Genomic DNA, 60,948 nt, shown 5'->3' on the forward strand with positions numbered 1-60,948 from the left:
TTTGAACTCATCAGTCATGGTTAAGTAGCTACCAGGAAAGAATTTCCTCAAGTGTGGACGAACGACATCTCTTCTCCACCTTCTAATTATATACCTATCAGGGATTATGTCAATCCTCTTTCTTGACATAACTTCTAGTATATGGCAACACAAAATATAAGTAGATTCAAAGTGTTTGCAATTGCATTCCAAATATTCACCGTTTGTTCTGTATTCCACCAAGAACACAAATACATTGCCATGAAAATCATTCTTAATTGAATAATCTGCAACGTCGAACTTCTCCACACCTTCCACCACTTCAGCATCTTCATGATTGCTTATTTCACAGTGATACTTTTTCGCTAACTGGTCCATGAAAAGATCATATATTGTACGAGTGTAATGAGTTTGTATTTGTTCCTCCCACATGAATCCAGAGGAAACTTTTGCTTCTGTATACCTAGAATTATATTCAGAAGTTAACTCTTTATCAAACTTTACTCTCAAGGCTATCTCGTATTCCTCAACAAACTGCTTTAGTGTGCTAGAACCACTGATATAGCCATCAAAGAAAGCATGCATACCCTCACACCTTTGTGTGGACAGCATACCAGCCCAAAAATAGTGCTTTAGGTATACAGGAACCCACTTCTCCCTTTCCAAAAACAAATTAGAGAACCATCTTCTGTTTTGTAACTCATATTTTTGAATAAATGCCTCCCATTTTCCAAAAAATTCATCAATAGTAATGCTATCAAAGATTACTGCTTTAAATTCCCTCTTGGCGATTTTAGCATTATGAACTCGCTTTAGCCTGAAAGGCAACTTTGTGAAAATGTGCCAAATACAATACCTGTGGATTGCGTTTGGCATCACTACTCTAATAGCTGCCTTAATACTCTCGCATTGGTCTGTCATAATAGCGGTTGGAGCTACACCATTCATGGCTCTAAGCCAAGTAGAGAAGACATATTTGTTAGTGTTAGCATCCTCGCTTGTAATCAAAGCACATCCAAGAAGTATGGACTGCCGGTGCTGATTCACACGAATGAATGAAGCAAACGGCATGTGCCATTGATTCACAAGGTAGGTAGTGTCAAAACATATCATATCACAAAATTCAAGATATGCATACTTAGAATGTGTATGAAACCATACACAGTTACGTCGCCTGCCAGAATTATTGTGGTCTACTGCATAGAAAAACTCCCTATCCTTAATCTGCATGTCAAAAAACCGTTTATTGCTTGCTTCGACGGTGGACAAGGTTCTCAACCTCCTCTCCCGCAAAATGTAATTCTGCAAGTCCTTGGGGGTACATCCCAAATTTTCAGGACCACCAGCTTCAACTTCCAAGACTCTTATGCTCTTTGAAGGTCTCAAACCTGCAATGTCGTGAGCAACAAGCTGCCTCTTCAACCTCCTGCTCATTTCCCTGTGTGAAGGCATAAATCGTGATAGTCTGGCATCCAAAACATGATTATGCTCACTTTCAACCCTAGTGACACGCCATGATGATCCATCAACCATCATAATAGCATTAACACGAGCTTTACATTCAATCCTTTTGCTCGATTTCTTTTGTTTTTCTTTCCTTGACCTATCACAAGCATAGACAACATAATTAACAAAATCACTATATTTTTTTAACGCTGTTTTTTTTCACCACACCAAACCCTTTCAATCTGGCGTGCTCTCTAAAATGAAAACATTGAATCTTTACTTCCAAATGTCATCCCTTCAATAGGACCTTGTAAAAATTGTTCATGTGTAAATCTCTCCTTATTCATTCCTCCTCTAGCTTCATCTTCATCTGTCACATCATGCTCATGTTCATATTCATCCGTCAAAGGATCCTCTTCGTATTCCTCAAAGTGACCAGGAGTATTTACCTCTTCCTCTACATGCACCAAGTTGAGCCCTTCATCCTCGCTGTCCAAGTATGTGTCTGGACCACCACCATTGAAATCCTCTGAATCTTCATCTTCATCTTCTCCAACATTAGAGAGCAAACTTTCATTACCTTCGATCCCTAAAACATTATTCAAGGTTGCCCTTACATCACCGTCTTCAATGTTGTTAACGACATTTTCACCGTTGTAATCATCAGTTTCACTATTGTAATCAACGTTTTCACTGTTGTTATTATCAACATTGAAAATGTTTGGGTCCATTTTATGTTTGTGATTTCGGCAAAGGAAGAAGAGAAAAGAGTAAGAGGCAACTGTTGTGGAAGATAAAATAAAATAAAAAAGAGGCACTTGTTGTATGTAATTAGGGATTTTTCCATTGTTTAAATGGTATAAAATTATATATAAAAAAAAGGCAAAGTATAACGTATAAATGTAGAATGCAAATGTATAACGTATAAATGTATAAAAACGAGATTGCTCATCTTCTCGAGGTGTTTGAAAAATGGAAAAGTTGAGCATGCCTAAGTGTAATTATGACTTAGTCTTGGAGGGAAAAAATAAAAAATTGTTTAGAGCCAAATATTCATTAAGGGCAATTGGGACTTTTTAAGTGGGTTGTGCCAAGTTGTGCCATTTTGAGTTGTGCCAAATAGCAGCACCCTAAAAATTTATGTGAATCTGGTGTTTACATGCATTAAACACACTCGCTTCTTTAAATTCGTTTAAATTTGTTTGTCTTATTTTTTTTTTTAGTCCGTTTCAAAAAAGAATGTATTATTTTATTTTGACAACTTTTTAATTTTAATTTTTCACATGAAATGTTTTAGAACACAAGATTAAAATATTTTGCAATTTTATATATTTGTAATTTATGACCAAAAAATTCATAAATACTTATTTTCTTAAACTATATTAAGTCAAAACAAGATAAACAAATTAAAACGGAAGGAGTATTAACTTACGCGTGATTAAGGAATTTAATAAGATGAAGATACATGCATCTATTAGTTTAGCATGAACACGTGAAATTAAACTTTTAGCAAGGCGCTCTTGTAACACCCTTTGTCGGGAATTCGCGACAAAGTCTCAATCACAGGTTTTTATCGTCCATCTTCTTACTCGTAGGAAATAGGAAGGAATAATCCCATTTTTTACCTTCTTTTTTTTTTTTTGTCAGAAACAATGTGTTTTTGGTAATGACGAGTAAAGGATAAGATCTTTGGGAAATAAGCGGGGAAAAAAAGGTTTGGGGTCACTTTTGCATCATTGAATTATGAAGTACTCCCTCCGATTAAAAAAGAGTGGTCATTTGGGGCTATTTGGAAAGCCACCTAGTTAATTGGAACTAACTGTAATTTGGGGTAAATATATAGTTTGGTCTGTTTGTTTGATCAAGTAATTACTTGGTTGAGTGGGAATTTGGTGTAATTGACAGGGTGTAATTGTACTCTTCAATTCTCAAGAGAGGGTTGAGAATTGAGCGTAACAACTTTACTTTTTAGTTTTTTTTCTTTTTTTGTTTTTATTTTAATTTCTTTTCTTTTTGATTTATTATTATTTTAATTATTTTTATTTTTAAAATATATTTTTATTTTTATATTATTTATCTTTTATCTCCTTTCTTCTCATTCCCAACTTTTACTTCTTGTGACTCCATGTAGTTGCTCGTATATTTTTTTATTTTATTTTATTTATTTAGCATAACTGTGTTATTATTCTAATTTTGAAATTAAAACTCTTAATATTAAAAAGAATGAGTCATTAACAAACTTGACATATATGAGTGATATTATTAAAGTAGAATTTCATTGTGAATAAGGTTATAGACTTCTATTTTTTCTTTCTTTTAAATTATATTTACTTAAGTTACGTTGGGACTTACTTATGTAATGTTGGAATTTGATATAAGAGTATTATGTTAATTTTTATTCTTATTTTAAATTTTGAATTTAGGTTATATTTTCGATTTCAATTTATTTGTTTTAATACTATTGACTTATTCTTTAACATTGCATGCTGTTTATTTTTTACTTACAGTTGATAGATTATTATTTTTTTTGTAAAACATTTGAATAATGTTAGGGAATTATATTTATAAATATTCATTTTTTTTTGTCAACATCCAATCCATGATTCTCTCACAAAAAATTCTGCTTTTAATTTTTATAATTAATTAAAATAAAAATATTATTAATTCTTAAAAAAATATCAATTATTTATTTACAATATTGGTTACAAATATATGATTATTAATTAATATATTGTCAAGAAATAATGTGTTGTTAAATACATAATTTAATATCATTTATAAAGGCACATATTTTTCAAGTATTAATTTTTAATTTTTGATAATTAAATTTATTTTTAAATTAAACTAACTGTGTAATTACACTTGTGCAACCAAACAGTACGCTTGTAATTACACTGTAATTACATTATGACAAACAAACAAGTCATTATAATTACAGTACTGTATAAACTGTAATTACTAGTTTACTACCCTAGTAGAAATTTCACCAATTCCATTTACCAGGTGGCTTTCCGAACAGACCCTTAGGATATACTTTTGAGTTCAAAACGTCATCAGCAGTGAGATACCATTATTCACCCAAAAATAAATAGGACCACGATTAACAATTGCCCGCGTTTAAAAAAAAAAAAAAGATAATGAAGCAAATGTGTATATCCAGACCAATGGACATGCATGCATTTTTATAAGCAGTCATCATCATTTTAAAAGTTCTTATGATTTCATAGCTCAAGTCAAAAGCAATGAAATGAACGTGGATTTGAGTATGAACTTTCAAATCTATGTATCATCAACCAAGATGATCACCTCTATAATAATCAATACATCAGAAACCCATGATGAACATTAATGCATCATGTATAATATGCAAGTATATTTAAAGTAGAAATATGGCGACATGTATTAAAAGCTTTCCCAAACTTTTTCACATATTCCTCATTACCACCTAAATCGACGCGTGACATTTTAGATTGAACACCTAACCTATTCAAAAATATGCCTGTTACACACTTTTTGCTGATGTGGCATAATGTGTGTGTACACTTAAAACAAAAGCGCGTGAGAGACGTTTAATTAGCCAATTTTTTTTAAAAAAAAAACCTTTTCTTTGCCACCACTTCCACCACCATACACCACCAATTCGCCGCCGCCGCAACCACTATTCTCCATCCTTTTTTAATCCAGCCACTTCACCACCATTATGTTCTTTTCAGATTTGCCACCATCATTCTCCTTCCTTTTTTAAATCCAGCCACTTCACCACCATTATGTTATTTGTCATCCTCGTCAACACCATGTTATTTCTTCCACCGGAAAACAGCCACCATTTCTGTCATTACCGCCACTGATGGCGCCACCATGGCAATAACCACTATTTTCTTCTCCTTCAAATCTGAAAATCACCACCACTACAATCTCCTCCTTTTCTTCAAATCTGGAAACTTCACCACCATCACAATTTCTCACTGTTTACTTTTCGAATCTGAATTTTTTCATTGTTGCTGATTTATGAGTTTTTTTTTTTGCTTTTTTATTTATGTGTTAGTTTAGATTTATGTGATAGTTTAGTTTAGATTCACGTTTTCAGTTCGTCGGCGGGTGACAGGGTTCCGATGGATAACATCCATTAGATATCAAGGTTTAGAGAATATTCTTTTTTATTTCTTTTCTTGCTTAAAATTAACTTTTTCTTTTTCTTTTACACACAATACATTTTTTTAATTATTATTTAGGTCCCATATACCACGTGTTCACATTTAATTCGTCACCTTGCCACATTGGCAAGTGTATTACACACACTTTTCATTTCGTGCCACATCAACAAAAAGTGTGTATTGGGTATATTTTTGAATAGGTTAAGTGTTCAATCGGAACAAGCGTCAGTTTAGGTGGCTATGAGGAATATGTGGAAAAGTTTAGGGGGCTGTCTATGACTTTGGCCATTTCTAGACTTTATTTAATGGCTTAATGCATATGCAGCCATCTAAACTTGCCCCTTTTTTCCATTTTGATGCTCAATCCAAGTGTTGTTCCCATTGAACCCCTGAACTCGACCTCATGTCTATCAAACCCCCTAAATCTGATTTTTGTTAGAAGCGAAAATTGAATTGGGAAAATGAAGGCGGAGTAATATTTTGGACGTAGTAAAGTATTAACTTTAGGTCCATATATATATATATATATATATATATATATATATATATATATATATATATATATATATATATATATATATATATATATATATATATATATATGTTGGATGTGTCTTATTCCACTACCAACTTAATTAAAATATGCTCTTTTTTCCCTTCTCAATTGCTAGTAATCTTAGTTAAAAGATGGCACAATTAAATTAGAATATATATTAGCATGTTGCTACATTGAAGATAGAATATTATGTAAGTCGGATTGTGTTTGATAGACGCATTTGAAGACGAGTTCAGAGATTCAATAGGAAAACACTTAGTTGAAGTGCCAAAAATGAAAAAAAAAAGGGACAAATTTAGGGGGGCCTCATATGCACTGAGCCTTATTTAAAACACCATATTTTCTTGACATTGAAAAATCAGATAAAACCAACGCGTTTGGTAATGGGCAACCAACCAGCGTGAAAGAGACTAACCGCAAGTTGGACTCAAACCAAAAAGTCCTTGATATAAAGTATAATAATAGTAATATGGTATCCTGGGGTTCCAAAAAAAAATAGTAATATGGTATCAAGATTTCCAATCCAATAAGGGGAATTAAAAAATAAAAAGTACTTAGCAGTACTTGATTAACACGATACTAACAATGGCAATACGAAAGATTTAGATGCTTTGTTTTCTCGTTATAGTGATTAGATATGTGACACAACCCCAAAAGATTCGGATTTAATTTTCTAATGAAAGGCAAGTTTATCAGCATCATTGTCGACCTGGCTACACCTATACCCAAAGGTCATTGAAAGGAACTTTGTCACTGTTTGATTGAAACTGGTAAAACCCAATGGAAAGAGACACGCATGCCCTAGTATTTTTGGATTGTGTATTTGGTGAGAAAACTTTTTCACCAACAAGAGTTATTTTCTTGGAAATTCAAGGTTTTGGATATTCTTGGAAGTTGCCCTTCTCTCTTGTCTTACTAATTGTCTGTATGGAAATGCTAAGATTGTTTGCTCATATTTGTCTCATGGATGTCTCCCCACTCTTATAATTACTAAGAAAATACTTGTAAATACTGATTTTTCATTATTTGATACATGCTACAATGCATTCTATAGCAAGCGCAAATTGAAATGAGGAAAGCTAACGAAACAATTGGCAAGAAAGGAGAAAAATAAAAATTAGAAAAAAAAAAAAAAAAAAAAAAAGTAAAAATTAGCGACGAGTAACTTCTGTAGCTAAACAACAAAAGTATGGCAGTGAAGAATTATCAAAAAATTATATTATCCAAAGACTATTAAGTGACTGTTCAGCGACAAACTTCATATATAGTTTATTTATGTATTCTTAGTAAAAAAGAGATAATCAGTTTTATGTTAATGAAATAAATATTTTATAACTTTTGAGGAGTTTCTTATAAATCTACGTTGTTGTGAGAAAAGTCTTTGTACTTTCTTTCTCTTCTTCTTATACTTTTTGACTATTAATTGGTACATGTCAGATTGTCAGCAGGCCTTTCTGCAGAAAGTGTGAGTGTTTTGAGGAAAAATCATTAATTTACATATATAAACAAGATGGACTTACACCAAGCTAAGCGTGTTGGTTAGGAACAATATTTTGGTAATGAGCACAACATATCATCTTGTTGGATATAACTCAAAAAATGAAACAAATTTATCTCGGTAAAAGATGTAATCGACTAAGTGGTCTTTTCTATATAACTCAAAAAATGAAACAAATTTATCTCGGTAAAAGATGTAATCGACAAAGAGGTCTTTTCTATTTCACCAATTAAAATAGATAATTATAAGTACTATTATTTAGTAAAACAAGTTAAGTCAATCATACCACTCATTTGCGATGTTTGGATGGACAAGATTTCTAATATGCACTACATATATGTAATGTGATGCTAATAAATTAGTAACTTCCTAAAAAGTGGTACCGTTTTTGTTAATTAAAAATGATGAGAAGAACATTTTGTGTATTTTCTGCACCAAATTTTGATCCAATCAACTAGTGGAAATATATTCAGGATAATTGCCACTTTACGTAGACTTTTAAGATGCATAAAACGTTTTACAAATAATATTATTATCAAACAGTTGATGAAAAAAAAAGTCAACCACTTGCTTTCTTTTTAAACTAAAAGTTTAGATAAATTTATTCTAATAGTAAAATATTGGTAACCTCCCACAAGATTCTTTTAAGTCTTTCATTTAGAAAACTTTTCATGTGAACTTTTTTGACTCTCCAGTCCTCACGCATGGACTCGATGGAATCCTGAGCTAACTCATGGTCGTGTTTCTTTAATTGTATAAGCGGGATGCTATGCTACTAATGAAATTTGAATTATGCACTTTGGAAGGTAATGACATATGTGAGCTACTTTTGAAGGTAACGACATATGTGAGCTAGCGTTCAATCCTTTATAAGAGTGTTTGGCATAACATGTTACAATAATTGTTTTATGTGAATACGTAATATTTTATGTAGAAAAACAGTTTACCATGTAAAACTTATTTGTAATACGAGTCTTTAATAGTTAATTAGGTATAAAATTAAAATAGATGACATGTCATACTCTCGTACATGTGAATGATCCATAATGTATGATCATAGTGTACTAGCCAATGTGGACCAAAAAGTGTATTAGCCAATACTAGGGAAGGTCCATACTTGCTAATTTTGCCCCTTTTTTCCCTTGGCTTCTAGATTTTATTATGGCTATAATTTGGTAAATTAGTTATTAAGAGAAATTTTTAGAAAATCCAGAAAAAGATAAAAGAGTTGCGAGTGTATATTATACTACAGCACAAAGATGATATTTTTGACGAACATTTGTACTATTATTTTTTGTCAAAACATATCTTCGGCTTGTTTCCTATTCATTCAACACACTTTTTGTTTCCTATTCATTCAACACACTTTTATCCAAATTTTTTTAAAAAGAAAAAAAAAAGGAACTAAACCTTAAATTTGAGCATTCATGAACTCAATAACAGTAACAAACATATCTTTCTTTTTTCAACACTATAAACTCATTGACAAATTTAATTTAAACTACGGACGTGATAATAAGCTTACTGAAGTATAATCGTACCAAGACGCAATTTACGATCAATTTGAGGACTAAGTCAGTGTTTTATTCTCATTTCTCATTTCTTTTCGGAAGAAACAAATAAAGGAGAAAAAATTACGGGAAAGACTCGTAAATATCCCTAACATATGTATAGAAAAAGACTCATAAATACCCTCTATTTATCTTTGGATCTAAAAATACCCTAAAGGTTTATTTTTGGGCTCAAAAATACCCCTTAGACTAATAGAACAAATTTGATTGTTTAATAAGACACGTGTCATTTTTTAATTGGTGCCACATTTTAAATCAGAATAATTAAGTAGGCGCTCGCGACGAAAATCAAATATGTTTCACTTTATTTGGAATTTTGAAGTTGGAGTTGTGTTTGGTTATATTTTTTACAAAAAATATTTGGTTGTTTGAATGTATTGAAAGTGAAAAAAGTGAAAATAAGATTTTAGGAGTTTTCAAATTCAAGATGCAACTTCAACTTATATTTGAAATTTTCATGGTCAAATATTAATTTACAAATAAAGTGCAATAATTTTTCGGAAAAAAGCAAAAAATTGTCATGGCCAACCGGGTCCTAAAATTCACCCAAATTTTCATACCCAAACCCATACTGGCGACCCGTTTTCACCTCCAACATTAAACGAAACATTCTTTTTCTTCTCGTCGATCTAGGGTTCTGCGAATTCAGGTAATTTCGTTCTTCTCTTTTTTTTTTCCTTCTTCCAAATTCTTTTATCAAAATCTAGTGTTATCTTTGTATAAATTTTTGTTTCTTTTATGCTAAAATGTCCGAAAATTCCCGAATGCTAGAACTAGATTCTATTATAAGTAATGTTTTTGGCCGAGACACTTAATAGTTTAACTTCAATTCGGTTACTGAAGTTGTATATGAAAGATTAATATTAGTATTATGTTTGTTTTGATAAGGTGGTCATTGGGAAAAGATTTCGGAAACAGCCAATCTCCGACGGGAGTGGCAGAGAGTGAAGAACTCTACTCACAAACGGCGTTGTTCCATCTTATAAGGTAGGATTAAGGGAAAAAGATAGTGGAATTGAATCCCAAAAGCTCAATTTCTCGATATTCTTTCAATTATTGATAATTGAACATGGAAATATGTTTGAATTGATTACTCTGTGGCTGGAAATGTGAATGAACTGCACTGGCTCGTGAATTTCTTTACTAATTGTTTTGTAGTACCAGGTTTTAGTGATTTAGAATTCGTGTTATTGTAGGAAATATAGAATTGTGCGAAATGCGAATTGATGTTGTGATAATGCTAAATGTCGGTGAAACTGCCCCAAAAGTAGTGGTAATTCCTGCCAATATTTTTACTGGGATTTCCTAATGTATTGTAGATTTTGGGCGGCTTTTTTAGGAATGACTGGTGGAACATATATTTGAAGTTAGACATTTTCTGGTTTGACTGTTTGAGCATGTAGGGGACTCTGATTCATGGTGTTGTGTATTTTTCATGAACTGGGATTTTACATTGCCAAGGAATTTGTGTGAAACATGTTTCACTTGCGTTCTTTCTGTTATATTGTTGAAAGGCTAAATACATAGATGGCCCCTGAAACGTGTTTCATTTTTCCATTTAGACACCTAAACTAAAGGTTGTTCTATTGAACACTTAAGTTAAAGTGTACCTGTTAAACACCTTACATACAATCTTCCATAAAAAGACAGAGCGTGACTTTCAGATGCTTGTGACATGACAAATAGGACAAATCAAAATGTGACACGTGGAAAACAATCTCTACTGCCTCTCCCCTACACTTGTCTACCATTAACAGAATAGAATGGTGGAAATACCAGTGAGGATATAAACATTTCTTCATTTATGGGTATGGTTCAAAATTAACCCAGCAAAAACATCCAGTTCCTTGACAAAATGTAAACACCATTTCTGCCATTGATTTCCTTTTGGAATTTTGAATACTGTCTGAACCTCATTTCCAGTCTTTCTTTCAATTTCTTTACCATTTTCAGTTTTTTAGTCTTTCTTTGGAATGGACACGAACTGAAAAGCTAAGTTACTCGGACTCTCCTAAAATGTCGTCGGGTGCGTGTCGGATCCTTCAAAAGTAGTGTATTTTTGGAGGATCCGACGCGGGTGCGGCAACACTTTCGAAGATCCGAGTAACTTAGCTGAAAAGAACCTCTTATTCTGATTTGTGTTTCATAATGTATTATTTGTTTCTTATTGCAGAGAAATGGTAAATGAATCTGTAAAAATCTTAAAATGGAGCTGTTGAAGAGGACACGTTATTTCCACTGATACTGTTGCGTTTGTCCCATGAGTTCCACAACGAATTTTAACATGTGTATTAAATTTGATTCCTTCAATTTGAAACTAAAAACTTTCGCAAATGATCATTATCGGGTAAAAATGGTTGGTGGTTCAACAAAAGGTGTTCGGGGAGTTGGCGGTAGTTTTCATGGCTGGTTGGTGGCGGCTTTTTTGGTTGTTCGTAAATAGATGATGGTTCAAGATGGTGATGATAGAGTATGGTTGGCGGGCGGTGGTCTTTTATGTGGTGGAGTTGTGGCAGGGAGAGGGTGAAGGAGACTACAAAAATTTTTTTTTAAAAAAAAAAATGAAAAACTAGCACTTTCACGCTCTTATGAGTGGTGTGATTCACGCACCATGCCAGTAATTAATATGTGTCTAATAGGTACACTTTAACTTAGTTTAAGTGTTCAATAGGTAGAGTCTCTAGTTTAGGTGTCTAAATGGAAAAATGAGACAAGTTTAAGGGGCTATCTATGTATTCAGCCTTGCTGAAATGATAACTTGTTTGACTTTTGTACACGGGTAGTCTACGTAATATACTTCTTAATGGTATGAAGTAGGGGAACATTTTGGAGGGGAAGGGGGTAAGAACTGTACGATTTGGTAATGCACTCATCATGTGGGGGGAAGGATTTGGATTTTGCTTGGGGCCATTTTCTTCTTAGTTTTGTTGTTGTTTCACCCTCAAAATTTTCTCTCATTTTGTTTTTGTCGTTCACAATTGACTATCTAGCATTTAGTTATCCGAATAAAAAGAAAAAAAAATCTTTTCTAGAAACCAACGATTGAGGAAATGGAAAAAGTTTCGGGTGGGATGTGGTGAGGAGCACAAGGAACACTTTCTAGGATGTGAAAAGTGTGCTTCACTATAAATATTGGAACTGGGAGGGATGAAGAACTTCGTTAGTAATATAGGTACTCTTTCTCTTTCTATTAGATTGACTGGCATGCCCTCAAAGGGCACGCGAAAATTATCTATTAAGTTATCCTGTCATTTTATTTTGATCATTGGCAAAGTGCCAAAAGTATACCCAAACCTAGTGTACTTAGTCAGTGAGGGCTTTCCTCCATGGATATAATGTTTCTGATGACATATGATGATGCAGACTGTAGAAGATAGTTGCACCACTCTGTAGTTCTGATGTCTCAGATTTCTACATCAAATGCCATAGATGTGACAGATGCCATCTGCTTGCTTTACAGATCTTTTTACTTAAAATTATGTCCGCCCTTGAGGTTGTGATTCTAAATTTGTAATGATTTTACTTATCATTTTACTTAATGCAGGTCATCTTCTTGTGCTGCGAGGGACTTAAAAGACCCAAGATTTCACTTAAAAGGCCCTAGTCTGAGACCAACATGCAAGCAGCTTCTTATTGTTATCCTCTTCTTCACTTTTCTGGAAGGTCTCTCTCTTGGCCTCGTGTATGTGTACTTGCAATATTGTGTATAAAGATGTATAACATGCGACTTGATGCATTTGTATTCAACTTTCCATTTACCATGCATGGTTTCTGATGTAGATTTCTAAAAAATACTGAGTCACTTAGATTGACTCACATTAGTTTTGTATGGATTGCAGATGCAGGTATAGTACAGTGACTAATCACGCAAGAGTAAACTTTTTGAGCTTTAATTGCGTTCCCCAGAAATTTGACTTTAATCAAGGAGCTCAGATCCAGAAGGTTATAAAATCTTCCAAACCGAAAAGGTTCTATGTGATTCCTAACTCTACTGATGGTTATCCAAGTCTATCTGTTTCTGAAGAGGACACAACTACGTCTAAAATGGACGCATCTATGGTGGATGAATGGGAAAATGGAGTAGAAACGTTCTTGAGCAAGTGGTCACCTCCCAGGTACTTATGGAGGGGATTATCAGTTTTTATTTTGGCAGGGCAGGTTATTACTAGGATCATAAGGGGTAAAATCCACTGGAGGAATACTCTTCAACAGTTGGAAAGAGTTGGACCTAAGTCAGTTGGTGTCTGTCTGTTAACTGCAGCTTTTGTTGGCATGGCCTTCACTATCCAATTTGTTAGAGAATTCACTAGGTTAGGGTTAAATAGATCTGTTGGTGGGGTTTTGGCCCTTGCCTTTTCAAGAGAGCTAAGTCCAGTTGTCACAGCAGTTGTAGTTGCTGGGCGTATCGGTAGTGCATTTGCTGCCGAACTAGGCACCATGCAGGTATCTGAGCAGACAGACACGTTGAGAGTTCTCGGTTCAAATCCTGTTGATTATTTGGTGACACCAAGAGTGATTGCTTCTTGCATTGCCTTACCATTTCTGACCCTAATGTGCTTTACAGTTGGAATGGCATCCAGCGCCCTTTTAGCTGATGGTGTTTATGGAATTAGCATAAACATAATCTTGGATTCTGCTCAGAGAGCTCTTAGGTCATGGGACCTTATCAGTGCGATGATTAAATCACAGGTGTTTGGTGCTATTATATCCATCATAAGCTGTGCTTGGGGGGTCACCACACTGGGAGGTGCCAAAGGGGTTGGCGAGTCGACTACTTCAGCCGTAGTTTTATCTCTTGTTGGCATATTCATAGCTGACTTTGCTCTCTCTTGTTGTTTCTTCCAGGGTGCTGGCGATTCCCTGAGGAATTGTGTGTGACATTTCTTAAGTTTTCCATTTATTGAAGTTTCAATATGTTAAAAGTTGTAGCCGCCGCCAACAACAACAACATGCCCAGTGTAATCCCACAAGTGGGGTATGTTAAAGTTGTAGCCATGTTATTTTATGGTTTCGAGATACTTGACACTGATGAATCAAGGAGAAATGGATGTATGTTAGTAGGAAGTCGCTTCTGAAGCAAATCTAGTTTTGGTACCCTTTTCGATTGAATTTCCGATTGTGCTTCCTTTGATTCTCATTTGGAATCGGGGTTAATATGTGCAAGGATATGACATAGCAGTAGCATGTTAGTATGAAAGCTAGCTGATGTTCCGTTCTTTTAACGCTGAATACATCAACAATTCCTTATGTTTTTATATAGTTGCTACATTAAGATTTTTTAATCTTGCCCTGTATAGGAAAATCAATTTGGCACACTCGGTCACGCTATCTTTGTCATTCGTCAAGTTGGTGTCCAAAACAGCATACTGCATTTACGTGATGAGGTTGAAGGTTTTTGCTTACGTGCCGTAACCAAATCTTTAAATAAACCAAAAAAAAAAAAAAAAAAAAAAAAAAAATCCAAATCTTTAAATAAACCAAAAAAAAAAAAACACAATGATACAAATAGTTAATGGAACGAATATATGCTAGTGTTAAACTTGAAATTATGCTAGTTTTCATTTGCTCAAAGCTTTAAAAATTTAGTGGAATGAATCTGTGGCCAAATAATATTTGAGAGGGGAAGAATACTGTTGTGAAGCAATAGCTTGTTACTCCAGCCTATTTGGCAATATACTCTTCCAGGCAGTGCTCAAGCTTAACAAGGAGACTTTTATTTTCGTAGGGATTAAACCAAGAGTGCTAATTCTAAATCAATTCGGATTTGGTATTCATTAGTTTTCATAATTAGTCTACTTAAGTTTGTAGTCAAAATCATATCAAAATAGGTTTTCTATTCTTTGGTAAAGGTAAGTTTTGTATTGTGTTACAGTGCTATAAAATATGAGTGCTTTTACCTATTTTCTCTGTCCCAATTTATGTGATATATTTAAAAGTTCTTTTTTCTTTTCTCTTAAATTTGGTGCCCAGTCAAAAGGCCGATGGAGTAGTACTTTTCTTCAATTCACCAAAGTCGTTAGGTTTTGGTTTTCTTTGTGAAAGTCGTTAAGAAAAGTAAAACGCAAATCGTAATTTTTTTCCCCCAGGAAAGCAAAGAAAGGGGAAAAGAAACATTAGCTAGACAGAGTGACAATCGGCGTACTTCAGTCACCACAGGAATAAATGTCGGCCAATCTCCCAATTCCCCCCAACACCACCGTACACGTCACCAAAGACAACCTCTTCGCCGCCGTAGACATCGGCACAAACTCCTTCAAGCTCCTCATAGTCCACACCGACCCTTCCACCGGTCGTTTCCTCACAATCGATCGTTTCAAAGAACGAGTCCTCCTCGGCCTTAACACCACCACAACCATCTCAACCGCGTCCCTTCTACGCGCCACCAAAGCACTCCAAAAATTCCAGAACCTTCTCCAATCCCATCACGTTCCTTCTTCCAATTCTCGCTTCGTAGCCACTTCTGCTGTTCGAGAAGCTTCCAATCAATCACAATTCCTTAACACTATTCACCAAACCCTAGGCCTGAATATTGACGTGCTTTCCGGTATCGAAGAAGCGCGTCTTATATACCAAGGTATACTTCAATTCCATCCTGTTTATGACCGTACAATTCTTACAATTGATATAGGTGGTGGGTCCACTGAGTTTGTTATTGGAAAAGAGGGGAAAACTTTGTTCTCTATTTCACTAGCATTAGGACATGTTACATTAACTCAGAGATTTCCTGAAGTTACTGAAATGAGGGAACATATTAAGGTTATAATCCGTGCCTCGGGGTTAAATGAGAAGATTAAGAATTATAATATTGATAAAGTGATTGGTTCATCGGGGACGATTAGGAATATTGAGAAGGCGATTTTTCGTGGCTATTCGAGTAATATGGAGGGAAATGTTGAGGAAAGTAAGAGGGATTGGAGTTTTACAACGGAAGAATTGAAGGGTTTAGTGGAGAGGTTGAGTGAGGACGAGAGAAGAGTTGGAGGGAAAGTTCGAAAGCAGGGTTTTTTCAAGAAGAGGTCGGAATTTATTGTGGCGGGGGCGGTTTTATTGGAGGAAATATTCGAGGAGCTTAAGATTGAGGAGATGGAGGTTTCCGGGTATGCATTAGGAGAAGGTGTGATTGCAGAGAAGTTAGGAGAGGTTTTCGATAATTATGATCCGAGGGCGAATGCGAGGTGGAGGTCTGTAGTGAGGCTCGCGACAAGGTTTAATAACAAACAGCGCATGAAATCTGCTGCGTTATGCTTTAGTGTTGCAAAGGTATTTGATAATTCGAAATGGGAAACACTAAGAAGTTCACCATCTCTGGTTCCATATTTTTAGGGTGGAAATACTGTTTTTGAGATGATTTTGTTAATGTTCTTGATATAGGAGATGTTTGATGGTTTGGGAAAACGGTATGAATCAGCCAATGGTTCTGATGGATTCGTTGTATCCTTGGAGGATAAAGATCTTGAGTATCTTGAGGCAGCTTGTTTGCTTCACAAAATCGGTCTTTCTGTTGGTAAAAAGGGCTATCATAAGCAGTCTTACCATATAATAATGGTATGTGTTTAATTCTTAATCAGAAGATCCAGATAAATTTCTCTCTTTGCATGTTGAGGAGTTTATGTAACAATTATGATTTATGCATGTAATGCTTCGGACCTAAACCGTAAAAAAGATTTGATTGGTGTATTTCCGTGTAACAGCTTCAGCCAAGTAGATTGCATAGTTAAAACGATGTCAAGGTATGTTTAGTTTATAATTCTCAAACTGATTTTGATTTAGAGTAGATAATTGGATAAATAAGTTTCACTAAGATGTTCATTTTGCAGAAAGGCAATTTTAAACAGTAATGAAACTTAACTCTGATTATAGAACTGAATAATTAGACATACTGATTAAATCAGGTGAACTAATCCAAACTATATAGGCAATAGTGTCTCATGTTAATGATAGAGAAGCTACGATTTTCAAACTTAAAGAGATATGGAGTGGTATAGACATGGCATACGGCGTGGGGCGGGGCTGTTAGGCCTTACCGCAAAAAAATTTTAACCTGCTCAGCAAAGCGTTTTAATGTGTTTTCAGTCCGCCCTGCCCCGCTTCAGTTTTCTTCTATGTTTTTTTTTTTTTTTTTTTTTTCCCTTTTTCCCACTCTGTTATTTACATATTCAAAACAAGAATGGCTAATACATGGCTTATGGAACATACTAGATAAGCTTGACCTTTTTATTTGTACCTTGGCCTAGTAGTCAAATAATTCTTTTGCAGATATCAGCATTCTGAAACTAAAATTATCCTTGTTAGAGATTTAACCTGGTTTCCTGATTCTTTATTCATATAAATAGTCACTGTAACGCTAATAAATTAAATCAACTAATATGAATCCTTCCTGATGTAGCCAAAATGATCTTCTGTTGGGGAAACATAATTATTGTAAGTTACAAAATTACTGGCAGAAATATAATTTCCTTCATCAAAGATAAAAAAATATATTTGCCAACAATATGAAAACAAATCTGTAACTGCAATATGAAGCATCAAGAAAGCCGAAGCATAAATGAAGCAATAGAAAGCTAAATCGAAGCATAAATTAAACATTTAAACGGACGATTACAAAACAGTAGCACTAATTTTCGCCCTCGCCCCTTTGTTGTTTTCTCTCTTTTTTTCTTCTCAAAAAAGTTGTTTAACCCTCCCAGCATAACAATTCCCTCGGCACAACAACCCCCCCCCCCGCGCTGCCATCTCTAGAGAGATTGGTGTTCACAGGCCTTTGTGGTTGATATTGTTTGATGATTATCTGCCTGGATTCAGCCGAATCAGTTCTATTTTCTACCTTGAAAAATAGTTATTGGGAGCATGTAATCTATTGTGACAAGCTTAACTCACTGTGTAGAATGGCGACCATCTGCATGGTTATAATGCCGAAGAGGTTAAGGTATGGTGTCTCCATTATCTTCCCAGAACAACATTCAGATTGTGAAAACTGATGGCATCTTTGTCAGCTTCCAGTTAATAGCTCTACTTGTGCGGCACCATAGAAAGAAACTTCCTGAATGTGATCATGTGGTGCCCGAGGAATTAACAAAAGAGGTATTATATTGTGTTTTGACAAAGAGCTATAATTATTTTTTGTGCTATGGAAACTGATACTCACGAACTCCATTATGATGTGTATCTGGTATGCATACGTTCAGTTTTTAGCAAGTTTTGTGTACTTTGGAGGATCTGCATTAAGTACCATCACCCCTGAATGGATACTTCCAATTTTTAGCAATTTCTTAACTGTATTTTGTAGATTTGCGCAGAGTACTGACACACATGTTATTAAATTAACATGGACAAGACAAATGAAAATACCATGTCAGCATGGATCAAGGCGCTTATGTTTTTTTCTGACTATTATCTTTCTACCTTAGATGAGAGGGAAATTCAGAATTCTTTGTGCAATTCTACGTGTATCTGCTGCAGTCGAGAAACCACAGCTGATCAACTTTGACAATGTGGAATTCTCACATACCTGTGAAGGATATAAATTGGTATGTGACCTTTACGTGCATCTTTATGTTTCTCTCCCTTATATCTTGAGGAACCCATGTAATCTTCTTTAGTTGATCTATTGTGGTATAACTTTTTAATGCTATTGAAGGAGGCGAAAATGCTTCTGACAATTTATCATGCGTTATATCTTCTGTTGTATCTGATGTTTTCCTCCCAGTGGCAACAAGTTCCATCATCATCTGAAGATACATAATGTTTGGTGATTGGTTCACATTTGCTGCTTTTATTGTTATGTTAGTAGGCGTTTGGACATGCGATTTCATCTCATGAGATGAGATCCCAAATCATCCAAAAAGGCATGATTTGGGATTCCAAATCATGATTTCAAATTTTTTAAATGTAAAAGTTGACCCATAAGTTTATATTTTGTAAAAATAGATCCATAAGTTGGTAGATATATTTACCAATCATGTTTACCAACCATTTATATCAAATATTAAAAGATCTACCGGTTGGTAGTATATGTATAACAAATTTACTCTTACCAACCATGTGGGAGGATTATATTAAAGAGTGGTTACACTACAACTCATGTTCAATTTTCCATTTTATTGAACTAAAGTTTGATCAATTGATGTTGTATTTTTCAGAAAGGCCTTCTAGTAACGTATTAATTTTGTTATGAACAATGACTTGCTCATTTGGTAAGATTGTACGGTTGGGAAAGTTTTGATGGTTTTCACAACTTGTGGGTTTTTTATGTCTATAAGAAAACATACAACTTAAGAAATCCAAATTGCAAGTGCAAACAAAACTTCAACTTCAAATCATCATGGTTTTATCTCATGATTTCAAATTATGTCCAAACGGGTCCTTAGACTTACCAGTTATTTATTGTGAGATGGCAATCGCAATTCTCAACAATTACTTGAGGTGTTCTGAAGCCTAATTCTGATTTTATTATCAAGTGATGAAGAACTGTTCTTGAGGACATAGCTGGTTCAGACGATTAGACCATTTGACAGATCTTCTCGACCATATCTTGGTAAAATATAATATGTAAGTAAAGAAGAAGAAAGCATCATGATCAAAATCCTGATATGAAGATAGGCACACAATAAATTCTATCTACCTAGATGCGTCTAATCTATTGGACTCCAAAAGTGTTTTGACTCCCTCTCATTTGTCTAGGATGAAAAATTGGGACTCATGGGTGCTCTCAAGCACCTTTGATTTCAGCTAATTCAAAACACAGGTCTAACCTCTGCAATCCATTTCGGGGGTGATGCACCCCCGGAAGAGACCAAGATAAATTATATGCATTATGGACAAGTGGACTGAAAATATCAATTACATCTCATTGCATTCTGGCATGATCATGCTCTTTCATCCCATAAGATAATAATTTTCCCCTCCTCTTTTTTGAAGGCTATAGGAAAAAATTACAAAGTCTTCAACAAAGATGTCTTATTTTGCTAGCTTTTTGGTGCAACCTGGTTATTGTACAGGATTGGATGCAATTTTAGATATAATTCGGGATCTGCACGATCTGTAGTAAGGTTTTATCGCACTGGCTTAGTGCAAGTATTTTTGTATACGGCGGTTTATGGCCTTGTTTATGAAATGAAATACATTTACTTGATCGGAAAAAAACAATTCCACTCTTCTCCTATCTGCCTGGAGATCTGTGTATTCTACCTGTTTTTTGCCCATGTTTGATGAATTGAGTAGTTGTGACCACTCTATTTTGGTTTCCTGCAGATATTAGATTTTTGCTCTCCAACTGTGGGTCAACATATTTACAACCTTCTCTTACTTTTGTCATTTAGGGCCTGACATACTAACTTAAAACTTCTATCTTCATTTCTCCATGATGTAAAAATCTAATTTTTAACTCCCATACCTTTGTTTCGTCATATTGGTTGTCCTAAATGTTCCTCTTCTTCTTCTCTGCTTGGTTGTTCTCAATCTTCTGAAGATTGCTAGGTTTCTCCCTCAAGACACTGGGATTAGGCCTCCAGCTGCTTACTCGACATTTTGCATTCTGCATACATCCTACTCTCCCTAGACCCCACTTGTGGGATCACACTGGGTCTGTTGTTGTTGTTGTTGTTGGAAAATTCTGCATCTATAGAGGTATTTGGTGTAGCTTCACCTCTGTTTCGCTTCATATCATGGTAATGTACGAGCTTCAACATAGGTTTCCACCAGCTACACCACCAACATGGATAGGTCGAAATTTCCTTCCAATTCCGAAGTTACAGTCACTAACCAACATCTTCTCTTCTTGCACAGTGTCCATCTCTGCCATGTTTTTTTTCCGCTCTGCCATGTTCATTTCTGTCTAAAAGCAGTTCCCTTCGATCTTTTGGGGGCCTTGAGATGGAATTGTGAAAGAGAGTTTTACCTTATCCTCTCCACCCTTTCATACCAACAGACCTTTTGCGGCAACAAGATAGGACCTTCTCTCCATTCTTCAATCAACATTCCAATTTCCATTCAGCCATCTTTCACGTCTCCAAATTACTAAGCTTAAGTTACTGGTTTATTTATTGGAACTATAATTCTGTGCATGAAATGAACAAGTCATGGGAGATCAGAAGAGTGATCAGAGCAAGATGCCCATAAGAGATCTCTGTTGTGAGGGTTATACTTAATGTTGATAGATAGGTTCTCTTTTCTGTTCATTGTTTTGGCATTAAATACTTTATTGGGTCCAACACTGTTTAGTCCCCTCTTACCCAGGTTCAGGTAGGGCTGCACCATTTCATTTAGACGGCTAAGGGGTATGTTCACCTCACTAGAGTGTAACTATGTATCCATGTACGTGGAAGGGGGTAAAAGTTACCGAGTATCATACAGGCTCCCACCCATCCTCCCTCCTCAAGTTCAGTTTAGGCTAGGACATTCAATTTTTGATCATTTTGTACGAATTAGCTCACCTGATTCGAAAATCTTTCTTCTCATGTGTTGTAACCTTTATGTATTCATGTAAATCAATTTGAGCTGGGACGAATATTAGATACTCAATTTTTTTTTTGTAGAAGTAAATTCATACTTATTCCTCCTGCCATCCTCTTGGGATGCACTTGTAGCACATTAGCTATTGGATATATAAGCAGTTTTCTTTTGTACCTACAAGTTTGAGCATTTGCATTGTCATGGCATTTACACCACAAAAGCTGTAGGTACTTGAAGCAGGAAATTTGCCGTCCCCTGGTAATTTGCTGCCATCAGTGGAAGATATTGAGGCAGAGCTTGGTAAAGAGTTGGAACACTTCAGAATGGTAATGGTTTTGCAGTGATGCCACACCAGCCTACTTTTGTGCAGGCTATACCAGTATTCATTGATGGAATCATGCCATATATTCATTATTCTTTTAAATTCATTTTTCTATAGGTTATCATGCCTTATATTCATTATGTCACTTGTTATACATTTTGTTAGGTGTTCCAGGAAAGATTGTCAATTGCTGTCACTTCAAGCACTTCATCATAATCAGGAAGAGATGCTAGGAATACTGAGATGCTCTTTTTTGGGGGTTCGGGGGGTGGGGTGATGGGCCTTGCTAATAAAATGATGGTAAAATATAGTATTCTGTAAAAGCCATGTTGTAATGTATGCTATACGCGCGCGCACACACACTTACACGGACACTTCGACTGTTACAAGTAACAGCTAGCAGCTTCTTCTTGTCACACAAAAAGCCTATTCCAGTAGATCCTTGCAATTTTCTAGCAGTTGTTGGATGCAGAGAGTAAAACCTGGTCCCTAGTAAGACTGTTGAAACTTGCTATATTTATCGTTGCGGTTGAAATTTAATGTATTTATCTTTTACTTTTGCAAGTACGTTACTTAAATGTAATCTTCTATCAGCTTTAATTTATGCAGTATTCATATAGAATAGCACGACGCTCCCTCCCGTGTTCCTGCTCCGTTATGACAGTTAACTTTTGTTGATTAATGAAGTGAAGAACACTTGATCCTTCGGAGCAAGAGCTTGGTCTGATATTCTGATTTCCTTTCTGATAGTAATGTCGTTTTATGTCTTTTTTCTTTCTTTCCTTGCAGTAAAGCTTGATTTGAATATATAATAGCAACATTAATACTTTGCTGATGCATTTTGTCTCTAAGAGCCCATTTGGATTGGCTTATAAGTGGTCAAACCAACTTATAAGCTGTTTTTGGTTTTTTAGGTGTTTGGCAAACCAGCTTATAAGCTGTTTTTGGTTTTTTAGGTGTTTGGCAAACCAGCTTATAAGCTAAAAAAGTGCTTAGAATAAGCCAAAAAAAGTAAGTTGGGGTAGCCCAACTTATTTTTTTTGGCTTATAAGCTGTTTTTTGTCAAACCAGCTTATAAGCCACTTTTTTTAAGCTAAGCCAAACGGGCTCTAAAACTCAAAGACTGATGTCTTAAGTTTGTTTTACTGGAGTACCACAAGAATTTTGAGTTTTTCCTTTTACCAGTCTTATATTTTCAGGCTAAATGATTGAAAACAGAGCGTAGGTATCTACTACACTGCTTTACTTGTGAAATTGAAGTTGTGAGGATAGCTATCTGAGTAAATGAAATGCAGCTTGACTGAATAATACTGTTGTCTGAATTGAGAGGGTGAAATTTGGGTAAAGGGCAGTGAAGCTAGTCAAAAGTAACAGGAAAAATAAAGATACAGATAGGAAAGCCACAGGGGTCCAAGGACCATCCAGAAATAGCATATACTAATAGGAATTGTGATAATAGAAACATCATTTATCGAGTTTTTATTGGTTCTGGTATGACCTCTCTAATCAGATTCATGCATTCATGTCTTGTTGCATCCACTCTAGTAGTGGAATCCTGAGCTAAGCTTTGGTTGAACTTTTAAATTAAATTGCCTTAATGTTTTGGAATCCTCCCAGTCATTATGTTACTGCAATGATTCTTTTGAGGAAGAATGTGCATGTTGAATGGCTTGGAATCATCTAGATTTTAAAGAATCTATGATTTCAGGTTAACCTCATAAATAAAAACACGTAATTATTTGCAGTGATACGAATTTTATCCGAATACAGTACTACTTTGTTTCTCCAAAATTTCAAAGTCATTCTATTATTATTTTCGTACAGTTATAACAATTGACACTCATTTACTTGTTCAGTTCAAAACTGTACCCAATTCGGATTAGCAAATACTATTTCAATAATAAGTGTTCAAATTTCCTATAATTAAATCAACACTGTACTTCCATTGTAGCATTTTACACAAGTAAACCGATATAGAAAACTCCATGTTGAATGATGTAAACATTTTTCTTGAGAAAAAGACAACAACAGAACAGGACAATCAACCTCAATATCATTTCCTTTGAGACAAAAGGCTCTTGACCTTACTTAGAGTATGAAAGCCATATTAGTCTATGTTATAGTCTTATGTCTGAATTCTTTAGCTGTATGTTTTGCAATATACGACTATTAGTTAGAAAGTCACATCTATAGTCCTGTTTGTGACGTTAATATACAGGAATATACCCCCAATGTGCTTTCAAATAATGAAGAGTTCGAAAGTTTTGGAAAGAAAAAAGTACCCTTTCTAATTGTGGCAAGAGCAAAATGCCGTGTCCTCCTCCTTCCATGCATGAATAATGAGTATGACTGTATGATATGATCAAAACATTTGTCTGTAGCCTCCAAAGTCACCATCCAGAAATAGTTTCCTTTTACTCTATTTGTACCTTTGGCTTTTGGGATGAAAAGACTACGAGAAAGACGGCTTGGTTTAACATTAATTTAACAATCATTTGATTCGGAAATCTTTTCAACTGAGTATATTTCTATCTTTTAACTAATCAAATTTAAGCTGATGTGACCTTGTTGTCTACTAGTACTCGTTCAATACTATCCCGTTTGTTCCAATAGGTAGTGTCAAATTTCCCTAACAATGGTTGATGTCGATAAATAGCGGTAATATATAAGGCTTCAATAATCCAAGCTTGATATGAGAGATCGTATTTTCTCGTCTTAAAAACTTTTCTACTATTTTCTTGTTGTCACATAATATTTCCTATTCGAGTTATATGACATTTTAATTCTAAAGGGGCGAAATCAAGAACTGTGTAAAAAAATACGGAAAAGGGCCAAAATTACCCCTGAACTTTGAAATAGTTAAAGTGTAACCCTTCGTTATCTTTAGGGTCGATTATCTCTGCAATTTATATTATGGGGTCAATTATACCTTATATGTCTAATTTATCGCGTGGCATCATCCAAGCCCTTGAAATTATTTTCCCTCAAATAATTTTTTACCACTAAAATAACCCAACTCGACCCGATTTTTTTCATTAAAGTGATACGGACCCAACCCATTACCCCATTTGGAAAAAAAAAATGGTCGGGCTGAGGTTATTTTAGTGGATAAAAAATTATTTGAGGGAAAAATAATTTTGAAGATGGTGAATGATAATCCGCGTGGCGGTTGTTAGGCATGGGGTATAATTAATACCGTATTAGTATAAGCGGTAAGGGTATAATTGACCGCAAAGTATAGCGAAAGGTATGAATGAGCTATTTCAAAAGTTGGCGATAATTACAGCCTTTTAAAAAAATACTACTCCTATACAAATAACGGTCAGGATGGTCCGATTGGTTTCTGTCCAACATAACACGTCATTCTGTAACACACGCAGACCTTATCGAAAACAACAGCAATAAAAAGTCCAAATTAACCCCCTCGTTAATCCTCCACGTTACCTGTTACAAATTGTACCTTACACACGTACCCTGCGCATAATAGCTCGTAGCAGTCGTATACAAAAACTGCAATAAACCACACAAGGCAGAAACAGACACACATATTTGGTGTCTGCCATGTTAAGCAAACAAAAAGCTTTAACCCTTTTTTCTCTTCAATTCCATTCACCTTTTCCTAGGGTTTCTTGAAAAAAATTCCCTAGTGTATACCATTTAATTGCATTGAAAAAAAGATACTACAAAAATTCAACCTATAGCCTTTTTTTTTTTTTTTCTCTCCCAAAAATACACCGCCATTGTTCTTATTCCGTGGTTTTGTCCTTAGAGAGAAAGAGAAATCAAGGTAAAGGGATAGAACTCTGTTTGTTTCTTGTTTTTTTTTTTTTTTCGTTCTTTCACAGCAGAGTACTCTATGAAACAGTGCAACTTAATTTTGTTTGCAGTTGATGTTGCTAATTTGCTGAGACTAAACAACAAAAAAGCTTGCTTTGGTGAGAGTGTAAGGTTCTTTTTCTGCTTGTTGGTTGAACGAGAATTTTGAACCGGTGAGTCATGATTAGTTACATCAATGTCATTTGCTTTTCATATTTCTTGTTTTAATGAATGTTGGCATTTTGGCTTTTTTCTTTTTCTTTTATTTTTATTTTTAAAAAAGGTCTTTTTTGTTCGATTTGGTAATGGTTCACTGAAGTGTATAGAGAGATTTTCATTAGAACTGTTTCATTGATTGATTTGTGTATAAAATTGTTCATCTGCTTCAATGCTTGATAATTTTTTTTTTTTAAAAGAAATAATTTCAAAAAAATGCTTGATAAGTATGCGTGGAATCCCATCGATGATTTTATTTATGTGCGGATTAGTTTTACCAGGACAGATGTTTTTAACTCATAGTTTAATTCTTGTGTTCTTTTTTAATCTTAGTTTGGATCCTAAATGTTAAAGGAAAATAAAAGTCAGAAGAAAAGAAAAATAGTTTATTGGAATCATGGTTTCCGTGGTCGGATGATTTGGGGGAAAAAGTCGGGAAAGCGCTTCCTTGAACCAGTTCTTGAAAATGAGCTTGTCTAGAGAGATTAGATTGATTTGGTGAAAACAAAGTAAGGAAAATGCTTCATTGAACCAGTTCTGCAAAATGAGTTTATCTAGGTAAATTAGATTGAAATCAATGTTTACGAGACACATGGTTACATTCTCCAGTTTCACAATGACTTTTGTTGTTCTTTAGGGTTCCTATCAATTGGGGAGGTAAGGGGGGGGGGGGGGGGGGGGACAGAAACAAAAAGACAAAAATACAACTCTCTAGACATTAGGTACCACTCTGGAATTTATGGGAAAGAAAGTTTAGGTACAACTTTGCCAGCTAGGAATACCAATTGGGTGATGTCTGGTGAAGAGAATGGAGAAGAAGAGTGGAGAGAAAAAACGAAGTTGTAACTCTCTTAGCCTTGGTTATAATTGGCTAAATTGTAGGTAATAAGAGAAGAAGAGTGAATAAAACTAAATGTGAAACTCATGTTACCTTATTCAAAAAAACTAAATGTGGAACTCTCTATGTTTCGAGCACCAACTGGGGAGGTGAAAGAATACTTGAGATTTAGATTCTTATTAGAAAAATAGTCATATATAAGGGAAATGCAATTGGAGGCTTTCACATGTGTTAGGTAATGGTAGGTATTGTTGCATATCAGAGACAGGCTGCTACGATAAAGATGCTTAGGATAGTGAAACTTTCGTCGTCGTCGTATATAAGACGAACTCCCATTTGTCTTTTAGAAAAGGTAAGAACAGTTTTTCTATATTAAAAAAAAAAATCCTTTTTTTTTTCCTCTAGCTTGTCCTAAAGCATCTTGTAAATGAGCAAAGGGAGCATTCTGTATATCGGATTGCTAAAACAATGATTGCTCAGGGTCATTTTGAATGAAAAAGGTAGTTAGTTACTTATTAAAAAAATAAGATTTGTTCTGCCAAACTTACACAGGTGACATTTGGCAAATTTCGCCTAATATTAACATTAGGTTTGAGCGAATTCTTCCATGACAGCATGCCTAGAAAAGGTCAATGCACTGCTACACTATGCGCTTTCAACAACATCGTGTCAAATAATTCAAGCAAGGGGAATCCAGAATCACCGTTCCCTGAGATCCACCTAATCATTTTCTAAGTCCCCCAACGTATATTTCTTATATACATCAAAATATGAAATTAACTTACTACTAGACATGAAAGGGTTGACAGAGAAATGTAATGAACTTCTTAGTGTGGTCTATTACAACATGATGTAGTAATACTCGTCCATGTTTTTTCTTGCTCAACATTCTGTCCAATGTAATTATGAAAAAACAAAAAGGAAAATAATAGAAGAGAATTCAGTCTAATGGCTCCTTTAGCTGAATATTTGCTTAGCAATAAAACTTCAATACACATAACTAAAATTTGCTGTTTTTGTTTAAGGGTACGCAACACCAAATTTGTCTTGTGTTAAAAATTTGAATATGCAACACAAAACTAAATTTATCTATACTTAAAATTTGGTATATGACCGTACAACTTTTTCATATAATAGATGTTAAAACATCCATTAAGCTTTGTAAAGATGCACAAGTTTCACTCTTCATGGGTTTTGGCATGAAGGGATGATGAAGTGTCTTCTTTGGTCCATTCCGTGCGCTTACTTGCCTTGCAAAATGGATCCTCACGATGATGCTTCTAGAAAGCTTATCAAGGTTTGTACTTTACTTTTCTTTCTACCAAGCACTTCCTACTCAAACTCTTTTTCGAAAACCACCTTCCCCTTGGACTAAATTTTCTGGGAGGCCTTTTTTATCTTTTTATTACTAGATAGTTGACTAACCATAACATAAAGGAAAGTGTGAAAGCCTAAATTACAAAATAAGGAGAAAGACCCATGCTCAAAGTCACTTTCTCCGCAAATTCATGCTCTCCACCCTAACTTCACAGCAAGCTTCCCATAAGATGAAGAAAAAACACATAATATTCATTTTTACAAGGACATATATGTCGTCACTGATTTTAGATGGAGTTTGCGGGAAAGTGGTCTATGGACATGAACCAGGTATGATTTAAGTCATGAACATTTATAAGCAGGAAAGAGTTCCTTTTGCTTGGTTAGAAGGTTCGAGAAGAGGTAGGTTCGTCGGAGTTGGTGACTACTTGGGCTGTAAAGCTTGGAGGTTGAGGTCTGGTTTAAAGGGTTTAATGATAGGAGATTCAAAGTTCTTGTTTTGCTTTGGAAACAAGATAGAGGCTTCACATGTGTTAGATGAAGTACAAAGGTGGATGGGGGAAACTACTTAGTGCTGGAAAGGCAGACTGAAGGTATGCATGAAACAGAGAAAAAGAGAAAAAAAGGAAGGTGTCCTGATTGTGAATATCGCTAGATTGCCGCTGCAATTTTGGTGCAAGGAGCTTTTAAGAAAAGTGTGAGATGAGTGTGGGGATTTGTAGACGTGGATTGCAACTTAGAAGATCTTACTAGGGTTAGACTATTTGTAAAAAGGGTGGAAGAGTGCTGATTTTCATGGTGTTGAGGGAGGTGACAGGAATTTTAGTGTATGGTTGATGTCTGAATTTTGATGAGGATGACATCGCGGGAAAGGAAATGGGAGGTGAGAGATAAAGAAAGAAGGGCAAAAAAGGTGTTTATGGGAGGGGGTAAGAGCTCAGTCTAGGAATAGTGGAAGGGGAGAAGAAGGGGGTAATTGGATGAATATGCCTCTGGATTAGTGAACTGATTTGGGAAAGTAATATGAACCAGTTCACCAATTCTTATAGCCCCAAAAGAAGAAGATTGACTTGTTTTAATGGGCAGAATTGATGAGAGAATTTGATGGGAGTCATAATCGTCTCTACTCCTGTTGTCAACATCATCAAGATTGCTTAAGCAAGCTCGTTGGTGCCGGAAAATATTTAGATTTCAAGTAAATATTTGTCAGCAGGCTCGGAATTGCTATCTCGATCTATTTCTATAAAGAATTAAAAAAATTTAGTGGGCAAAAGGGCCCGACCTCTAATTTTTCTATTGTTGGGATGCAACTGGTCGGGATATTGTCTTTGACAAACTCCATATTTAAGTAGTAGTATTGGTAGGGGTCGGAATTACTCTATGAGGAGTGGGAGCTTGAATAATGTTTCGGAGTTACTGATTTGGTAGATTTAGGCAACAAGGAGGTCATAGGGACTTAGCTCGGAATTAAAGATTTGAAGGTCCTTAATAAAGTTTTATTGGGCAAGTGGCTTTGGAGGTTCGGGGTAGAGGTATAAGCTCTGTGGAAGGGGGTGATAGTTGATAAATATAGGGCTATGGAAGGGGGTTGGAGAACTAGAGATATCAATTTGCCTTTCAGTTGTGGTCTGTGGAGGAACATAATGAAGGGATAGAATTTTTTCTGGGGAAATATCTCATTCAATGTTGGAGATGGGAGGAGAATATGTTTTTGGGGCATAGGTGGTGTGGGGACTTTATATTGAAAGATGAATTCCAATGTTTGTACATAATATCATGCCAAAGAGAATTGTCAATTCAGCAAATTAGGGGGTCACAAGGCGGAGAAACTTTCTGGGACTTGAGATTTAGAAGGGAATTTCAAGATTGGGAAGTGGCTGAGTTTGAGAGATTGCTAGCTTTACTGCATAGGCAAGTCAATCCGGTTGATAATATCGATGTTTGGAGGTGGGCTTTGGGAAATAATGGAATGTGCTCTGTGAAGACCTTTTATGAGAAACTCTTGGTTAGGAAGGAGATGGCTTTCCCATGTAGTGCAATATGGATCCCAAGGGTGCCGAGGAAAGTGTGCTTTTTCACTTTGCTAGCCACTAGAGGAGTGATTTTGACCGCGGAAAATCTTAGAAAGCGGAATGTTGTGTGCGTTAGTTGGTGTTACATGTGTAAGGAGCGGGCGAGGATGTGGACCATCTTCTCTTACATTGCGGCCTCACTATGGTGGGATATGTTTAGGTGGTTGGCACTCCGTGGGCAATGCCAAAAACCGTGAAAGGGTTGATGTTCAGTTGGAAGAGCGGGAGAAGGAAGAGAAGACGAAGGGCTTGGAACGTGCCCACTTGCTCTAATGTGGGTAGTTTGGAGAGAGAAATAAGAGAGCTTTTGAAGGTGTAGAGTCAAGTTTCTCTCAATTAAGGAGTAGTCTCCGTTCCCTTATTTTCTTTTGGTGTGAACATAAAATTCCTAGCTGTATAGATGAGTGAGTGGAGTTTGTAGAGAATCATATTCTTTTGTAGTTTCTTTCTCTTTTGGTATATCCCTTGTATACAACCAACTTGGCCATGGTTATAATGAAAATACTTTTAGTTGATCAAAAAATTAGGGAGGAGATGGTTAGGGAGTTTCAAACTCAGCTTTGTCATATAGGTCAGTAGTCAAATACCATTATTTTTAGGAAGAGTAAATAGCTGGCCGATAACAAGGTGGGGAATTTTGGGGTTTGAAGGAAAGGGAGGAAATTCTTCAACCATCATTGGAGGGAAGAGGAAGTTGACCAAATGCATAGGGAAATATCTTATTTTTGGTAAGTTAAACTTGTTAGATATTGAAAAAGAGCCTAGAAGAGTTGATGAATGGCGGAAAATAATGTTACACTAGAGCTGGAGGGAAGATCGGAAGTGACAAAAAAAGGGAATGAAGTTGAGTGTTGTACAATATGAAGAACTAGGGGAGGGGGAAATTAGGGAGCAGGGGGAAGGGGAAGGGTAAGATGCAGTTTATGGATTTTAAAATCGAGGGAAATGAATGACTAAACAAAAGAATCATCATCAAAGTAGGTCTAAGGGAATAGGATGATGACCTAGTATGTATTCAAGAACCTAAGATGGAAGATGGAAGGGGTGTTAGATAGTGTTGTACGAAGCATTTGGGGAAAAGGTGCGTGAAATATGAGTTTATTTTACCTGTAAGGGTCGCTCAGTTGGTAGAGCATGGGGCTTCCATAATGGAGGTCTCAGGTTCGAAACCCCTGCCTATGACAGCAGGGAATTTGCCTTCTGGGTCGAGCTCATTGCACGGGGCTTGCCTAGTGCGAGTTATCTCTCCTGTGTGGTTTGCGAGCTATTGCACAGGAGCGGGATTTACCCTGTGCGCACCCGAAGGGTAGCGGCTGCGGGTTCCCATGTCATCAAAAAAAAAAATATGAGTTTATTTTGGCTCGGGGAAATGCGGAAGTGGAGGGTCGAGAGGGATGACGTTATGTTATTATGGGATGAGAGAAAAGTGGGGTTCATGGAGGTAATAAAGGAGCGTTCTTGTTAGGATCTAAATTTCAAAATTGTGAGAATAGGGTGAAGTGGGTACTTGGGGAAATGTATGTTCCTGTCAAGAAGGGGTTTAAGGCGGGATTTTGGCAAGAGTAACAACTGTTATTTGGGATTGGAGTATTTCAGAGGTATTAGTGTATTATGAGTGGGACTTTAATACAATTCGAGGAAGAGTGGGGTGAAAGTGATTTCTAGGGCTATGGCGAATTTCTAGAATAAGTACTTTCTTATTTATCTTCCTTCTAACATGTGCTAGATTCACATGGTCTAGATCAGAGGACTCAATATTTAGATCGAGAACAGATAGATCCTTGGTGTCCACTACTGACGAGGAGATGTCCCCAAATGTAATTCAAATCTCTCTTTCGAGTTGAATCAGACCATTCACCTATCATGTTGGATGGAGGAGAGAAAAGACTTTGAGAAAATCTTTTTAGAATTGAGAATATGTGGTTGATGGCACCAAGTTTAGGAATAGAGTAGCGGCTTGGTAGAATAGTTATGTAGTGGTGGGGAACTCGTCCTTGACATGCAAAAAACAATGAAGTTGCTTAAGAGGGACATTAGGATGTGGAATAAAGAGGTGTTTGGGAGGGTAGAGGTGAAGACGAAAGAAGATCATAAACGAGGTGGGGACTTAGAGAGGGTAGAGATAGAAAACGAGTTGGAGCAATGGGAAAGAGAAGGAAGGAGGAGTTGAAAAATGAGTTAGCTTCCTTGGCATTAGCTCAGCAGATTAGTTGAAAGCAAAAATCAAGGGTGCTATGGTTGGAAGAGGGGGATTCAAATACATATTTTTTTGTCATAGGGAGGTCGTGGCAAATAGAAGGAGAAATTTCATTGTTCCCTAGAGGTAAACAGGGTAGTGTACGAGGTGGAAGAGGAGATTGAATAGGCAATAAGAGGTTTCTGTGAACAATTGTTTAGAGCGGAGATGGGTTGGGGACCTAAATTGGAGGGAATCGATTTAATTAAATAGGGGAGGATAAGAAAGAGTGGTTGGAAAGTGGTTTTGGGTAAGAGGAGATGCAGGAGGTGGTGGATTGTCATGCAGGGGATTAAGTTTTGGGACGAGCATGCAAGAATGAAAATGGGAACTTGGTCTTAAAACAAACAATTACTTGAATGGTGGTCGTCAATCAGTATATGCCACCGAAAAACTTGGAACCCTGACCATGTTTGGATTAAGTTGTTTGGTTATCCAACTCATTTCTGGTTGACAGGTTTGGGTTTTTCTGAAATTAGATGATACCAAAAACGGAAAACACATTTGTTGGGCTTGAATATGTGTAAGATTCACCGGAGTCAAACTTCTGGCGACGGTGAAATTGACGGTGGAAGATTTGATTTTATTGTGCTCGTATGGTTGAGTCAACGACGTGGGTAGAGCAGTTTTATAAGAGCTCGAATCTCGATCATTAGACTGGTGGTGAAGATGAACAGCTAAACGTGGGGGCTAAGATGGAAGCTTCGCTGTTTTTCGATGTTGCTAAGTCTCATGAAGATGACACATTTGATGCTATTGGACTCATGCCTAGCAAAGTACAAACTTTAAATTCTAAAAATGCAGGTCTAAACAGAAATATGACCCATGAACTTGAGATAATGGAGGGGGATATAGGGCATTCTTCTAAACGTTCAGACTAAATGAGCTCCCAAAAATAGTTTGAGGGAAGAGCTTTTTACTAAAACAGTTCAAGAGGTTATGCAACTCCTAAATACACTTATTTACCCCCAAAAGAGGCTTGATAATTTTAGTTCATGTAGTGTAATTCTGCTGTATAACTAACAGCTCGTTATGATCATCGTCTCTGTCTCCCATGATATGCTTTTGTTGATTTGGCAATATAGCTCTCAAACTCAAGACTTGCAAATCCACTGCTCCAGCTTCTATGCCCAAGTCCAGGTACTAAGTTAACAAATAAGACCCCCAACCATATAATGTAAAGTCAAACTACCAAGCTCATCGAACATGTTCCTCATTTATTCTATCCGCATACTCTTAATTGCATTGAAGCTTTTGTTCTCAATTTTCCGATGCTTATAATATTTAGTCTCAGTAGAGTGAGAAAAATTACTACTTGCTCGTGGATCAATTAGAGAGTATGACAGACTTATTGTTTTTCTTATTTGCAAAACTTGTGTTTGTTATTTTATTTACATGGGTTCATGCAAGAATTTGGTTTAATTTGAAGCTAGAGAAATGAACTATTGAAGTTCTTGGATTTAACTCCAAAAAAGAAATATAAAATAAAAGGGTGTGGACATATGACTCTGGTTTGCCAATGGTGCTGCAAAATTGACTAGCAGGAAATTAGTTTTTTAGAGTCCTTAACTGTATTCATATATTTTGGAAATTTTCCTGGTTATTGATTTGGCCTGAAACATCAGATAGAACAAATTTAAATGTTTGTTGCATATATAGTAAGTCAATATCTTGGTGGTGAATCTACAACTGCGATAATTCATTGGAAAAAATAGTTTAGAAGGAACTTGCAAGATTGGGAGGTTACAAAATTTTAAACCTTGATTAGGAGCAAGTTCAAACGTAATTCATGTTATGTATTACTCCCTTTGTCCAATTTAAGTGAAAGGTATTTGACTGAGCACTGAGTTTAAGAAATAAAGGAAGACTTTTGAAATTTGTGGTCTAAAATAAGCTACGGAAAAGGGCCAAAATACCCCCGAACTTTCAAATATTGTCTATTGGTGCCCTCCGTTTTACTATTTGGCTAGTTAAGCCATTATCGTTATACTATGGGCCAAATATGCCCTTAAGTTAGACAGTGAGCCACTTGTCACCATCCCAATGAGTCAACCCATTTCCCCCTTATAATTATTCCCACCGAATCCGACCTGTTTTTCTTTATTTTACCCACCCATTAACCTAAATTACCCATTTCAACCGTAACACTCTCTCTCTCTTCACTCCTCGTGCCGACCTCACCAAAAAAACCCTAACTTCATTTATGATGGAATTTTAGTGAATTAAAGGCTCGAAGGTACATTTTCCATCATGAAATATTGTCCATCCATTTATGTGTTTAAGTTCTTTTATTGGTTTATTTTGATGTTTTTAAATATTGTTAGGGTTCATTGGTTTATTTCCCATCATAAATGAAGTTAGGGTTTGTTTGGTGAGGTCGGCGGCGAGGAATGAAGAGAGAGAGTGTTACGGTTGAAATGGGTAATTTAGGTTAAAGGGTGGGTGAAATAAAGAGAAACAGGTTGGATCTGGTGGGTATTTTAATTGGGGTATAATTATAGGGGGAAATGCGTTGAGTCGTTGGGATGGTGACACTTGGCTCACCGTCTAACTTAAGGGCATATTTGGCCCATAGTACAACGGTAATGGCTTAATTAGCCAAATAGTATAATGGAGGGCACCAATAGACAATATTTGAAAGTTGAGGGGTACTTTTGGCCCTTTTTCCGAATAAGCTATAGATATTTGTGTGACTTAAAATGGGTATTTTAAAGTGGTATTTTAAAGTTACATTGTTACTAAATATAGAAAGGTGTCATTCTTTTAGGGACTGATTAAAAAGGGAAAAAAATTGAGATGGAGGGAGTAGTATAGGTGTATTATTTTGATTGATTACTCTTGATATATTGCTGTCTTATTTCTCTTGCAACCCTGCATTGACTCCGTTTCTTTTGAGCCGAGGGTCTATCGGAAACAACCTCTCTACCCCATGAAGGTTGAGGTAAGGTCTGCGTACATCTTACCCTCCCCAGATCCTACTTGTGGGATTACACTGGGTATGTTGTTGTTGTTGTTTACCCTACCTCAGTTTCCACGATTATTTGAATAGTTGGTCTCTTACCTTAAGGTCATTCTAAAATCTAAATAAGGATTGGAAGTTTCTTTTGGATTGAATTTTATTCGTTCCTGTCTCCTCCACTATCATTGACTGATAGCTTTAGAAGACGTTTCTTTAATGCAAAAGTCACTATCTTGCACAAAAGCAATTATGTTTATAAGAATTGGGACATTGTGGCGTCCAGCTTACATTAGGCAATGTTATTTGAGAATATTTATTCTGTCTTTTCATATTCAAATGTGCAGGTTTTTTCTACTTCTGGTTTCTTCAACTCTCTACCATGGGTGTGAATGAAAAACTTTTACACCTACACAATCAAAATAAAGCTCGACATTCCTTGGCTGTATCCAGACATGCTTTGTGTGATCTATCCAATGTTTCTCCAGTGGTGTTCCTCTACCTCTTAAAGGAATGCTATGTCTATGGTAAAGTTCTTCCCCACGCTTTTTCTCTTCTTAAAAAGATGCTGTCTGGCTTAGTTTTGATCATTCCATAAGTTTTAGAAACTTTTTCCTTAAACATTTCCTCGTAATTAACTATCTATTCCTTCTTTTGGTTCATTCTATGTTTTCTTTCCCAAATGACAGTTGGACCTTTTTCAGTATAATGAATAATTGATTAGGATTTAAAATATTTTCTCGCAATTAACCATCTGATCGTTCTTTTGGTTATTTCTATGATTTCTTTCCCAAATGACAGTTGGACCTTTTTCAGTATAATGATCAATTGATTAGGAATTGATATTTCATTTGTTGGATGCTTAATATCTTTTTTCTTTGACACAACTTTCTTCTTTCAAGAAATTGAATCATAACAAGGAGGGACATGGGCGAAATCCTTATATGGTAAACAATGAAGAAATATTGAAAGGTCATCCTACCTCTGCTCCTCTGGTCAATGACTATCTATGCCTAAATAACTACACTGTCTCGATGACCATTTGAATCTTTCAGACTCCAAACTGGAAGAAAAGGAAAGTGAGCCTGGCCCATGAGTTCTTGTCATCTTTCTGTGAAGTTCGAGTCTAAAAAAAGCCATGAGATATGCTTGTCAGCCACTACCCACTGGTCCGCCTGGTAGATTCACCCTAATGATGTGAATTGGTAATAACTAGTAGAAATTGGATTGGTAATAATCAGTTAGAACTATGTTTGGGGCTGAAGTGATGCAATAGGTACGTTATATCAGCAAAACGACGGTGCTAGGATACTGTGTTGCAGTGCTTCTTGCTTGTAGGCAAAGTCATGAATGATTGAAGCATGATGCAAAATGATGATTGTGAATACATAATTGGATAAATATAGGAGAGCTGTAGATTTTGAATTAATCATTTGATAAATATAGGAGAGCTGTAGATTTTGAATTAATCATTTTCCCTCCAATTTCATTTGAGCAACATGATGATTTTAAGTGGACTATGCTTGGATTATGTAACTGTAGAATTTGATAATCTACAAAAAAATTATTCAGATTTTTTCTTCAACACCTTTGGCAATATGAATTATGAAGATCTAGGTGGGATTTTCGTGTTCATACGTATGACAAAAACTTTACTCCTTCCCTTCATCCAAAAAGGACCCCGTGAGTATTTTTACTATCTTGTGTATGTAGGAACTTCATAGAATAGTTTTTGAGATGAATTAGCAGGTTCATGTTGCTAGAGAACAAAAACTACATGCTAGTCAAAGTTCGAATGCAGTAAGTAATTTCTGACTTTCATGGGGAGGATTCAGTGGCTAGAGCACTGGCTTATTTCTTTTGTTAATAGCCATTGACTAGTCACTGGCTTAGCAGTCATTGCCAAATCGTTGGTAATCTCTAAAGCTTCATTTGGTATACCTAAAGCGTGAAATCTTAGGGAAGTGAAAAGGATCAATATCTCTTGAAAGGAAAAAAGTGGAAGTGATTTCTGTTGCCTTCTATGGATAATTATGATGTAGCTCAATTTGGTAATATTGGATCATTATATATTTTCCCACAAGTTATTGTTTTTATAGGAACATGCAAGGCGACTGCCAAGTTTCGAGTTCTGCAACAGCGAGCGTATGGGTTTTTGTCCAATGATCCTCAACCTGGAGCAGCCATCTTTGTTGCTCAGTGCCTGTACGTGTTGCCTATATTTGAGTCATACTGTGAAGGATTTAGTCATTTGATAATATCTGCTCTTCGTCATGTCCTGAAAGCGGGAAATGGTGTGAAAGGTATATCCAAAGCTAAACTTATGGCTGCCAAATTATTTCTTGCCATTGTTGATGGCACTCTGCATCATGAAGAAAGAATCCTAGTCAAAATCCTTGAAGTTTTTGATGTAAGTCTGTCAAACATAGAAAAAGCTATGTATGATACAAATGAGAAGGGTCACGCATGCCAGATGGCTAAGGTATTGGTTGAACAATATATTTCTAGGTTAGTAGAATCCCAGTCTTACATGACTGCAGTTTCTTTGTTGGAACACTTTTCTATCCGGGAATCTGGCGAATCTTTTCTACTTAAAATGTTGGAAAGCAAAGAATACAGAGCGGCAGAAAAGTGGGCAACTTTTATGGGGAAGCCAGTCTTATGCACCCTTGTCCAAGAATATGTCGATAGAAAACTGCAAAAGCACACGTTTGATGTTGTAAGGCAAAACAATCTTCGGGAGGAATTCCCAGAAATATATCATCAATACAAAGAAAGGCAAGTGGATTCCATCCACTTCTGTATGACTTACCATTTCAGCTAATTTTGTGAAGAGTGCTGACTCAATGACAGTATTAGTTTACAGCAAACTGAAGAAGCTAGCAGAAAAAGGTTGCTGGGACGTTGCTGAGGCAAGGGTATATGATGATCGACAACTTCTTGAATACTTGGCAAGTACACAGCTCCATTGACTTTGTCAATTGCTAATTAATTTTAGTGCATTGTTGTCAATTGCTAGTTTATTCTTGTGCTATTGAATTTGTTGTCAAGATATAAGTTGTTAGTACTCTTAAGAGGCTCTATAATAGGCGCCTAAGACATTTAAGCTTCAGATTCATCTAATAAGTATGTCCAGGTCAGTTTCTTGATCTGATGAAAGGATGTTGTTGAACGTCTTCCTTAAAAATTTGAGTTCTTTTTACTTTTTTGGGCTGACACTCGAGAGATTAATGTTCATGAGAGACAAGTTAAAAGTACCGTATGACTTTTGCAATATATAATGTGCAGTATCACTTGAGTAAAAACTTATGTGTTGTACTTAATAACTTTTTTCATGAAAAAAGGTATATCTGGCTATGGAAGCTGGTTACATGGAGAAGGTCGAGGAACTCTGTGAACGGTATTCCCTTGAAGGTTTCATAAATGTCAAAGGTATATTGGATCCCTCTACCTCATGTTAAGTATCCAGTCTAAGCACTTTATAAGTTTTAATGAGTTACATTTGCTGACCTCTCCAGAAAGTGATAATCTGCATAAATTTTGAATCCATATGAACTAGAGGAAATTTGAGTCTGCTAAGGTTGCTCTGCGACTATGCTTTTTGCTGCTACCCTTGCATTAAATCTTTGATGAGATGCTCTTGGTACAAAGAAGTATATTTTCGACTCTTCTGAGATCCACCCAATATGGTTATTTTGAAATGATGTGGGTTAAATGACACTAGGAAATTTTACTAGCTGATCAACCAAGACAGTGATTTAAGAGGTGGTGGATCCACGAATACTAATTGAAAACTACAATTAAGTAATTTCATTCTTTTGTTGTTTGAGAACTTGATAAATGAGAGTTGATCAATTATCTAAATATAGGAATGGCCGAATGGAAAAAAGGGTGGCAAGCTATTAAATGTTCTAGAATGTAAACTTTGAGAGAGTGTCCAATGAAGTCAACAGTTAAGGGTTCAGTTTCACCTTGTGGTTAGCATAGAGTTCCAAGAATCTCGCTCCCAATTAGACAATTGTCATTTTCGGGAAGAACTGCATTTCTTGAGCATCTAAACCTTGAGCATCCATTTCATATAGGCCCTAAGTGAACTGGACCTAAAATGCATTGCTAATTGTGTAACCAGCTTCTATGAATTAGTAGAATTATCAAATATGAGTGTGTATCACTCTATGAAAATGTTGAGCATCCAAGTTTATAAACCTTTCGTACATTCATATGCAGTATCCACTATTTCTGAGTTTTTTTCAGTGTATCCAGCACAATTCTCTTTGGCTTCCATTATGCTGTCTTTTATGTTTCTAGGACTTGGTTGATTATGTTTTTTCCTTATTTTAATTATTTCTGGATGTTGGCTTGTGGTTTATTTCAGAACTAGTGAGCTCTGAGCAAATTTTCTTTTCGTCTAACTCCTACTTTCTTCTTATTTCTATAGAGGCAGGTTTTCCAAAAGACCGATACTTGCAGCTTGATGAATTGTCAATAAAGGAAGTAGTCTGGGTAGATGAAGCGAATAGCTTGCTTGATGCTACTCGCCACATTGAAGAATGTAAAGTTGTGGGTGTTGATTGTGAGTGGAAGCCTAATTACGAAAAAGGAAGCTCATCTAATAAGGTGATCTTTGTTTAAAAGCTACTCTTTTTAGTAGTCCTTCCCACCACAATATCTTGCTCTTTTGTTCTTAAAGGGATGGTGGTAACAAACATGTGTTTCCTTGCTTCTCACAATCTGAAGAGGGATCGAAATTTATGACTGATGAAATGTCTTGGACTACACCACAATCAGCTTAACCTATCCTGACAAAGTGAAGATACTTACGTTGGTATATACCTTCATAACTAAATACAGAAAAAAAGTAGTTACTCTTCCCTGAAACATAATGGACTTTGTTTCGCAGTCATCTACCTCTCCTTCCACTATTTTTTTGTTGTTGTTGAAATGGTAAGGTTTTATTCATAAACAGCATTAAAAATGTGCTGGAATTATGTACGTTGTGCCAAATTTGTGAAGACAAAAGTATAGCCCTGTCTGAATCTAAGAGCTCTAAAATAGATTCAGTTTCATTTACAAGGTCAATTCTACACCAAAAGTAAAACAAAAGAATTGCTGGTGGCCTTTATCCTCTGGATATGATTGTGTTTATCTTTTTTCTCTTTAAACCTTCCCTGATCCAGCTTCTCAAAAAATCAGCAGTATTGTTTGGCATGGGCCATTTGACTCCAAAAAGTTCCAAAATAACTGCCAAATCTGATCTGTTATTGGACAGTGAAGAAAAAAGATGCTTGTTGCTTTCTATGTCAACTCCAAATAAGTAGCATCTACTGCGTAGCAAAATACCTCTTTTCTGTAGGTTGTCATGGGTTAAAACAGATTCTTTGGGAACCAACCATGTGAAACGTGAAACTTCATAAGGAGCTTTTGATCTCCGGATCTCCTTCCATGCCAATGCTATGGCCTAATCTGCTGCTCATCTCTAATGACAGCCCAGTAGTAGGAGTAGTAGGAGTTAACAGTGTAGATACCTCCCTCTCCCTCCATTATGAAGAGGGTTGATAAGAAATGCGCCTAGAACCCGAATGATCTATTTGTAGTAAGTTTCCTTTCATGGATTAGCCTCAAGTGACAAAGAAAGAATGCATGTGAGCAGTGGCGTACGCAAGATTTTTCAAAAGCGGGGTCACATTTTATAATGAGAATAAATAAATAAAACATTATAACATCATATTAAAAAAAACAAAAACATAAATAAAAACATTTCACGTATATTACTATAACTCTTATCGATATGTTTTCATTTTCTTTTTTGAAAATGTATTCAAAATGACCTCATTAGAAATAATATTAAATAGTACTAGTACTTTTTATATATAGGACATTAAATGATCACTAAACAATTCATCAGTCAGTTGATTTTGCAAATTGTTCTTAATCAATTACACTAACCTGTGAGAAAGAAGGAAGAAGGTGAAAGGAAAAAGAGGGAAAGCAAACATCCGTCCTATTCCAAATACTTTATTTTCAAGATTGTCCACAAATGTAACTTTGGACTAATTGGTTCATTGTTTTGATAACTCCCAAGAGGTTTGTGGTTCGAACCTGTACATGTATTTGTTTGTAGATGAAGAGCAAAAATTTTCAAGCACAAAATGAAGCTGCAGTGCTTCAAACTTGCGTCCTCTAGTTAAAAACTTAAGCGTCTGTCCAAATGAGCTGTGTAGCTCTTTGTGTCAAGCAGTGTCATTTACTCTATTTATTTGGTCTTTGTTCTGCGTTTTGGTTATATATATATGTGTGTGTGTGTGTGTGTGTGTGCACATATGGGATAAAAATTTCCGACGAAGCAGTGTCATGTGACACCCCTCGCCCTAAGGTAAATCTGCCCTTGCATGCAAGTATATCCCATTTTCTTTTCTTTTCTTTTTGTTTGAATCTATTTTTTTACTCATAAAGCTCTGTGGTCATTAGTACCTATAGGTCATGGATAGGTTCTGGGCTAATCTTGGTCCTCCTTTTGTTTAATTTCTCTCCCTCTGGGATAAGGCATAGTACATAATTAGGTGATTCATCCATCTCTTCATTTTGTCTAGATAGAAGGTTCCGAGTCTTCCATTGAACTGAGTTTAACAAACCCTTGCTAATATGGAAGTATTTGAGAAAACTTTTCCATTTTAAAAAAAAAATATGGAAGTATTTGAGAATGTTAACTTTTTGTGTCTCTTGTGATGAACAAAAGGGTGGTCTAGTAAGTAGCCCTCTAATGCTTTTCTGTGCAACGTATCTCATTTTTTTGCAATATGTTGGTGAGACAATTTTGGAGCTAGAGGATATTCGCCTTTTGTGATGGATGAATATGATGTTTGCGACCAACAAAACTTTTAGCGTAGTCTGGTTTGTTGCCTTTTTTGCGTAGTTACCTTTTATCCCCTAATTTAGAAATGAATAAGCTTTATAATCTTTGAATTGATTGTCCTTATTGTTGAGCATGATTGAGAATACATTTAAAATGAACTGACTTCTGGAGAGCAAAGCAAATGTATGTTCAACAGTATAATAGCTTTTCTATTTCCTCGCGGAACAGGTTTCCATCATGCAGATTGCTTCTGACAACAAAGCTTATATACTTGATCTAATAAAGTTATATGAAGATGCTCCGGATGTATTGGATGACTGCTTAACACGCATCTTGCATTCTACAAGAGTACTGAAGCTTGGTAAGAAAAATATTATCTTGTTTGGAGATAACATTCTTTTAATCTGCAGGCATTTTCCTGCTTATAAGTTCATTACACCTTTTTTGCTCCAAGAAGAAAAGTAGTTGATTTTCATGGCCGCTTTTCAATCTTTGCACTACTTATATCGTTATGTGCCCATTAAGGGGGACCAATGATATAACGAGATATTTGCCTGGAACACTTTCCTGCTATTCTTTGGTATACCAGTATATTTTCAATCTGTATACTCTATTTGCAGAACAAGTCTGCTGTCATAATCAGGTAGTTTTCAGGTTACAACTTCCAGTGTGACATGAAGCAGCTTGCTCAATCTTATGGACAGTTGCAATGCTTCAAGCACTATGACATGCTACTCGATATCCAGAATGTGTTCAAAGAACCAAGAGGTGGTCTCTCTGGTCTTGCAAAGGTAAGTTGTACATATATTTTGTGTTCTTGTTTGTTGTCACATGTATAATGTATTCATAACTATATGCAGAGTACAACTTCTTGGTTGGTTTTGTAGTGAAAAGAGATGCAATATTTATTATAAAAACAATGAATAAATTTTAGTTCTTGCTTTTATTTGGTTTCTTTCTGGATACAGAAAATACTGGGTACTGGATTGAACAAAACAAGAAGGAATAGCAACTGGGAGCAACGGCCTTTAACTCAGTTTCAGGTATATGTAATAAATGTTATTTTATACATTCATATCTAGTATGTGGATTGCTGTATTTTTCCAAAGAAAGAAGACTAAGAAGCTAGTGGCTTTGTCCTTGTGAATAATTTGATCTGATCCTTGTGATTTATTATGGTTTTTGGTTCTGTAGTAATTGTTTGTAATACCTCTTATTTGTACTGTTACGCAGCTAGAATATGCTGCTCTTGATGCTGCTGTTCTTATTCACATATTTCGTCATGTTCGTGGCTACACACAATCTGCTGGTGACGGGGATGGGCATTCTAAATTTGAGTGGAAGTCTCACATTGTACGAACTCTTTATATCTATTTTCACCAGGCTCACTGTTCTTTCGCTGTGGATTACTTCTATCAACAAAGTTTTGTATGCTCACTTTAACTTGTGCTGGGTGTTTTTGTAGGTTTCCCACATTGATAATTCGAAGATTTCCAAAAAAGAAGCTAAAAGACGAAAGGGCAAAACTGATAAAGCTCGACAAAGCATCGAGAATAAGGAGCCTACTGAACAAACTTAAATTTAAAGCTAGGAAACAAAGTTATGTACACTTAAGTTTTACTCACATGCAAGTATTTTCCTTCTAAGAGACACATTTACAGCTTAAAGCCTTAAACTGTTGCAGGTTTTTGGTATATATAGAACACATAGCATTGGTAGGAAATACTTCTTGGGAAAGTTTCAGTTACTAATTTGGAGTAATTGATAGCTTGCGTAGGGATGGCAATATGATATGGCGGGTAAGGCAGGGTGAAGCTTATTTTTTGAAAAAATCAAATGGGGCAGGGGCGGTGGCAGGTCAGGACTGCTGGCAATTTTTTGTTCTTTTTCACCAATATACTGATCAGTAAGTACTAGTTTATTTATCTCCAGTGTAGAGGAAATTGATTTGTGCCAGCTTATTTGGCTTTTCTTGACAATCCTTAAAAACTCGGGGTTTTTTTGTTTTTTTCTCCAAATGTGACCGTAGGATACTATTTTTCTATAGTTGTTTAGCTGTTAACTACAATCTAAATTTTAAGTTAAAATAACTAAGAGAAGGAAAACCCTTTTTCACTACTGATCCTTTGTGATACGAGAGCTTTTATCTAATGCTGAGCTTGATATCTGTAGTTCTCATGCTTGATGTTTTCTAGTAATTAGTAAGAGACTTTGATATTTCTATTTCGAATAAATGATAGCGAGAACAAGAAATTAGATCATTCTACATTAAAAATAGTAGTCCAGCTAGTTAAAATGGCAACGTTATTTTTAAAACTGTATATTTTAAGAATTTATTTTTTGGGAGTCCAGCAAAGGTTGGTGTTCGTAAGTAAGACCCACTAATCAGACCTTGACCTGATATATAAGCTCATCAAAACAAGCAAGTCCAAGGACGCTCAAATTCAAAGTCCTGACCTCACTGGTTAAATTAGTTTTGCTAGGTTTATCAGAATTCTAATTTATTTTTCTTCCTAGCCCAAAATATAATTGGAAAGCTATCTAATTTAACTTGGTTACGGGGGCACGAATAAGGAATATGAAGATGAAGATGAGATGAAACACTACAAAGTGTTAGAAAAAAAGAACTAAAAAAGACTTAAAAGGGGTAGGCTTCACTGGCTGGAGAAATGCCAAACGAGGCAGGACCGGTCAAAATCTTTGCAGGTTAAGGCTTGACTTGCCCCGCTAGTTCCTTCGCATTTACATCTTTGTGTATCTTTTAGATAGAAATCTAACGACGATATTTAGTCGAGGCGAATGTACGTTGATTTGACGAATGCTTCCGATGTGCTACAGGGATAAGCTTTAGATCCAGTTGATAGTAACATGTTTCTTCAGAGCCATTTTTTCATGTCTACCAAAATTCAGAGTTTGTTGGGATGCATGTGAAACTTGTAATTATCTGGTGAAATTGATAAACAGTCACTTTCGGTTCTTGCGATTGAAAAAATGTCTCGGAGCTTCACTTTTATTGATGTGAAATTCAAAACTCTAGAACAATCATTATTTTTCAAACACATGATAGAAAAGTAGTGAGTGCTAATTCCAATCGAAACAAAATCCATAACTATTGGCAAATAAAAACGTATATTGCTTGGTAGAAAACTATTTTGAACCTCTTTTATGGCATGGGTACGTTTTGGCTATATAGGGCTTCTTTCCAATGACGTGCATAATATATTGCACAGATCTAGTGTCAACAGATTGTTTCGATTCATCTTAGAAATTGTCTATAAAAACTTGGAATGTGTCTATAAGAACACAATTTCCCATTTAATGCACGTCAAGAAGACCACTTACCAAGTTACCATTGACCATCAACCTTAAGTTCCCCTTAAAAATTGATGATTAAGATGTTAAAGACCTACAGGTAAACCCGGAGGTCCAAAGGTCAAATTTCCGATAAAGTAGGAACCACTCCTTGAAGTCAAAATTTCATATTCTCTTAACATTAGATTAACACTCACGTTGTCATTATATGTTCGTTACGTTGTCTACTGATGGTAATTTTGACCCACTTTTACTCCTGAATCAGACTAATTTTACTTTAGTTTTATATACTTTTACCCTTTTAGTCAGCCCAACCAATGCACTTTAATTTCAACCTCCCCTTGAGTCCTCTATATATTTGCAGTCCAACATCTCCAAAGCCTTAATCTTCTCTCCTCCATTCCTCTCTGTCTCTCTACCACAAAACCATCAAAAAATTACTCAGAGAGACAGAGAGAACGAGGAAAGAAGAAAAAAAAAAAAAGAAGAAGAAGAAGAAATAAATGGAAGATTTCACGTTAGCTCATCGGAGATATGTGAATAGCGGGCAAAGAATAGGAATCATCGATGACAAAGCCTATGCAGTTAACAATGTGTATGTTATTCGAGAACATCATAATAGTACTCCGATGGATATGATGCCATATCACAAGAAGTACCAAATCGCAAAGTCGAGTTATAATCAACCAGAGAGTCGGCCATGGTACTCAAAACCGGAGATTAATAGGAAGAGGAGGGTGGCAAAATATAAGATATATTCAATGGAAGGAAAAGTCAAGAGATCTTTCAAGAATGGTTATCGTTGGTTCAAACATACTTGCTCTAGAATCATTCATGGCTTTTAATTGTTTTCATTTATGTATTATTCATGCATGTTTGCATGCGTGGTGTTATGATATTTGCGTTGTTGTATTTCTTTTCTTCTTCTTTTTTCTTTTGGTTAATTTTCCTCCAAAACGTAATTCCCTTTTGTGTAAAATATGGATTGATTGTGTAATTTTAGTTTCTTTCACATTTGGTTATTCCTTTCGTCGTTTTATTTCTTTTAGATAGGGATTACATAACCTAGCGTCTATTATGTGCAGAGATTTTCCGTGATACCATTTGACCGAAAGTTTTGATGGTGCGTTGTTATTGTGTACTTAGAAGAATAAAGAATGGTTATCCTCTTTATGTTTTATGAATGAGCACTTTTGGACTATATATATTCTTTTTTCATTTTCTAGCGGTTTTTTTTTTCTGAATATTGAGAATAATCCAAATGGATATTGAGAATAATCCAAATGGTTATTCTCTTTATGTTTTATGAATGAGCACTTTTGGACTATATTCTTTTTTCATTTTCTAGCGTTTTTTTCTCTTTTTTTTCTGAATATTGAGATTAATCCAAATGAGGGGATCTGCTTCGATGCAGGTTGATCATCTGATAATGAAAGGTAAGAAGTAGAAAAGGTAGTTGAAACATGGTATAAATTTCAAGGGTCACTTTATCCATTAAATGATTATTTAGAATGACATCAATTGATGATTCATTTGCCTCGTGAAATAAAATGTAAAGTTTAAAGCTTCATTTGAAAGTTAGTATTACGAAATGTACAAAATTTCAGATGGCCATAACAAATATCAATGATGTATTTTTATTTTTATTTTATCGGAATAGAAGTGATTATCTGGTTTCTATACGTGTCACTTAGTTTAATTGTTCATGTATTTATGTAAATTCAGTGAGTCATAATTATCATTTCCTACATGTTTCAAAAATATCCTACTAGGGAAAAAAACACACAAATATAAATACGGAAGGGAAATATATTCAGTTCAAAATAGTTTAACATTTAATTTAGTACTGCAAGTCTAGAACTTAATGGCACGCATATTAAGTTAATACTGCAAGTCTAGAACTTAATGGCACCTATATTAAGTTAACTGGTAGTTAGATGAAGTCATTGGCAAGGTCTCTTTGCATTATTGGTAAATATTCATCTTTGAGATCTAGAGTAGATAACTGTGTGATTAGTTTAGGAACGGTTGGTATAACAAACGGAACTGCTAAGGACTATAGATTATTATTCTCTTACGGTCACATCATAGTGTAAACTTTAGTGACATCTATCTATTAACTATTGCTAATGTAAAAGTTGAAAGTCACAAAGTTAAAATTAAATGACCAAAATGTTCATCAAAATTGATGGACCTTTTTAGATCCTCTTAAAATCAAATTAATGTTTTTGAATTTAAGTTGTAATTTCATTCTCTTTATTCTGAATTTAGAAATTATCAGTAGCTAAAGGTATCTGAAAAGTCATCTCTATCATATTGAATTCATTTATGACGTATAACATTAATTCAACATCAATAAATTTTTGCATAATTCTCAATCAAATGGAAAACAAATTGAAAAAGCAAAAAAAATTTTGATGTAGTATATCTAACTACGAAATGATATTTAAGTTTGATAGACGAAATTCATCACTCTAAAATATGTTAAAATTCACCGAAAGAAAATAAAAAATAAAAGCTGCTTTGACACATCATCCTGAAATTCGAGGAAGCGAAGAGGTACATTTGAATCCCCTTGGTGCCCACCCTCCCAACCCCACCCCCACTCCCTTTTTTTTTTTTTTTTTTGAAAAATTGTGGCTAAATATTTAATAAAAAAAAAGCTCAAATAGCTGCATCACGCATGGAGGATCTTCAACTTTTCGACCTCGCGTGGCGAACAAAAGTTTTAACACTTTTGACCTTGAAAATTTATCTGTGCGACAAGTGATGAACAAAAGTTCAAGACCATCGATTTTGAAGGTCGTTTGGTGTAATTTTCTACCTAAAAGTGGTTGAGCCCAAGACTTTTGTAACCCCAAAATAAATTTTTGGAACCAAAATAACCCATTAAAAAAAAAAAAAAAGTAAATAGGCATCACGCGATTACGCGCGTAAAAGGACCAAAGTGTAGTTTTACACTAAAGTCCTTTTACTTACGTAATATGTGCGAAAAGAAAAAATATATCGGGCCCGTCGTCTTTCCCCACCGGTCCCCCCGAATTCGAAAAATAAAACGAAAATCAGCCATTAAAGGTCCCTTTCCGAGGTCCCACGCGATCAAAAACATCGTTTTCTTGTTGATTTCCAACCCAAAAGTGGTATATTGAAGTTTCCAAGAATAAGTTTCTTCGCAATAAAGCGGCGTATAATTCAATTCAAAAACTCAAAATCAAAGCTTCAATCTAGGTACTTTACTACCATTTTTCTATTACATTATTAACCTAAGCATTACTACGTGAACGAAAAAATAATTTTACGCACTTTTTTTTTGCGTAAAAAGGTTGTTTTCAGCCCGTTTTTCATTTTTTTTTTTAAATTTTTTTTCTTCATTTGTTGTTAATTGTTAATCTATTAACCTAAGCATTACTATTGTGTGAAAAAAAAAAATACGCACTTTTTTTGTGCGCAAAAGTACGTTTTTCGCCCGTTTTTTAATTTTTTTTTAATTTTTTTTTTGTTTAGTTGTTGTTAATTTGTTAATTGTTTATTAGTTGCTTATTTAGTATTTGGTAATTGTTAGATTAGTTATTGCAATTGTTAGACTAGCTAATTGTTTTTTTAGTTTTTGTTAAGCCAATTGTTTATTTGTTAATAATTTGTTAATTATTTGATTAGTTAGTTTCTCGCTTTATTTAATAATTATATGCTAATTAATTTTTTATTATTTGATTAGTTAGTTAATTGTTTATTTATTAATTATATGCTAATTGTTTGCTAGCTAATTGTTAATTTTTTGATTTGTTAATTATTAATCTTTATATCTTTAATTGTTAATTTATTTATTTGCTAATTAGAAATTGAAAATCCTTAGTTTAGGATTCAATCCTTTGTATAATTTCTCGGTAAAAGATTACATAACTAATACTACGTATTAGAGATTAATTAAAAAAATAATGATTAATTTAAAATGCGTAAAAAATATACCACTTTAATCCTTCCTTCATTTATTAATGATTAATTTAAAATGCCTAAAATAGATAGGACACCACCGTAGCCGGGACCCTTCGACAACGAGAGAGGTACTTTATCTACGGCATGAGCATAGGTCCCGATATGTATGGGATGCGTAGGTATCCTCAAGTAAGTGGTCGTACCCGTTTGGGGGAGTCAGCATGGGATATTCTAGAGGTTATTCCCCCACATCCCCGTGTCATAGATATACTACGTCGGGGCGGTATCTATCGGTGCATCGAGGTTGGTCGGCTTGTGCACGATAGGGCTACAGTGACGACTATGATTGAGCGGCGGCGACCAGGAGACCCATACATTTCATCTCCGCATTGGCGAGGCTACCATCACCCTGCAGGATGTCGAGGTGATTTATGGTTTACAGATTGATGGACAGACATTGTATAGAGTAGAGCCTCCGGAGATGTTGTCGTATCGCCAGGAGATGGCTAAGCTCACTGGTTTCGAGCCTCTGCGGGGGGATATGCGTGGACGGAGTCGGTTGTTGCGGTCCTCCCTCCATGCTCACTTGCGCCTCGTAGATCTGTAGCATCCGATTGGCGAGGCGACGCTACAAGCTGATGTTGACCGACGTGCTCGCTTATATCTTCTCATCATATTCGAGGGCATCATGTTCCCGAACACGTCGGGGCGCGGATATGAGCATTAGGTATCTGCTCTCTTTATCGAGGACCTAGAGCGCCTATGATGTTATAGTTGGGGCGCCGCTGTCCTGGCTTACATGTACAGAGGATTTGATCGAGCCTCTATGGGCGAGAGGGTTGAGGTCGTTGTATTTAGCCCTCTTCTTCAGGTAATATATTTAAGTGTGTGTAGATAAAACACTAAATATATTTTTTCGAAACGACGACTGATAAATAATTTTTTTGATGACTATGACAGATATGGGTGTGGACTAGGTTGAGACCTTTTCAGCCCATAGCTGCTCACCCTCCCGATGACTATGTTGCTTAGGATATGCCATGCGCGCGGAGATGGTCGTGAGGCCGTACCAGAGGTGTGGAGGCGCACCACGTCATTCTCCCGTTTAGGGATCAGTTAGACCGCATGACTGCGCCTGAGGTAAGTTTTTTTTTTTATTTAACATTAGTTTGTTATTTTTGTTAGTCTTTTATTGTTAACTAGTTGAAATCCTCTTATAGGCTTTCATATGGACGTCGTATGATCAGATTTTGGGTCAGTTGCCGGCGTTTTGTAGGGCTAGTGAGCACATGTGGACTGCACGGGGTCCATTGATCCATATGGACATCGTTGAGCATCACGCACCCGACCGTGTATTACGGCAGTTTGGGCATGTGCAGAACATACCCGCGGCTACACATTGGGAGCACTACCACTACACCAGGGACGAGCGTTCGATCGACAGTGCGGCATGGCGGGCGCGTATGCACCAGGAAGTCAATGCATGGAACGCGAGGATGACGACTCTAGCGGCGGTCGGACATGACACTCCGGTCCATGAGTACATGACTTGGTATATGCATATCACTCGCACCTTGATTGCCAACCCCTTGACGTCGCGTCCTGATGGCCGAGAATATGCATCACTCTCAGGAGCGTACGAAGTGCTGGTAAGTTTATTCAATCGTCGTCTTATTATGTATTAATTTATGAATTTATTCAATTCTTAAAATTTGCAAATATATGCAGCTACGGATGACTCTGATGATACGCTATGAGAGCATTCCCCTTACGGAGTCCACCGACCCCGGGATAGCGGCATATGCGGCACGGATAGTTCATCTTACCGACACTGGTATGACACAGGCACAGGAGTGGCATCGTGTCGATGAGGATGTACCAGAGGGTGTTCCTGAGGGTGGTAGGGCTGATAGAGGTGGGCGGGCTGGCAGAGGTGGTCGGGGCGAGAGGTCAGTGGCGGAGGTGGTGGGTGGAGGAGGTGATCAGGGGAGGTGGTCGGCTCGACGATATAGCCCGTCAAGCTCTGTCGGCTACAGATACCCTTTCTTCTTCCAGGCCGTCGACTTCACAGAGATCTGGATATACTCTAGAGATATTCTCACATTATGATCCTTAGGCATCATTTCCGCAGGTGCCAGTTGGTGATCTACATATGGGAGGCGGAGATGAGGACTTGGATATTATTTTCGATGACTACTTTCTTCGTTCTACAGCCGGGCCTACGGCACCATCTGCATCTCCGGCTCCGCGGGCCGCTCAGGAGCCCTCTCACATGCCATCTCAGGAGCCGTCGACACACAGGTTTTTTTTTTACAATAAAATAATGTATTAATTAATTATTTTATTAATCTAAACTAAATTATTTACATGTATTATAGGTTCATTCTTTTTGCGCCTGTGGACCCGTCTCCGCCTGTCCAGATTGACCCGTCTCCACCTCCGACTACGGCCCGGGTAGCGCTCGGAGAGACGTTGAGGAGCCGGCTAAGGAGCCCCTCGACCACCATCTCGTGAGGCCGTCGACACACAGATTTATTTTTTTACAAAGAAATAATTTATTAAATAATTGTTTATATGTTATTTCATGTTTATTTTATGAAACATTAAATTGTTTATATGTTATTTCAGGTTCATTCTTCTACTCCTGTGGTCCAGTCTCCTCCGATTGAGTCATCTCCTGAGGCATCTACAGAGGCTACTTAGGTGGAGACCGCCGCCGTCTTCCACGGGAAGCATATTTTCACCAAGGGAAGAAATGATGAAGGAGAAGAAAGGATGATCATGGCATAGATCATCCTGTCATTAAGAGGAGGAGAGAGGATCCTGATGATAGTGAGGGTGGTGGGGTTGGCCTTAGGCGTTAGGAGATTGTGTATTTGTAAATAAAATGTACATTTTATGTTAATATATATATATTTTTGGGTATTATTTTTTTTTTAATGATAATTAGTTATTTTAGTATTTATTGTCGATTATTAATAACTCATGCGACGTCTAGATTAATTAAAACCCTATAAAATATGACAATTAAACTTAAAGATAATAAGTTTCCAAACTTACTTGAGCACTTTACAACCCCTAAAACGACAATCCAAACATATATGTGTACTTGATGTAATGAGACGACATTATTGTACGCTATATTAAGTTCTATATAAAATATTTATATTCCGACGTTTTGAAACGTGACTAATCTTCGGTCAAAGTACCAAAAAAAAACTTAAAGATAACAAGTTTCCAAACTTACTTCGGAGCACTTTACAACCCCTAAAACGACGATCCAAACATATAGGTATACCTGATGTAATGAGCCGACATTATTGTACGCTAAAAAAGATATTAAGTTCTATATAAAATATTTATATTCCGATGTTTTGAAACGTGACTAATTTTCAGTCAAAGTATGAAAAAAAGCTTAATTTTCAGTTTGATTTCCAAAGAATAAAGGCTGGGGTGGGGTATTTGGCTCTTTTACGCACATATTCTGTGCATAAAAGGACTTTAGTGTAAAACTACACTTTGGTCCTTTTACGCACATAATCTGTGCGTGAAGCCTATTTACGTTTTTTTTTTTTTTTAAATGGGTTATTTTGGTTCCAAAAAATTATTTTGGGGTTACAAAAGTCTTGGGCTCAAAAGTGGTTCCCTAGTTGACATCTCTACATAGTGAGTAGGGTCATTTGCACATCTCTACATAGTGAGTAAGGTCATTTGCACGATTACCCTTCAAAGGTACTGGTCTTTAATTTTTGCCCCTCAAATTGGTGGTCTTTAATTTTTGTCCTTCGCCTAATACCATGAGGTTTGGGGTTCAAAGCCCGGCTCAATAAAAAAAAAATCGCAAGGCAGAGTTTTGTTGCAAAGTTAGGCTTTAGGCAGAATTTTGAATGCAAAACTCTATCTTGCGAATCCAAACCTCCGTCTTGCGATTTTTTTTTTTTTTAAGTCGGGGTTTTGAATGCGAAGGGAAAAATTAAAGACCACCTCGAGGGACAAAAATTAATCGACCGATGCTTTTGAAGAATCCGCACAAAAAAATAGTGACCGTCTTGTCATAGATCATTTTTTTGTGTAGGTTGCCCTTCAAAAGCATTGGTCTTTAAATTTTGTCCTCAAATTGGTGGTCTTTGATATTTTCCCTTCGCTTAACACCCAGAGGTCCTAGGTTCGAATCCAAGCTCAGTCAAAAAAATAAAATAAAAATCGCAAGCCATAAGTTAGGATTAGGCGCGTGTTGGGATTCCCAATTTAAGGCAAACTTTTACCCAAAATTGCTTAAATTTTTTAAATTTTTTTTTTTTTTTTTAAGGCGCAGAAGTTTGAAACCCAACTTATGCCTTAGTCCAATTTATGCCCTGCGTATCCCAATTTATGCCTTGCGAATTTTTTAAACCGGGGGTGAACCAAGAGACTTTTAGCGAAGGCCAAAATTTAAAGATCACTGATTTGAGGGACAAAAATTAAAGACCACCCCAGCGAAGGCCAATCCTGCAAATTGCCCGTCATGGATGCTCCAAGCCCAACACATACGAACAAGCCCAGCAACTGAAAAAATGGAACGTCGTCGTTACGAAATAAAAGCACCGGTAATATAAAATCTCGCAAAACATTTCCTTTAGTACTTAAAAAATAATTGTGAAAAAAGGCAAAATGAAAGCGCGGGAAAACCAACGAAGGCAACCGCTGCGACGGCCGCGAAAGGCGGAGATTGGCGGCGCCGAAGAAATGGAAGACGACGATCTTGAGTTAGAGAAAGTTAAGCTAATTAGCTTAGCTCTTGAATTTGGATTTGATGAAGACTCCGCTAAAACTTGCTTGAATCGCCTCGTTGAGCTCTACGGTAAACTCTCCATTTCCCACTACACTATTACCATTATATTGCTTCATGAATAAGCGTTATATTATATTTATAACAACAATAATAACATACATACGACAGGTGGCGTCCAGAGGTCTTACCCTTACCTTTGTGGGGCAGAGAGGCAATTAGCATTATACATATGTTTAAAAGAAAAAAAGAACACAAGTTATTTTAACACACAAAATCTCCCTAATTGAGTTTGTGGAGGGTTGTAGTAAATTGATGACTAGTGAAAAAAATAGTCTAATTATGAAAAGTTTCATACAGGTGCTTCAAACTAGGTGTACTTGAGTGATATACTTTATTATTTTAGAGACTAGATTATATGGTTCTAATATAGGAGTAGTTGGTTGAGCTACTACAGTGCTCATTTTTTCCACTTGTGAAGGTGATGATGGGCGAGATTTCATCTCTGTGGAGCACTGTGGAGATGATTTTCTTGCGGCGCTGGCAGAGTCTATGCAAGACACTGAGGATTGGGATGATTTGCAAGCCATTGAAACGGAGGCTTGTGGAGCTCTAGCTGATATGTTGGGTAAGGATGTTCGTGAAAACTGTAAAGTTGATTGTCATGAGGATTCTAGCACCTACATCCATGTTATTGAGGATTCACCCCAACAGCAAAGGCGTGCAAAAGCAGTAATGTTGGATTCTTCAAGTGACAGTGAAGAGATGGGTTTTAGCTTTGCCCGCAAAGAGGATGTCGCATCTACCTCAAAGATTCGTCTTGATAGAAGCTACCAGGGCATGACTCCACAATCAGGGTGCCGTACCTCAACGTCGATGGTAGTACTTGTTTAGACTTATGATATTTTCTGTCAACTTTTTTTTTTTTTTTTTTTTTTCCAGTTCTTAAATATCAACATTTCTCAGATGTTATCTTCTTTCTTTTTCGCTGCAAATCATGTCTTTCGTTCTACCTGCCTTCAATTTTTTTTTTTCCCTTTTGGTTTTAGTTTTTTTGTCTTTTTCCCCCCTTTTCTGAATGAAGTGCATGCTTTGATATATGCTGCTGCATTGCATTAGAACAGTGGTACATTGAATCATCCAGTAAATTATTTCAAATAGCTGAGACCCAAATGAAAGGCTATATAATCTACTGTTAGCTGACATGTGATCACCCTTTACCTTGTTCTAGCTGAACCTTGCTTCCTTCAATTTATCAAGTACTGACTGAAATCCTCCTACCCCCCGTTCTGCCCTTCTTGAAAGGATTATAAGAGCGTGGTTACTGAAGGTTCAGTTTCATCAGTCTCCGCTGAAATGGAGTGCTCCTTGGGGTCAAATCACCGGGATGGAACCCTTAGTTATGAAGAGTTGCAAAGGTTGGATGATATTGAACTGGCAAATGTGGTAGTATTTGGAAACAGGTCCTTTCGACCTCTACAACATCAAGCTTGTCAAGCATGTCTTCAAAAGCGTGATTGCTTCGTTCTTATGCCAACTGGAGGTGGTAAAAGTCTTTGCTACCAGGTAGGTTTCTTTACTGTACAGATGGTCCTTTCCCTAATAATCTAGAGCATGATCACAAGAACTTTTTGATTCATATTGAATCTGGTTTGAAATGTTGGAGCCCAAGTTCCAGTACCTGTAAAGTTGCACTCAGGTATCCTTTCGTTACACCAAAAATACGTGAGACACGGCCTTCTCATACTATTCATTTGTTTTATTGGTAGAAGTAATTCATTGATACACAGAAAGAAGTAGGTGCTGTAAAATACATATTCATATTGTTCTCGCTTCTATGGAACAATCTTCTATATTTTCATGTCACGATTAACCAAAAAACAATATGTTTGTGGAAGGATTTCTATCATTCTATGCTTCTTTTATATGGGTTCACCCTCTTTATAAAGGGAATATGTATTAGCCCTTATGTCATCAATACACTTTTGATCATCGACCCTAGAAAATTCAATTAAAACAAAAAGGAAACACAGAGAGCTTTACTCTTATTACATTCTCTAGATTAAATTTATGCACTTCATAATGGGCTTCAAATGCTAAAAAATTCTTTAACTTTGTGAATATTTTAATTCAAGATTGGCCTATAGGAAATTATAGCCGCCATAAAATCATATTAAATTTGTCAAGACTGTCTAATGTTTGCACTAATTCTATTTCCTTTTCCTCCTATGCAGCTTCCAGCGATTGTACAACCTGGTGTTATGATTGTTGTATCCCCCCTACTTTCCCTAATTCAAGATCAGATAATCACACTTAACCTCAAGTTTGGGATACCGGCAACCTTTTTAAATTCCCAACAAACTCCCTCACAAGCTGCAGCTGTACTACAAGAATTAAGGCAAGGTTTTACTTGTGTATCTCCATAACCACCCGGTTTTCTCCTCTAAATTGCGGACTATTACTGATTGCCTTTAAGGAGAACATATTTTTGAGAATGACTGGTAATATGTTTTGTGGTCCTTGCATGACTCATGGTCCATACTCCATAATATGCATGGTCGTGCAAGCCCCTAGCACGCATGTATTGGCAGGAAAACTTACCACATTTTCATCATTTTGTTTACTGCAGTATAGACAAAAAGAATTTGCTTTCTTTTCATAATTATCTGTAAGAATGAGAAGCTTGGTAGGTAGGTCTTAAAAATAAAGAAGAATTGGGAAGGCCGACATTTTTACCTTTGCTGGTGTTTTGTCCTGATTTCCTCGCACGTGTTTTTCTTTGGCTATGAAATAGATCGTGAATGCCTTGAAATTAGACTTGCTTTCAGTTAAGACTGAATCTCATGACACAATTTCAGATCAAATGTCAAGTCATGGCTATTCCATTCTTTATTAATTTCAGTATTAGAAGTTTTTTTTTTTTTTTTTTTTGATGACATGGGACCCGCAGCAGCTACCCTTCGGGTGCGCACAGGGTAAACCCGGCTCCTGTGCATCAGTATTAGAAGTATTTACAAGTATTCAAATAGGCTTGTCAACTGAAATAAAATTTTACCTGATCTTACTTCTTGGCTTCTTTAGAAAGTATTTTTCTTTTTACAGGAAGTTGTAGTGATCCTGTCCCAAAATTGCTATAGTTTGCTGCTAACATCATATTCTGGATTTGCATCTTCATTTGTTACTTCTAGGAAAGATACACCGTCATGCAAGCTCCTCTATGTAACTCCTGAGAGGATAGCTGGAAATTTATCATTTCAAGAAACCTTAAAATGTATGCATGGAAAGGTGAGATTTTTGTAAGCATATAAAACATGTGTAGTTATTTTATCTTATTTAAGTCCAGAATATTGCTCGATGGTGATAGTAAATAGAAGTTTTACTTTTTCAGGGACAATTGGCTGGATTTGTTATTGATGAGGCTCACTGTGTGAGGTATGCCCTTATTCTAAAATAATCTTAATTGTTCAACAGATCACTAAGCTAGAGTAGAAGAAGTCAATGAACAATCTCGCAGATTGATCTATCAGATGACCAAAAAGGGACAAGGAAATCCATAAAGAAACTAGATCCTAGTTGTCTTTGGTGACTTATGTCAATCAACCTTATGTTTTGTGATATACGTAGTTTTGGGCTTTCTTATATGTCGGGTAAAAAGAATCGAGAATATAATTGGAACTCATGTTCTCAGTTTCAAATGATTCGAAGAAATAGAGAAACAATAGGCATGTTCTCAATGGTTTGCTTTAAGGTGTAGTTGACCTGTTCTTTTACCTGTTTCTCAGCCAATGGGGACATGATTTTCGACCAGATTATAGAGTACTAGGATGTCTTAAGCAAAATTTTCCAGATGTTCCAGTGATGGCATTAACTGCCACAGCAACCCACGCAGTCCGTGAAGTAAGACAGCTACTCAAATTTGTCCTTTTGTTAGGTCTGTTTAGTATCTTGGTTTTCACAGTTTCTGCACTCTGCAGGATATCTTGAAAGCTTTAAGAATTCCTCGTGCCCTTGTCCTTGAGACCAGCTTTGATAGATCCAATTTGAAGTATGAAGTAACTGGAAAGAGCAAAGAGCCACTCAAGCAACTTGGGAATCTGTTGTTGGATCGGTTCAAGAATCTATCTGGAATTGTGTACTGCCTATCCAAAAGCGAGTGCGTGGATGTCTCAAAATTTTTGAATGAGAAATGCAAAATCAAAACAGCATACTATCATGCTGGTTTAGCATCTCGTCAGAGGGTTGCAGTTCAGAAGAGGTGGCGCTCTGGGGAAGTTGATGTTGTTTGTGCCACTATTGCTTTTGGAATGGGAATTGACAAACCTGATGTTGTGAGTATTGTAGACTATGCTGTTTTTCTGCTTCTTTCCATAATATGAGCTCTTCGATGACTGATCATGTTGCAAATGACACTTAACTAAATGCCATTGATAAGTGATCTTTCTATCGAGTGTAAGGCATAAGACATAGTGGTGCCATGAAGGGTTTTAAAATCAGTAATTAGTACCTTTTGCTGGATATGGTTACCCATTTTAGCTCTAAAGGTTCTTGATTTGATAGTGGGAGCGGAAGTTCTTTTCATTTAGAAGTTCCATTGTATGCACCGTTAGGCATTTCCGGAAATAAGATAGTGAACTGATAGTTTTCTACGTTTTCAGCGGTTCGTTGTTCACAATACAATGTCCAAATCTATTGAAAGTTATTATCAGGAAGCTGGAAGGGCAGGTAGGGACAACCTTCCTGCTACATGTGTCATATTATACCAAAAGAAGGATTTCAGTCGAGTTGTATGCATGCTAAGAAGTGGGCAAGGGTATAAAAGAGACAGCTTGAAGAGGGCCATGGAACAAGCTCGAAAAATGCAGAAATACTGTGAACTTAAGGTGCGTTAACTGAAAAATATAGAGCTTCTGTGTCTTGCATCGTTCTAGCTAACTGTTGTGTTGCTGGACAGCCTTTTGAATTATCTCTATGTTATGTATTTAATCATAACATTATCCTTAAACTTGCAGACTGAATGCCGCAGAAAATTGTTACTTGAACACTTTGGAGAGTCCTTTGACCAAAATTCTTGCAAGAATGGTTCTAATCCATGTGACAACTGTCTCAAGTCTTCCTCGTGAAGGTTCTACATTTTAATCCCAAGAGAAGTCCACAATACCAATCTCAAGCTTCTATTTGCTCAAACGCCAAATCCGTCCTAAACATGTACCGCTTGATGGGGATGGTGACTTTTAAAGTTTCGAGCAGCTGCGGTATGGTTCAGTTTTGATTAAGTAAACTTGGCAGGTTTTATTAGTGACTAGGGTAATTTGTAATAAGGTCATCTTATACAACAAGGTGCTCATCTTCAGGAGGCAAAAGATGCTTCTCGGAGTCGCAAGTGCAAGTCCTGCACTTATGGCTCAAGGAGGTGAAAGCTCTCTCTTTACTGTCATCTTATTTTTGGCCCAAACCTAAGAGTCAAATGATCGGCTTCAAGAAAGTATAAACGAAGCACATGATGGTTGTATAGCAATTTTGACAGCTCGTATTGTACATGTTAACTTACCCCAGCATTAATGAGATAGCTAGCTTTATTGTATATTTCTCCTTCAAAGTGAACGCATTGACATATTTGGGTTGTTCCTCATGCTCTGCCTTGAAGTCTTCATGCATGAGTATTTGTTAGAAACCGCTTCATATGTGGTAGCAAATGACAACCCTTTTTATCATTAAACTCTTAGCACGGTGGCTTGTTATTAAATCTCATTCACGTGTATCTTGTCCCTTGTTTATTTCTGTCTGTGGCTCTAGCTCCAGTTTTCTTGAAATCGAACATGTCTTGGATCAATGCAAGAATGTATTTATTTGTTAGAAGAGTTTCTAGTTTTTCATGAAGTGGCAGAGTATGTCCTTTACTGTTATATGATGTAACCCTCCTAGTTACGTTACCATATATTATTGCGAGATATGGGGCGTCCATCCTGCTATACAATCATTCATAACACAACAAAATAAACCCTTCTCTCTAATGTGCTTGTGAGTTTGGTGTTTTATGATGATTAACGGTCCCAGTGAGGGCTAGTCCAGATATAATGGACCTTGATTTGTTATCCAATTGTTAAGAATCATCCTGGTAAACAAATTATTCAGAATTTCAGATCCACTGCAACACTAAACCATGTTGATTTACCATGGTTAAGTAACAAAATTCGAAGTAAAAATGTAGATAAACCAGCTATGGTTTAGAAATAAATCTTATATATAAACACATGTGGTACACATCGTAGATCGAAGTCAAAGAACTATTCAAATATTCTTAATACGTGGGGTCTTAAGATGAAAAAAAAAAACTCATACAATTTCTTTCTTTTTTTTCCTTAATTGCACCTATGACAACGACAGTTATCTTGTTGAATTAGCCAAATACATGTCGACATTTAATGTGTTACTTGTTTTCTTGTTCCTATGACTATAAAAGAAAGAATTATATAGACACAGATGATTCAAATGTCGCCAGCTCACATTTCAACTTCCTCTTAACTGTGGAATAGTTGTTAATGGGCCTCTTAAAGGAAGTGCTTTTAATGGTCCTCACTCCTCTCACAGGTTTACAATTTTCTTTATTCCAAAAGAAAAATATAAACGAGATACTAAAAAAAGAAAAGAAATATAG

At 36.2% G+C, this 60,948-nt stretch overlaps 6 protein-coding genes across 18 annotated transcripts in view; 5 read left to right on the forward strand and 1 right to left on the reverse strand.

Moving 5' to 3' along the window:
• LOC132062122 (protein FAR1-RELATED SEQUENCE 6-like) overlaps positions 1-2,156 on the reverse strand; it is a 2,543-nt gene extending 387 nt beyond the window's left edge. The window contains exons 1-2 of the mRNA XM_059454761.1: positions 1,693-2,156; positions 1-1,582 (exon numbers count right to left, since the gene is read on the reverse strand). The exon at positions 1-1,582 is cut by the window's left edge and continues 387 nt beyond it. Of these exons, the coding sequence (XP_059310744.1) occupies positions 1-1,582; positions 1,693-2,156 (2,046 nt within the window). The remainder of the gene's footprint in view (positions 1,583-1,692) is intronic.
• A 7,623-nt stretch (positions 2,157-9,779) lies between these two features.
• LOC132064338 (protein TRIGALACTOSYLDIACYLGLYCEROL 1, chloroplastic) lies at positions 9,780-14,313 on the forward strand. Of its 3 annotated transcripts, none has more exons than XM_059457290.1 (3): positions 9,780-9,853; positions 12,749-12,867; positions 13,044-14,313. In XM_059457290.1, exons 2-3 carry the CDS (start codon positions 12,821-12,823, stop codon positions 14,080-14,082), a joined length of 1,086 nt encoding a protein of 361 aa, XP_059313273.1. In that variant the 5' UTR covers positions 9,780-9,853; positions 12,749-12,820; the 3' UTR covers positions 14,083-14,313. The 3 variants fall into 3 exon arrangements, with proteins under 3 accessions (XP_059313273.1, XP_059313271.1, XP_059313272.1); XM_059457288.1 differs by lacking the exon at positions 9,780-9,853 and adding an exon at positions 9,900-10,191 and having other exon boundaries at positions 12,749-12,886; XM_059457289.1 differs by lacking the exon at positions 9,780-9,853 and adding an exon at positions 10,066-10,191.
• Positions 14,314-14,670: 357 nt separating this feature from the next.
• Positions 14,671-22,540, forward strand: LOC132064337 (uncharacterized). 8 transcript variants are annotated; one of them, XM_059457285.1, is made up of 7 exons: positions 14,674-16,464; positions 16,576-16,749; positions 18,089-18,130; positions 18,205-18,285; positions 18,612-18,731; positions 21,882-21,980; positions 22,142-22,540. In XM_059457285.1, exons 1-7 carry the CDS (start codon positions 15,367-15,369, stop codon positions 22,190-22,192), a joined length of 1,665 nt encoding a protein of 554 aa, XP_059313268.1. In that variant the 5' UTR covers positions 14,674-15,366; the 3' UTR covers positions 22,193-22,540. The 8 variants fall into 8 exon arrangements, 3 of the variants coding, with proteins under 3 accessions (XP_059313270.1, XP_059313269.1, XP_059313268.1); XM_059457286.1 differs by lacking the exon at positions 18,205-18,285 and having other exon boundaries at positions 14,672-16,464; XR_009416533.1 differs by lacking the exon at positions 22,142-22,540 and having other exon boundaries at positions 14,680-16,464; positions 18,664-18,731.
• Positions 22,541-25,941: 3,401 nt separating this feature from the next.
• Positions 25,942-44,259, forward strand: LOC132064339 (uncharacterized). Of its 2 annotated transcripts, XM_059457291.1 has the most exons (12): positions 28,016-28,143; positions 33,557-33,611; positions 35,775-35,954; positions 37,527-38,205; positions 38,294-38,378; positions 38,772-38,859; positions 39,866-40,044; positions 42,509-42,641; positions 42,935-43,071; positions 43,249-43,323; positions 43,514-43,633; positions 43,746-44,259. In XM_059457291.1, the coding sequence occupies exons 1-12, from the start codon at positions 28,054-28,056 to the stop codon at positions 43,857-43,859; spliced, it is 1,935 nt and encodes a 644-aa protein (XP_059313274.1). In that variant the 5' UTR covers positions 28,016-28,053; the 3' UTR covers positions 43,860-44,259. The 2 variants fall into 2 exon arrangements, with proteins under 2 accessions (XP_059313275.1, XP_059313274.1); XM_059457292.1 differs by lacking the exons at positions 28,016-28,143; positions 33,557-33,611 and adding an exon at positions 25,942-25,965.
• A 6,391-nt stretch (positions 44,260-50,650) lies between these two features.
• LOC132062123 (uncharacterized) lies at positions 50,651-52,228 on the forward strand. The gene is made up of 6 exons (XM_059454762.1): positions 50,651-50,665; positions 50,746-51,174; positions 51,254-51,490; positions 51,642-51,826; positions 51,904-51,979; positions 52,154-52,228. Exons 1-6 carry the CDS (start codon positions 50,651-50,653, stop codon positions 52,226-52,228), a joined length of 1,017 nt encoding a protein of 338 aa, XP_059310745.1.
• Positions 52,229-54,164: 1,936 nt separating this feature from the next.
• Positions 54,165-59,986, forward strand: LOC132064340 (ATP-dependent DNA helicase Q-like 1). 3 transcript variants are annotated; one of them, XR_009416538.1, is made up of 11 exons: positions 54,165-54,365; positions 54,775-55,172; positions 55,599-55,859; positions 56,528-56,696; positions 57,487-57,578; positions 57,682-57,725; positions 58,076-58,190; positions 58,268-58,621; positions 58,949-59,173; positions 59,303-59,545; positions 59,645-59,986. XR_009416538.1 is itself a non-coding variant. In XM_059457294.1 (11 exons), exons 1-11 carry the CDS (start codon positions 54,176-54,178, stop codon positions 59,411-59,413), a joined length of 1,917 nt encoding a protein of 638 aa, XP_059313277.1. In that variant the 5' UTR covers positions 54,165-54,175; the 3' UTR covers positions 59,414-59,986. The 3 variants fall into 3 exon arrangements, 2 of the variants coding, with proteins under 2 accessions (XP_059313277.1, XP_059313276.1); XM_059457294.1 differs by having other exon boundaries at positions 54,775-54,991; positions 55,034-55,172; positions 59,303-59,986; XM_059457293.1 differs by having other exon boundaries at positions 59,303-59,986.
• The last annotated feature ends 962 nt before the right edge of the window (positions 59,987-60,948 follow it).

This window comes from Lycium ferocissimum, chromosome 7 (assembly GCF_029784015.1).
Source record: "Lycium ferocissimum isolate CSIRO_LF1 chromosome 7, AGI_CSIRO_Lferr_CH_V1, whole genome shotgun sequence".
Lineage (NCBI taxonomy): Eukaryota > Viridiplantae > Streptophyta > Magnoliopsida > Solanales > Solanaceae > Lycium > Lycium ferocissimum.

Coding starts and splice junctions, on each gene's coding strand:
- LOC132064337 (XM_059457285.1), top strand. CDS start 15,367: ATGTCGGCCAATCTCCCAATTCCCCCCAACACCACCGTACACGTCACC. Junction 16,465..16,575: donor TATGCTTTAGTGTTGCAAAG/GTATTTGATAAT, acceptor TTCTTGATATAG/GAGATGTTTGATGGTTTGGG. Junction 16,750..18,088: donor AGTCTTACCATATAATAATG/GTATGTGTTTAA, acceptor CTCACTGTGTAG/AATGGCGACCATCTGCATGG.
- LOC132064340 (XM_059457293.1), top strand. CDS start 54,176: ATGAAAGCGCGGGAAAACCAACGAAGGCAACCGCTGCGACGGCCGCGA. Junction 55,860..56,527: donor GTAAAAGTCTTTGCTACCAG/GTAGGTTTCTTT, acceptor CCTCCTATGCAG/CTTCCAGCGATTGTACAACC. Junction 57,726..58,075: donor GATGAGGCTCACTGTGTGAG/GTATGCCCTTAT, acceptor CCTGTTTCTCAG/CCAATGGGGACATGATTTTC.
- LOC132064338 (XM_059457288.1), top strand. CDS start 10,076: ATGTTTGTTTTGATAAGGTGGTCATTGGGAAAAGATTTCGGAAACAGC. Junction 10,192..12,748: donor GCGTTGTTCCATCTTATAAG/GTAGGATTAAGG, acceptor TACTTAATGCAG/GTCATCTTCTTGTGCTGCGA. Junction 12,887..13,043: donor GGTCTCTCTCTTGGCCTCGT/GTATGTGTACTT, acceptor TATGGATTGCAG/ATGCAGGTATAGTACAGTGA.
- LOC132062123 (XM_059454762.1), top strand. Junction 51,175..51,253: donor CAGGAGCGTACGAAGTGCTG/GTAAGTTTATTC, acceptor AAATATATGCAG/CTACGGATGACTCTGATGAT. Junction 51,827..51,903: donor CAGGAGCCGTCGACACACAG/GTTTTTTTTTTA, acceptor CATGTATTATAG/GTTCATTCTTTTTGCGCCTG.
- LOC132064339 (XM_059457291.1), top strand. CDS start 28,054: ATGATGAAGTGTCTTCTTTGGTCCATTCCGTGCGCTTACTTGCCTTGC. Junction 28,144..33,556: donor CTTCTAGAAAGCTTATCAAG/GTTTGTACTTTA, acceptor TTGGCAATATAG/CTCTCAAACTCAAGACTTGC. Junction 40,045..42,508: donor AAGGAAGCTCATCTAATAAG/GTGATCTTTGTT, acceptor CTCGCGGAACAG/GTTTCCATCATGCAGATTGC.